General features: G+C 41.9%; 3 protein-coding genes and 2 pseudogenes across 3 annotated transcripts; 2 read left to right on the top strand and 3 right to left on the bottom strand.

Moving 5' to 3' along the window:
• Positions 1–12,119: 12,119 nt before the first annotated feature.
• Positions 12,120–13,995, bottom strand: LOC128106623 (speckle-type POZ protein-like). Its single transcript, XM_052732194.1, has 2 exons — positions 13,989–13,995; positions 12,120–12,790 (listed from the first exon to the last, which is right to left on the bottom strand). Exons 1-2 carry the CDS (start codon positions 13,993–13,995, stop codon positions 12,120–12,122), a joined length of 678 nt encoding a protein of 225 aa, XP_052588154.1.
• A 4,186-nt stretch (positions 13,996–18,181) lies between these two features.
• On the top strand, positions 18,182–37,852 carry LOC128106625 (speckle-type POZ protein-like; annotated as a pseudogene).
• Positions 37,853–42,374: 4,522 nt separating this feature from the next.
• LOC128105946 (speckle-type POZ protein-like) lies at positions 42,375–44,033 on the bottom strand. Its single transcript, XM_052731251.1, has one exon. The coding sequence runs from the start codon at positions 44,001–44,003 to the stop codon at positions 42,933–42,935; it is 1,071 nt and encodes a 356-aa protein (XP_052587211.1). The 5' UTR covers positions 44,004–44,033; the 3' UTR covers positions 42,375–42,932.
• Positions 44,034–52,206: 8,173 nt separating this feature from the next.
• Positions 52,207–55,949, bottom strand: LOC128106626 (speckle-type POZ protein-like; annotated as a pseudogene).
• Positions 55,950–60,139: 4,190 nt separating this feature from the next.
• LOC128106627 (speckle-type POZ protein-like) lies at positions 60,140–62,034 on the top strand. Its single transcript, XM_052732195.1, is given in 3 exon segments — positions 60,140–60,162; positions 61,034–61,225; positions 61,257–62,034. Coding segments are annotated over 3 exon segments (993 nt in total).
• Positions 62,035–72,089: the final 10,055 nt, after the last annotated feature.

Below are 72,089 nucleotides of genomic sequence, written 5' to 3' on the forward strand. Positions count from 1 at the left end.
GGGAACCTGCCTGGTGGCCAGAACCTGGGGCCGAGTTGGGCAGGTCTTCCCTGGAGTGGCTGGTGCCCAGGGATGGGGTCTGGGGCAAGGGAGCGTACTCACCAGTGTTCCAAAAGGGAAGTCTGAAGCAAGATGGGAGCTGGGGGCCGGCCTCTAAGTCTCAGGAAGAGGCTTGGGGCTCAGGCAGATGGGCGTGGGGGCAGGGCATGGAGACTGCAGGGTCTGCCAGAGGTCTTGGAGAAGGGGATCCTTCCCGGTGGGGCTAGCAGGGAACCTGCCTGGTGGCCAGAACCTGGGGCCGAGTTGGGCAGGTCTTCCTTGGAGTGGCTGGTGCCCAGGGATGGGGTCTGGGGCAAGGACGGGCACTCACCAGTGTTGTAAAAGGGAAGTCTGGAGCAAGATGGGAGCTGGGGGCCGGCCTCTAAGTCTCAGGAAGAGGCTTGGGGCTCAGGCGGATGGGCGTGGGGGCAGGACGTGGAGACTGCAGGGTCTGCCAGAGGTCTTGGAGAAGGGGATCCTTCCCGGTGGGGCTAGCAGGGAACCTGCCTGGTGGCCAGAACCTGGGGCCGAGTTGGGCAGGTCTTCCCTGGAGTGGCTGGTGCCCAGGGATGGGGTCTGGGGCAAGGGAGCGTACTCACCAGTGTTCCAAAAGGGAAGTCTGAAGCAAGATGGGAGCTGGGGGCCGGCCTCTAAGTCTCAGGAAGAGGCTTGGGGCTCAGGCAGATGGGCGTGGGGGCAGGGCATGGAGACTGCAGGGTCTGCCAGAGGTCTTGGAGAAGGGGATCCTTCCCGGTGGGGCTAGCAGGGAACCTGCCTGGTGGCCAGAACCTGGGGCCGAGTTGGGCAGGACTTCCTTGGAGTGGCTGGTGCCCAGGGATGGGGTCTGGGGCAAGGACGGGCACTCACCAGTGTTGTAAAAGAGAAGTCTGGAGCAAGATGGGAGCTGGGGGCCGGCCTCTAAGTCTCAGGAAGAGGCTTGGGGCTCAGGTGGATGGGCGTGGGGGCAGGGCGTGGAGACTCTTGTTGTCTGTTTTTAATGTGTCTCTTTTTATTTCTGATTTTGTTAATTTGTATACACTCTCTTTCTCTGTCTTTCAGTTAGTTTGGATAAGTGCTGGTCTATCTTGTTGTTTTTTCAACAAACCAACTCTTTGTTTCATTGATTCTTTTACTGTTCTCTTTGTTTCTATTTTATTGATTTCAGCCCTCAATTTGATTATTTCTTGGCATCTACTCTTCCTGGTTGAGTTTGCTCCTTTTTCTTCTAGAGATTTCAGGTGTGCTGTTAAGTCTCTAGTGTCAACTTCTTTATGTAGACATTTAGATCTATGAACTTTCCTCTTAGTACTGCTTTTTTGGTGTCCCCTGACTTTGGGTATATTGTATATTCATTTTCTATGAATTCTAAGCAGTCTTTAATTTCATTTTTGTTTCCTCCTTGACCTAGTGGTGATTCAGTTTAGCATCATTCAGTTTTCACAATTTTGTAGGCTTTTGGTAATTTGTGTTGTTGTTGAATTCTAACTTTAAGCCATGGTGGTCCAATAAAATACAGAATGTTATTCCATTTTTAAAAAATTTTTTATTGAGATTTGCTTTGTGGTCAAGTATGTGGTCAGTTTTAGAGAAGGTTCCTTGGGGTGCTGAGGAGAAAGCATAATCTCTTGGGTTTGGGTAGAATGTTCAGTAGATGTCTATTAAGTCCTTTTGAGTCATAATATGTGTTATCTCCCTTATTTCTCTGTTAAGTTTCTGTCTGGTCAACCTGTCCATTGGTGAGAGTGGGGAGTTGAAGTCTCCCACTATCAGTGTGTAGGGTTTGATGTGTGATTTAAGCTTTAGTAATGATTCTTTTCCATATGTGGGTTCCCTTGTATTTAGGGCATAAATGTTCAGAATTGAAACCTCTTCTTGATGGATTTTTCCTGTGATGAATATGTCCATTTGTCCAGTGTTCTTCAGATTCCTGAGCCTTCATTCTCCTGAAAGTCAAAAACAAAAACCCTTCCCAAAATCTAATTTTGGGGAGATTACCTTTTGGTAAGTTATATCTGATTAAATGAAAAGGAGTTTGTTAGTGGTATAAGTTAGTTTAAATTGGATGGTCATGCTGGCTAATGAACTATCACCTCTTCTAACTAAGAGGTCTGTCTTGTTCAAATTGAACCTTTATCAATTTTGATGGTATCCACAGCTTTTCTTCTCCTGTAGAAACAAAAGCAAATCCCCAATGTGACACATATCCTGGTTTCCATTCTGATGTCTGCACATTCTTAAAATACATAGGCTCATTTAATTTTCTAGTTTTTTTCTATTATCCAATGTCTCTCCGCAGCTGTTGTTCCTTTCTCCTTTGCACCGTGAAAGTTCAAAGTTAATAGACCATTACACAGTCTATTTTTGGGTGAGGTTGTTACCCCTTTTTGTTTATTTAGCATATCCTTTTGAGTTTGATTTGATCTTTCATGATTCCTTAGCCTATAGGTTTATGTGGTATACCTGTAATATGCTTTATAGTGTAATACGCAAAAAATGACTTGTTTTACCAGAGATATATGTTGGAAATTGGCAGTTTTAATTTGTGCAGGTATGCTCATGATGGCCATAATTCTAGCAAATTCATGATTACCAAATCAGCTTTTTCAGAACTCAGAGCAGTTGCCCACTGAAATCTTGAATAAGTATCAATGTTATGGTGTTCATATTTCAATATTCAAAATTATGCATAGTGAAACACATTCATCTGCCAGATTTCCTTCCTCTGAGTACCCTTTGGGTTACATTCTGCTGGTAGTCTGACTGTAAAAAGAACAAGTAGTACATTTCCTTACAATTTCCTTGGCTTGTTGCCAGGTTCAGGAGCTATTTGTAATCTCCAACAAGGCAAAATTTTCTTTGCTTCTTCCAAGATTCTTTCTGCCTGCATTTGAATCAGCTAGTGAAATATCATCCATATAATGATAAATTATTGAATTAGGAAATTGTTCCTAAATCAACTTTCCAAACTTCCAATAGCTCTCATACAAAATATTGGCACAGGGTTGGGCTATTTAACATTCCCTGTGGGAAGACCCTCCACTGATCTATTCTCTCTCTCTCTCTCTCTCTCTCTCTCTCTCTCTCTCTCTCTCTCTCTCTCTCTCTCTCTCTCTCTCTCTCTCTCCCTCCCCCTCTCTCTATCTTTGTCTCATGGTTTTTTAAATTTTTTTATTTTGTAATTTAATTTGATTTTACATATTAGCCATGGATTCCCGTTGTCCTCCCTCCTACTGCACCCTCCCCGCCTCCCTCCAGCCCAACCCCCATTCCCATCTCCTCCAGTGCAAGGACACCCCTGGGAATTCAGCTCAGCCTGGTAGATCCAGTCCAGACAGTTCCAGTTCCCTCCTCCCTTCACGCAGGCTGAGCAAAGTGTCCCTATATAGGCCCCAGGTTCCAAAGAGCCTGGCCATGCACTAAGGACAGGTCCTGGTCACACTGCCTAGGGGCCTCCCAAACAGTTCAAGCTAATCCGAATGTCTCACTTATCCAGAGGGGCTGAACCATTGAGGGGCTCCTCAGCTATTGATTCATAGTTCATGTGTTTCCACTAGTTTGGCTATCCCTGTGCTTTTTCTAATCATGGTCTCAACAATTCTCACTCATACAATCCCTCCTCTTTCTCGCCTATTGGACTCCTGAAGCTCCACCTGGGTCCTGGCCATGGATCTCTGCATTCACTTCCATCAGTCATAGATGAGAGTTCTACCATGACAGTTAGGATGTTTGGCCATCTGATCACCAGAGTAGGTCAGTTCAGGCTGTCTCTCGACCATTGCCAGTAGTCTATTGAAGAGATATCTTTGTGTATTTCTGGGGCCCTCTCTAGCACTTTGCTTCTTCCTATTCCCATGGGGTCTTCCTTTATTATGGTCTCTTTTTCCTTGTTCTCCCTCACTGTTCTTGACTTAGCAGGGATCTCATGCTCTCCTAAACTCTCTTTTCCTTGACACTTGCCATTCATTAACCCTCCTCATGTCAAGTTTGGTCATGTAGATCTCATCCATTTCTCTGTCATTGGGCAATCCTTGTGTCTTTCTCAGGGTCCTCTTTTCTAGGTAGCCTCCCTGGAGTTGTGAGTAGCAGTCTAGTCATCCTTTGTTTATATCTAGTATGCACCTATGAGTGAGTACATACCATGTTTGTCTTTCTGAGTCTGGGTTATCTCACTCGGGATGATTTTTTCTAGATCCATCCATTTGCCTGCAAACCTCATGATTTCATTGTTTTTCTCTGCTGAGTAGTACTCCGTTGAGTATATGTACCACATTTTATTTATCCATTCTTCAGTTGAAGGGCATCTAGGTGTTTCCAGGTTCTGGCTTTTACAAATAATGCTGCTATGAACATAGCTGAGCATGTGCCGTTGTGGTATGATTGAGCATTCCTAGGAATATGCCCAAGAGTGGAATAGCTGGATCTTGGGAAAGATTGATTCTTAATTTTCTAAGAAAGCTCCATATTGATTTCCAAATTGGCTGTGCAAGATTGCATTCCCACCAACAATGGAGGAGAGTTCCCCTTGTTCCACATCCTCTCTAGCATAAGCTTTTTCAGTGCTTTTGATCTTAGCCATTCTGACAGGTGTAAAGTGGTGTCTCAGAGTCATTTTGATTTGCATTTCCCTGATGATTAGGGATGTTGAGCAATTCCTTAAATGTCTTTCAGCCATTTGAGCTTCCTCTGTTGAGAATTCTCTGTGTAGCTCTACAGTCCATTTCTTATTTGGACGGTTGGGTATTTTGATGTCTAATTTCTTTTTTTTTTTTTTTTTTCATTTTTTTTTTTTTTCGAGACAGGGTTTCTCTGTGTAGCTTTGCGCCTTTCCTGGAACTCACTTGGTAGTCCAGGCTGGCCTCGAACTCACAGAGATCCTCCTGGCTCTGCCTCTCGAGTGCTGGGATTAAAGGCGTGTGCCACCACCGCCCAGCTGATGTCTAATTTCTTAAGTTCCTTATATATTCTGGATATCAGCCCTCTGTCAGATGTTGGGTTAGTGAACATCTTTTCCCATTATGTAGGCTGTGGCCTTGTCATGTTGACCGTGTCCTTTGCTCTACAAAAGCTTCTCAGTTTCAAAAGGTTCCATTGATTGATTGTTTCTCTTAGTGTCTCTGCTACTGGTGTTATATTTAAGAAGTGATCTCCTGTGCCAATGTGTTCAAGACTACTTCCTACTTTCTCTTCTAGCAGGCTCAGAGTAGCTGGATTTATGTTGAGGTCCTTGATCCACCTGGACTTGAGTTTTGAGCACTGTGACAGATATGGATCTATTTGCAGCCGTTTACATGTTGAAATCCAGTTATGCCAGCACTATTTGTTAAATATGCCTTCTTTTTTCCATTGTACAGTTTTGGCTACTTTTTCAAAATTTATATGTTCATAGATGTGCAGATTATTCTCAGAGTCTTCAATTCGATTCCATTGTTTCACATGTCTGTTTTTATGCTAGTACCAAGCTGTTTTTATTATTGTAGCTCTAAACAAGAGCTTGAGGTCAGGGATCGTGATGCCTCCCGAGGTTGTTTTATTGTACAGGATTCTTTTGGCTATCCTGGGTGTTTTTGTTTTTCCATATGAAGATGAGTATTGTTCTTTGATGGGGATTGCATTGAATCTGTAGATTGCTTTTGGTAAGATTGCCATTTTTACTATGTTAATCCTGCCTATCCATAGCATGGGAGCTCTTTCCATTTTCTGACATCTTCTTCAATTTCTTTTTTCAGAGAATTGAAGTTCTTGCCATATAGGTCCTTCACTTGCTTACTTAGAGTTACCCCAAGGTATTTTATATCATTTGTGGCTATTGTAAAGGGTGTTGTATCTCTGATTTCCTTCTCAGCCTGGTTGTCAATTGTGTATCTGAATGCTACTGATTTTTTTGAGTTAATCTTTTATCCTGCTACGTTGCTGAAAATGTTTATAAGCTGTGAGTTCCCTGGTCAAATTTTTGGGGTCACTCATGTATACTATCATGTCATCTGCAAATAGCAAAAGCTTGACTTCTTCCTTTCCAATTTGTATCCCCTTGATCTCCTTATATTGTCTTATTGCTCTGGCTAGAACTTCAAGTACTACATTGCATAAGTATGGAGAGAATTGACAACCTTGTCTTGTTCCTGATTTTAGTGGAGTTGCTTTGAGTTTCTCTACATTTAATTTGATATTGGCTGCTGGCTTGCTGTAAATTGCCTTTTTTATGTTTAGGTATGTTCCCTGTATTCTTGTTCTCTCCAAGACCTTTATCATGAAGGGGTGTTGGATTTTGGCAAATGCCTTTCTAGCATCTAGTGAGATGATCATGTGGTTTTTTTTCTTTCAGTTTGTTTGTATGGTGTGTTACATTGATGGAGTTTCATATGTTGAAACACCCTTGTATCCCTGGGATGAAGTCTACTTGATCATGATGGATAATTGTTTTGATGTGTTCTTGGAGTCTGTTTGCCAGTATTTTATTGAATATTTTTGCATCAATGTTCATGAGGGAGACTGTTCTGTAATTCTCTTTCTTTGTTGCATCTTTGTTTGGCTTAGGAATCAGGGTAATTGTAGCCTCATAGAAGGAGTTTGGTAATGTTCCTTCTGTTTCTATTGTGTGGAACACTTTAAAGATTATTGGCATTAACTCTTCTTTGAAGATCTGGTAGAATTCTGCACTGAAATCATCTGGTCCTGAGCTTTTTTTGGTTGCAAGACTTTTAATGAATGATACTATTTCCTTCGGGGTTATTGGACTATTTAGATAGTTTATCTCATCTTGATTTAATTTAGGTATGTGGGACCTATCCAGAAAATTATCCATTTTTTAGATTTTCCAGTTTTGTGGAGTAGAGGATTTTTAAGTATTACCTGATGATTTTCTGGATTTCCTCAGTGTTATTTGTTACGTCCTCCTTTTCATTTCTCATTTTGTTAATTTGGATGCTCTCTCTCTACCTTTTGGTTAGTTTGGATAAGTGCTTGTGTATCTTGTTGATTTTCTCAAAGAACCAACTTTTGTTTCATTTTTTTTGGTATTGTTTTCTTTGTTTCTATTATATTGATTTCAGCTCTCAATTTGATTATTTCCTGGCTTCTATTCCTCCTGGGTTAGTTTGCTTCTTCTTGTTCTAGAGCTTTCAGGTGTGCTGTTAAGTCACTAGTGTGAGATTTCTCCAATTTCTTTATGTGGGCATTTAGTGCCCTGAATTTTCCTCTTAGCACTGCTTTCATAGTGTCCCATAAGTTTGGGCATGTGGTATATTCATTTTCATTGATCTCTAGGAACTCTCTTATTTCTTTCTTTATTTCTTCCTTAACCCCTTGGTGATTTAGTTGAGCATTTTTCAGTTTCCATGAGATTTTAGGCTTTCTGTAGTTTTTTTTTTGTTGTTGAAATCTAACTTTAAACCATGGTGGTCTTATAGAAAGCAGGAGGTTATTCCAAATGTTTTGTATCTGTTGAGATTTGCTTTGTGGCCAAGTATGTGGTCAATTTTAGAGAAGGTTCCATGGGGTGTTGAGAAGAAGGTATATTCTTTTTTGTTAGGATAGAATGTTCTGTAGATATCTATTAAGTCCATTTGTGTCATAACATCAGTTAAGTCCTTTATTTCTCTCTTTAGTTTCAATTTTGTAGATCTGCCCAGTGGTGAAAGTTGGGTGTTGAAGTCTCCCACTATTAATGTTTGGGGTTTTATATGTGGTTTAAGCTTTAGTAATGTTTCTTTTACATATGTGGGTGCCCTTGTGTTTGGGGCATAAGTGTTCAGAAATGAAACTTCATCTTGGTGGATCTTTCCTGTGATGAGTATGCAATGCCCTTCTTGATCTCTTTTGATTGATTTTAGTTTGAATCTATTTTGCTGGATATTAGGGATGGCTACACCCGCTTGCTTCTTAAGACCGTTTGATTGGAAAATCTTTTCCCAGCCTTTTATTCTTAGTTAGTGTCTATCTTTGAATTTGAGATGTGTTTCTTGTATGCAGCAGAAAGAAGGGTCCTACTTTTGTATCCATTCTGTTAGCCTGTGTCTTTTTAGAGGTGAATTATTCCATTGATATTAAGGGATATTAATGACCAGTGATTGTTCATTCCTGTTATCTTTTGGTGGTAGTATGTGTGTACTTCACCTCTTTGGGGTTTACTGCTGTGGTGTTTTCTATTGCATTTGGTTATTTAATTGCTCTGAGAAGTGGTTTCTTCTACAATGGCAGGAAAGGTCTGAGCTGAATTTGCCATGGGGCCTGCATGAGGCCTCCCAGGGAGTTTCCCAATAGCAGAGGCAAAGGATTACCTCCTCTGACCCTTGCTCATCTTCATTCCTTTGTCCCGTGTTTACCCTTACTACACCTTCTGCATAATTCAGAAGGTATGGGCAGTCTCTTGCCATTGTTCCTTGAAAACATTGTTTCTAGGAATGCCTTGTTTACACTCTCTTTTCAAATGACCTTGTTTACCACATTTAAAACTTCTGACATTATTACTTTTCCTCAAAGCTTTTGACATCACCCTCCTATCCACATATCATCATGTTCATGGGACTCAATATTAATTGTGTCCCTGTTCCAAACCTCCAAGCATACTGATCTTGACTTTAATAGCCTAATTATCTTTTGCATGCTGCATTCATGTTCTCAAAAGCCAAACATTCAATTATTATCTGTCTAGCTTCTGAACTGGCATCATTCTATTTACTGCTGAAGACAACCTTTGTAAGAAATCTGGAAAGGATTCTTTGGGGCCTTATATGTCTTTGGTAAATGACTCAGGTTTTTTTTTTTTTTGCTTCCTCATTTCTGCCCCATGCATTCATGGCTGCCATGTGGCATAGAATTAGGGTTTGGTTATCATATAAAGATTGTCTTTGTATATCAGCATAATTGCCCTCTCTGAGAAGCTGATCCTGGGTAATTTCGACACCTGTAGCCCTGCATCATTGTTCTATTGTTTTAGCCTCCTCTTTAAACAAGGTTCTCCATTGTAACTGTGGACTGGCCTCTAGGACAGCTATAATTAATTCTTTCTAGTCCTGAGGGCTATGTTTATTACAAGTTGACCACAAATTTAACATCTGCTTTGTAAGTTGAAAATGCATGCCGTATGATACTATAGCTTCTTTGAATCTCCTTAAATCTAACATTTCCCTTGGAGTCCACTTAGCTTTCACATGAGCATTTGGCAGTACCTGTAAGGTTGCTAATTTTGGTTGTTTGAAAACAGGCTGTCCATCCGGGCGGTGGTGGCACACGCCTTTAATCCCAGCACTCGGGAGGCAGAGCCAGGCAGATCTCTGTGAGTTCAAGGCCAGCCTGGACTACCAAGTGAGTTCCAGGAAAGGCGCAAAGCTACACAGAGAAACCCTGTCTTGAAAAACAAAAAGCAAAAAAGAAAACAGGCAGTCGCTCTGTAACTGTATAATTCAATCCTGATATAATTTAACCTTTAAAGTCTAAATAAAAAGGTTCAAATCTTAATGTAAACTATATACAATAAGTATGATTATCAAGTATTGTTCAGGAAAAACAAAGAGTAATAATATAAACAAAACTGGAATTACAACCAACAAGAATAATATCAAGCAAGAAAGACATGCTAAATGTCCAGAACATGGGTAAATGCCAAATTACAGAGATTACTCCTATAGCTGTCCTGTCTTGAAGATTCTAACTTGAGTACTAATATGTTATAGCTATGATATGAGAAGATTTTAACCTTAACTGTCTAGTCTTCAACTCTATCAAAGATCAGAGAAGAAACATTATAATACCAGAGAAAACAAAAAAAATGCAAGCAAGCATTTTCTGAAATTCTTGTGAGAATAGACAGAGACAGTTGGCAGCCTGGACAGTCACCTAAAGTTCCTTGGCATTGTTGTGGCATGCAATTTGTCTACAGACCTAGAATATCTGACAGACCATTTTCAGAAGCAGGAATTTTTAAAGACAATCTTAACCTGTCTTGGCAAAGTTCACTAGTCACTTTTCCTTGTTTTCCTTAACTTGTCAGTGGTCTTAGTTTTTACGATATGGATGACAGGTGAAGAGCTCATACATGATGAGTTGGAAACAGAGCCAGGAACCCCTGAAGGTGAGTCTCTTCTTTGCTGCCTTTTATTCCATTCAGATCCACAGTACCTGGATGACTCAGCACACTACAGTGCTGATCTTTCCCTTGCATCTCAGATAATTCTACTTGGAAACACTCTTACAGATGCATCTAACCACTAAGATAAACAAAATCAGAAAGAATAGGTCCCACTTATTTCCTTCTTGGCCTGTTGGATTAAGGACATCAGGAGCTCAAAGTGGCTTGGGAGAAGTCTGAGCTTCCAGGTCAATGAACTGTTTGTTCTGGCTCCAAACAGGAGCACTGCCCCCACCTGACCACTCACACTGGAATCAAAACTTCTAGGCCAGAAAAACTTAAAATCGTGGAAACAGATAACAATTTTTTTCCCAAGATGTCACTAGGGGTGATAGTGATTGATTGGATTCTTTTCTATTTCCTTTTCTAACACCTGGTGCCTACATCCAAGTCAGGGCTATGGAGAAAAATACTTCCTGGTAAATCCTATCCCATGTTGTCCATTCCACAGAGGAAGTGGCCCAATGTAGTCATTCTGTCATGAAGTAGTTGGGTGGCCAGGCTGAGAAAATGGTGATACCTCTGGGCAGATCTGGCATTTAGTAGCAACTGTAATCAGGTTAAAAGTGAAGACAAATTTTGTGGACATTTACAGGGGACAAACAGATCTTCACATTCTTTGCTCCTTTGCAGATCTGTCCAAATACTTCTTCCAAAATGTCTTTCTAATATTTCTTTCTTTTTTGTGTTTTTATTTTGTCTTCTCTCATACAATCCCATCTGAACATAGTCTCCCCTCCTTCCACTCCACATATATGCACTACTCCTCTGTTTCCCTTCAGAAAAGCACAGGTCTCCTGGGCATATCAAATGAACACAAGATAACAAAATGTAATAATAGTAGGCACAAACCCTCTTATCAGGGCTGGAGGAGCCAACTCAGAAGGAACAAAAGGTTGCAAGATCAGACAAACAGTTCAGAGACTCCCCATACTTCTGCTGCTAGGACTCCCACAAAACCCCTGAGCTAAACAAGCACAGTGTGTACACAAGGACTTAGAACAGACCCAGCAGGCTCTGTGATTGCCTCTTCAGTCTCTGTGAACCTCCATGGACCCTGTTTAGTTGAATCTCTGTGCTCCTTTGACATGATATCTTTGATTCACCCTCCAATCCTGCCTTCTCTTACTTGAGGTTCCCTGAGCTCTATCTAATGTTTGGCTGTGGACCTCAGTATCTGCTCTCATCAGATGCTGGAGAAAGCCTAACTGATGTCAATTGGGCTAGGCATCAAACTATGAGTATAACAGAATTTCATTAGGGATCATTTCACTGAATTTTGTGTGTGTGTAGGAGTAAGGACTCAGCACAAACTTCCACAGCTGAGCAGAGCTGGATAGACTAAAATAGGATTCTTCAAACAGAAACACCACCAGAATCCACTAACTGATTTTAAAATTTTTATTCATTTGATATTTTATTTGGGTAGGTACTGTCTACAGAGATGGATGTGCCCATGGAGACAAGAGGAGGACTGAAAAAAGGGTCCTCTGCAAGAGCAATAATTGCTATTGCTACTGACTCATCTCTCCAGTCCCACACACAGAGTTTTGAGAAAAAGTCTTCATTCTCTTCTACTTCTCTTGTAAGCAAACATTCATTTTTGTTTGGTCCTTTGCTGAGCCCTTGGTCATATGTTCTTCTCAGTCCAATCCAGACAGGTTTCTCCAAAGAAGCCCTCTTGGGATGTCCATGGGGCCAGCAACTAAATTGAATAGCAGTTTCCAACTCATGAGACAAATTAACAAACCACAAAGTATACCAGTGTCCAGTCTCTACCTCTCTCTAATCGGCCATTCAACACATTAACAGGTGTATTAAATCCTGAACCACCATCTGTCTTTCCCTACTTTCACTGAAAATACTCCAAAAATCCCATAGTCTACCCAGGTGTCATTGGTAGTCTATACTGACTGCTTCTTGGAGACAAGTAGAGGTCATAGCTGACCAGGTTCTAGGATCGCTTCATGCGTTTGAGTGGGGGCTCCAGGAAAGTATCCTGTGCAGAAGACAGGGAGCCATAAGCTTCAGCCACCAAGTGGGGGTATGAGCCCTCCATTATCTTCCAGCCTAAGGTCTCAGAGACCTCAGAAACATGAGCTGTAATGAAATCCAGTGCCAGGGTTTTCAGCTGCCATGAGCTGTGGAGGTCAGCCAGGAAGAGAGTGTGGGCAGCATTCTCCACAGAGAGGTCCCTGCAGAGGGCATCCTCACACATGACCTTCAAACGCTCCAGGCCATACTTGTCAGCAGCTGCCAGCAGAACATCTGCCATGCTTTCCAGGTCTGGTGCCTTTCCGGTGTAAATGAAGTCCATCATTGTCTTAATGACTTGCGGCTCCAGGTCATGGATCTCGACGCGGCTACTTTTGCTCTCCTTCATGTCATGTTGAAACATGGCTCTGAAAACTGGAGAGTGAGCTGCTAAGATGGCCTTGTGAGCCTGAAATTCCTGGCCAGATACCACCAGGCAGCAGTCTGTGAATCGGGAATTTTCCCCCAGCTCTCCTAGCTCATCTGCCAATGTGCAGCTTGGAACCTGCATCCCTCCCATTGTGTTCTGGTCAGAGAGGCTGAAGGAGTCCTGGACCTCGCTCACCTTGCAGAGAAGGATGAACCCATCATCTGCGAGAACCAAAGAAGCATGGGATAAGAGGAAATTTAAAAGGATGAACTTTTTGAATCCCCAGTGCCAGCATGGCAAGAACCTAAAGCCCTTCTGGCTCCCCCACCTTGGATTTCCTTTCCTTCAGTGTTTAAGACTTTGCCCAAATATGACTCTTTAGACAGCTGAGCAACACTAGGTAAACTGACAGGTAATTTACACTTCCTTCATCCACTCCCTTTGGGTTTACTCTCAAACACCATTTGTCATAGGCACTTATTAAGAAAGTTGGGCTTCTAATGTGTTCCCGAATTTCCTCCAGAATAAAACAAAAGCTGCTGATGGTCCACCTGTAGGAGAAATTCTGGATGGTGATCTGTGTGTAATCCTAGCTCTGGGCTATCCTGTCCTCTGACATTTCTCCTGGAGGTAGTTTGAAGGTTCAACTGAATCCAAAATGAGGAACTAGCAATTGTGTTATCTCTACCCTGTGGGACAGAAGAATACACACAGATGTAGATTTTTAGTTTCTGTTTCTCCTCTGTTCCTTCCTCTATGAGTGTGGAAACTTGAGTCTCTGAAATTTTCTATCCAGATTTCAATAGTAGATTCAGAGAAGACAGTCTAGGCTACTAGAGACTGTTAGATCACTCCATTTTTTTCAATAGGTAACTAGTTTTGACCATTAAATACAACTTTTGAAAAATTGGATCATTTTATACACTCATATCAAAAATGTACTTCAGTTCTCCAAAGTAACAGCACATGTACACGGAATCTCTCTGGGTATGAAGGAAGTGGATTTATTAGAATGACTTAAGGCTGCAGTCCCATTAATCCCACATTGGCTAGCCGTGAAGAAAAAGTCCAAGAATCAGGTACTTACTCAGTGCAGGAGGTTGGAAGTGTTGGCTGGTCTTCAGTATATGCTGGGATTCCAAAGAAAAATTCTAACATCAGGGAAGAAATGGACTTGCTGCAAGGTGAGGGCAAGCAGGCAAAGAGAAAGAGCTTCCTTCCTCCATGTCCTTTTATATGCTCCCAAGAAGGGTGTGGCCCAATCTAGGGTGTGTCTGCCAGACTCAAGACTGGATTAAAGGTGTGTGTCTTCAGGCCTTGAAATCAGGGTTAAATGTTCCTGTCTTTCTATCTGTAAATTCATATTCGAAGTGGATTTACCTACTTCAATTTAAGAAAAAAACTTTCTCACAGGTTTGCCCTCCATGTTCGGATTTTTGTTATTCTGTGTCTAATTAAGTTGGAGACCAAAAGTAACCATCACAAGTGTATTTTGTTTATTGTGCTATATGCAGATCCTAAATACTTCTCAATTTAGTCATGTTGACTGTTTAGATGCAGCTTCTCTATACCTTGTATTTTACATTTTTAACTTGTGAGTTCTGTCCTCTTCAAACTTTGAACTTCCATGCTATTCTGCAGGGCCTTAAAAGTGTGAGAGTATTCTGGTTTCCAGAAGAATATATTCAACAGTTCCTGAAGTATGGGTTTTGAGAGCGTTCCCCTTTGAAATGGGATTTGTAAAATGCTCCCCACATCTATTATCTTTCTCCAGTTCATCATGTTTGGAGGGACTCACTAAGCCTAGAGAACAGGAAAATAACTTCAGTGATTCAATCTACTAAGCAATTCCCAGCCTAGGTCTCCTGAAAGTCTGGATCCAATGCTGCTCACCCCTCAATACAGGATAAATCAATCAACTGGTTTTTTTTTTGTTGTTGTTGTTGTTGCTGCTGCTGTTTGTTTTTTTTGAGACAGGGTTTCTCTGTGTAGTTTTGGTGCCCATTCTGGATCTCGCTCTGTAGACCAGGCTGGCCTTGAACTCACAGAGATCTGCCTGACTCTGCTTCCCATGTGCTGGGATTAAAGGCATGTGCCACCACAGCCTGGCAATCAACTGGTTTTGACCTCTGAATTTTTGGTTCCTCAGTTAGGATCCTTTCGCAGGTGGCTAACTAGTAGCCCCAGTGACTATTCTCTACGTGGGTTTAGGGTCAGAGTGGCAGGTACTGCTTCCCTCAAATGTGTTATTTGAAATGAAGGTAGGCAATTCCTGCAAGACCCCTCATTAGCAAAGCAAATGCTTTACCTTGCCAGCCCAGAGCTCCCATGAACTTGCTCCTGGAGATTGAGAGCAGCTTCCCATGTGGAAACTGAGAACTACCTGGGGCTCAATTTACAGGCTCTGTTCATATAACCTCTCATTCCAGGAATGGGGTAGGTAGAACTCTTATTTCGGGTAGGTGGTTCTCTGGGGGACTTGGCACAGCCAAAAGGATTCAGGTTCCCAACAGGAAGAGGCACAAATCTTAATCGGCAGGAGTGTCCTCATACCAGAAAAAGCCACTGGTCCTTAAAAGAAAACAAAACTGACAGAAACACATAGAAAGACATAGAAACACACACAAATGCAAACACACAGGCAGAGAGAGAGAGAGAGAGAGAGAGAGAGAGAGAGAGAGAGAGAGAGAGAGAGAGAGAGAATGAGATAGTGCTTGAACTGGATTTAAGACAATAGAAAATCTATTAGCCAGCTGGCAGAACTACATGAGGTGTTCGGAATTCCAGTGCAGCAACCAGCCTTTCTCAGGGTGAGCTTTTAAGCACAAAAACCATATTCTGGGTTCACAAACTTCAGTTAACAAGAACAGTTAGGCAGAAGTGGCACCACAGAAGCCAAAATGTTACTGTATTTCAAGCAAGGTTTGAACACTTAGAGGTATTCTGGGAACTATGGACTTTGGTGAACTAAGCCTTTGTTTTATTTTTGGCAGGGGTTGCTGTTTTTTTACACAAGTGCTGCGTTTTATTCCCTGAATGGTACTTCCATCATGGAGACAGTTGTACTTAGGTATGGGAGCCTGCTAACGCCTGGGCCCTGTTACACAGGTGGGTCTGTGCACCATGAGCATATGGTGCCCTTAGAAGCCAGAAGAGGCTGTTGGATCCCCTGGATAACTGGAGTTACCGACTGTTGTCAACTGCCTTGAGCATACAGTGAATTGGATGCCAGTCTTCTGGAAAAGTATCTAACACCTTTTACTGCTGAACCATTTCTCCATTCTATCACAATTACTTTCTTAAAGATGATGAAAAGCTCTGAAAGACCAGTTCATTCTCTAAAGCTTTGGCATCTGAAATATTTTAGCTGGAATTCAAGTGGTAATTTGGTTCATGCATTTTTCTTCATTTTTTTTCTTGTTTTTTTTTTTTTTGTTTGTTTGTTTGTTTTGTTTTTCGAGACAGGGTTTCTCTGTGTAGCTTTGCGCCTTTCCTGGAACTCACTTGGTAGCCCAGGCTGGCCTTGAACTCACAGAGATTCGTCTGGCTCTGCCTCCCAAGTGCTGGGACTAAAGGCATGTGCCACCACCTCCAGGCTTTCTTTGTTTCTTTAATTCTTTTTCCTTTTTGACAACTTGTCACTCTCTTAGAAGGTGCTCTATGGACCAAGTTAACTCAGACTCCCAGAGTTGAGTCAGCCTCTGCCTTTAGACTACTGTGATCAAAGCCATAGACTATGACATCAGGCCTGGTTCATGAATTTCTTTTTAATCACAGTAACCACATTATTAGTCTTATAAATGATATTGAAAGTTTGTCTTTAACATTAATTTAAATAACAGACTTTATTATTATTATTACTAATACTATTATAATTATGTTGTTATTATTATTATTAAGTTGTGATATGATCTCACTAGGTAGTTTTTTCAGGCATAGAATTATTGATGTAGACCAGGTTGGCCCCCAAGGTTTATACTCTGGGAATGCTGAGATTAGAGACATGAACCTCCATGCCCTGATACAACAAAGCATGAGTAACATCCACCTCAGAATCTTAGTGTTATTTATTACTAGGTGCAATATTAAGCTGCACTGTTTACTATGTGAGAAAAGCCACGAGGTATGACAAAACCCAATATAAGAGTTTATAAGGGAAGGGAATAAGAAAGATGTGCATAGGCCTATGGAATGACCGTGTAGGAAGAGGGGAGAAATAAGTTGAACCCACTTTTATAGGAACCCTGCCTGCATATGTGCATATGGGCTTAAGTAGCTATGCCATGCATGTGCATAGATTACATGTTCATGCAAATTACAAGATCACACAGTGCATGGATTACGTATTGTACAAGGCCCTGGGATGACTAAGCATCTTGCCAGGTGCGTGTGGTCATGTAGCTGGGGGAATGGCTAGGCAATCTAACATTCCAGACTCTTCGTTTTTTTATAAAAAATAATGGTGGGTAAACGGGAATGGGGACGTTGTGTCTCCGGAAACTGCTTCCAGTTGACTCGGTTAGCATCAGTTAACTTTTGGGGGTAGGGAAGAGGGCTTTTGGGGTAGCCACATGTCCTGAGGTAGTGGATTGTCCTCTGCTGCTTTGGGAAAAGTTCATTGCCTTCTACTGCTTCAAGCTCTGTGACTGTTTGGGTCTGACAAGGTGCTGGCAAGGCAGAAGAGGGAGTTTAGAATTTTTTTTTTTTACCTTGGTTGGGGTCCAATGGGGTCCCAGGGTGAGGGAGGAGGGTCCCAGGATCAGAAAAGTTTGAATTATATTTATCTGAAGTGGATCTGACTTGTCCAGGTGGATTCAAGCTGGCTCTGGAGCTTGAAAAAAATTTTAAACATATTAAGAAGCAGCCACAGGGAATTTAAAATTTTGAGCTGGTAGTCATGATATTATAATGTTTAGTACTCTGCTATCAGAATTTTATTGGTTAGTGTTAGCAAGGGGGGGCGGAGCTGGAACATGCTTTTTTCTGAGAAGTTCAGAAATGCCAGGCTTAAGTCCCCTAAGGATCTAGAGTGAGAGAGGGTACTGAGCTTGAGTAACGTACCTGGTAGGGTCCTGCAACTGGATAATACAGAAGGGTTCTGGGTGTCTCAGACTTTGGGGTCCACCTGAGAGGCTGGCAAGGGAAATGAAATGTTAGAGCTAGTAGGATGGGTGGCTAGGAGGAGGAGGAGAGGAGCTTCTGACAAGTCTGAGGTAAGTCAAATGGGAGGAGCAAACAAAATAAAAGGTCCTACCTTAGCTAGACAATCTCTTCCCATTAGGGGCACAGGGCAGATTACAACAACTAAAAATGTATGGGTGAAAGGGATACCCCTGAAAATACAACTAATTGGTAAGGTCTGGTTAGGTAGGTAAATCTCCCTACATTGACATAGGGAGATGAGGAGAGGTGGGACCCCAAAACTCCCTTAGGATTGAGTGAGTGGCTCCAGCACCAAAAGGAAGGAAGTGGATCACTCCGATACTGTCATGGCTACCCTAGGTTCCCTGTGAGAGATGGCTGTGGTTGGGCAGGGAACAGGGCACCTTCAATCCTTGAAAATGGCCAAACCTAGGAGATGGGCTGGCGGGTAGTCTCTGTTTGATGTCCCCATGCCAGTGGTGCACACGGGCATTCAGCTGAACATTGTCCCTCATGGTGGCACTTTGGACAAGTGGCCACTCATGGGGCAGGGTAGGCATGAGCCCAGTGGCCTTCTATACCACACTTAATACAGGGACCCGGAGGCCTTCAGGCAGCTGGTTAGATAGCTTCTGTCAGCATTTGGCAGTCATGTCTATGGGCTTTTTCATCTCTCCCATGGTACACCTTAAATGCTACCACTAAGACTTCTGCGTGTGGGGACAGAGGCCCTCTCTCCAGATGCTTAAGTTTAGCCCTAATGTCAGGGAAGCTCTGGGAGACAAAGTGGGTCATAAGGAGCTGTCTGCCCTCTGGACTCTCAGGATTAAGACTTGTATATTATAAGAGAACCTTTGTAAGCAGTTCTAGAAAGTGAGACAAATTTTTTTTTTATTATCTTGAATTACATTTTTTAGCTTTTCATAATTTACTGGTTTGAGGACAGCTTTATGAAGACCTGCCAGGAGGCAGGTTGTAAACCAATCCCTAACTAGAGAACCACCTAGGGTATTGTAATTATTGGGGTAATTATTAAGGCCACTCCACGTAGTTAAAAGGAGATTTATTTAATGGCGTAACTTACAAATTAAGGGATAGGTAGGTCGCGGGGTCTGGGGAAGGTGTATCACAGTCCAGCGGTGTTCTCTCGACCTCTGCTTGGTCCACCTCCATTATCCAGGGTCTCAGCACGGAGAGAGCGCTCCCTGATCCAGATCTTGGGTCTCCAGGTGCCTCCCTTGGCCCTGCCTTGTAGGCATGACAGTTGCCAAAGTCTCAATGGGGGTTGGAACTTCCAGATCAAAGCTGGAATGGCTACCCACTACAGTAATCCCAATGAGTCCTGATCGGGAACCCCCTTGGTCCCAGGTGGATGGGCAGCATTAGTTTGATGAAACTCGTCTGCATGTATCTTTGCCTGCTCCCAAAATTGTCTGCACTCCTCAGGAAGTAGGTTATTAGAAAGTATTGGGGCATAAGGACAGGAGAGAAGGAATCAAGAAGGGAGGGTTTAGAACTCAGGTAAGAAAAGATTGGATAGAAGGTAACTCTTTCCATTTGCCCATTCTCTGGTAGAAGTTAGATAATTCCTGTAAAATATCGGGGTCTAAGGAGCCATTAGGTGGCCATTTTTTATTGTTATCTAAGGTATATTTAGACCTTTTCTTAGTACAAAGGCAGACAAGCTTAGAGGTCTTTAAGTAAGGCATTAAGCTGAGAGGCTTAAGAATTTCCAGAAGACAGCCAGGCGTTGGTGGCACACGCCTTTTATCCCAGCACTCGGGAGGCAGAGGCAGGCGGATCTCTGTGAGTTCGAGGACAGGCTCCAAAGCTACACAGAGAAACCCTGTCTTGAAAAACTATGAAAAAAAAATTTCCAGAAGACATCCAGGGGAGAGATAGGGCTAATAGATTGGGAAGCTTTATTTCCCATGAGCACGGCAGAGAGAAAAAAAATAAAAAAATAAGAAAACAAACATAATCCAAGAGTACAATCTCAGGCATCCCCTAGATCAAGTGAGTATTGAGGATTGGCTCATCAAGCCAGATAATGAGGGCCAGGGCATAGCCCACTGAGGGCAGACAGTGGCAGGCACAATTCATTCAATGCTTTGTCAAGTGAGAGAATGAGGGTGGGGCTTACACAGCCCTGGGACAGGGGTCTCACAGTGCGAACGATATCTCAGACCACATCTGTGGGAAATGGCAAGAGACTGAAGCCTGCAATAGGGGCCAGCCATAGCCAATGAAGGCCGTGGACAAGGGGGATAACAGCTTTGTAGGAATGGACACCATCACTTATTTTATTGGAAGATGAACCACAGTAAGCAAAATACACTTGTGGTGGTTATTATTGGTTCTCAACTTAACAAGACATGGAATTGACTAAAACCCTAAAATGGAGGGCACAACAGTGAGAAATGCTGTGCTTAAGTTAAGTTAATACAGACTTTGGAGGTAACATTTTACTGGGATTTCAAGGCCTGAAGACAAACACTTTTAATCCAGATCTTGAAGATGGGAGACACACTCTAAATTCAGCCATGCCCTCTGCTGGAAGCTTATAGAAGGACATGGAAGAAGGAAGCTGTTGCTCTATGCTGACTTGCCCTCACCTTGTAGCAAGTCCATCCTTTGCCTGGCATTAGAGAATCCTTCTTCAGAATTGCAGAATATACTGAAGAGCAGCTGACATGTCCAACCTCCTGGACTGAGTACTGGATCCTTGGACTTTCTCTTCACAGCCAGTCATTGTAAGATTAGTAGGACTGCAGCCCTAAGTCATTCTATTAAAGCCCCTTTGTTAAGACAGAGGGATTTCCTTGTATATGTTCTGTTCCTCTAGAGAACCCTAGTTCAACTTTTTTGATATGAGTGTATAAAATGTTCCAAAATTTCAAAAGTTGTCTATAATTGTCAAAACTAGTTACCTATTGACCTTTGATGCAATCTAGAAAAAATTGGAATGATGTAACAGTCCTTAGTAGCCTATACTGTCTTCTCTGAAACTAATATTGAAATCTGGATAGAAAATTTCAGAGACCCAAATTTCGAGCCTTATAGAAGAGGGAACAGAGGAGAAACAGAAAGTAAAAAATCTAAATCGTGTCTATTATTGAGTCCTACAGGGTGAAGAGAAAATAATTCCTAGTTGTTCATTTTGGATCCAGTTTAACCTTCAAACTACCTCCAGGAGAAATGTCAGGGACCTTTCTGGGTCCTGGGACTACACACAGGTCAGCATCCAGAATTTCTCTACAGGTGGACCATCAACAAGTTCTCTTTTATTCTGGAGGAAATTCGGAAACACATTAGAAGCCCAACTTTCTCAATAGGAGTTAATGACAAATGGTGTTTGAGAGTACACCTGAAGGGAGTGGATGAAGAAAGTGCAGATTACATGTCAGTGTACCTAGTGTTGCTCAGCTTTCTAAAGAGTCATGTTTGGGCAAAGTTCCGGTTCTCAGTCTTAAATGCTGAAGTAGAGAAAACCCAAGGTGTGAGGAGCCCTATAGTCTTTAGGTTCATACAAGGCTATGACTGGGGATTCAAAATGTTCATCCTTCGAGATTTCCTCTTGTCCCATGGGCCTTGGCAAGGTGAGCATGGTCCAGCACTCCTTCAGCATCTCTGAACAGAACAGGAAGCCAGGGATCCAGGCTCTCAGGTGCACACTGGCAGATGAGGTAGGAGAGCTGTGGGAGAATTCCCAATTCACAGACTGCTGCCTGGTGGTAGCTGACCAGGAATTTCAGGCTCACAAGGCCATCTTAGCTCTCCAGTTTTCAGAGCCATGTTTGAACATGACATGGAGGAGAGCAAAAGGAACCGCGTTGAGATACATGACCTGGAGCCACAAGTCTTCAAGGCAATGGTGGGCTTCATTTACACTGGGAAGGCACCAGACCTGGACAGCATGGCAGATGCTGTGCTAGCAGCTGCTGACAAGTATGGCCTGGAGCGTTTGAAGGTCATGTGTGAGGATGCCCTCTGCAGGGACCTTTCTGTGGAGAATGCTGCCCACAATCTCTACCTGGCTGACCTCCACAGCTAAGAGCTGCTGAAAACCCAGACACTGAATTTCATTACAGCTCATGCTTCTGAGGTTTCTGAGACCTCCAGCTAGAAGACAATGGTGGAGTCATGTCCCCACTTGGTGGCTGAAGCATACCATTCCCTGGCTTCTGCACAGGGTCCATTCCTGGAGCACGCTCTCAGAAGCCTGTAACAATCCAAGGAGCTGTTCAGCTGGGACCTACAGGTGTCTTCCAGAAGCAGCAGCCAGTGATGTTACAAATGACACTTGGGTAGACTATGGGATGTGTGGATCATTTACGGTGACACTGGGGAAAAGTAACCAGGCCTCTCCCACTTTACTATAACTGTAAAGAAGTTGGAATGCTGAGGGGTCAGGTTTGACTCTGCTGTACTCTAGGGAAGTATACAAAACCCTAGTCAAATGACACAAATAAAAATTTTTCAATAAGTTTGTAGGATCTAGTAGTATTTCTGTTTACAGAACCCCATTTTAGTCCATCCAGCTCTGCTAATCTGTGCATGTGTGTGCGGAATCCTCATTGCCACACCAGTATCAGGAGGCCGCTCCTTCCTTCTTAGCACTTATTATTGGCAGAGTAGAACATGCCCCATAATGCTCTTATGAAAACTGAGAAAAGTAGGCAAATGTGAGTAGATCATACTCCATCTGACAGAGAAGTGTTTTTGGTCCAGGCCAGCAAAAGTCTCATTGTATTGACAATGTTGCAGGGCATTGATTCCGAAAGAATTCACACTGTCTAGGTCAACAGTTCTCAACCTTGCTAATGCTCAGACCCTGTAATACATGTGAGGATTATTTCATTGTTACAAAGATCTGTAATTTTGCTACTATTATGAGTAATAATGTAAATATCTGATATGCAGGTTTTCTGATATTCTACCTCTTGGAAGCATCCTTAGACCACCAAAGAGTTTGGGACACACAGGTTGGAAACCACAACTCCAGGCCATGCGTGCCAGAAAACAAGGTAGGTTGCCTGCAGATCTTCTCTTCTCTCTCTGTTCTTTCAGATCCAATGCCCCATTCTCATCCCCAGCTCTGCAGCAGAGCACCCTGAAACCTTCTCTGCACCCCTGTGTGCAGATCCCATACATCTTCCCCTTCTAATCTCCACACCCCCGACTCATTGCTTTGTCCCAGCTCCCAACCCAGCAAGGTACCCTTGCTAACCCACTCTTTCCAGGGAAACAAGTAGGCTGAATGCAAGATCCACAACTCTACCTTTGCTCCTCTAATTTCAACTTTCCTGGTGTCATCCTCTCCTCTGTAGTAGAAAATCTGCTGTGGTCTCTTTCCTGTCAGACCCTATCCCCACTGGTTCACTACGATTTTCTTCCCCAATCTTCCTTCCCCAACTCAACCCATCATCCCAGCCTCCAGCAGCAAGCATTCACTAAGAACACACCAGTAGAACAAGACAAAGAAACAGGTAAGCCAACTGAAGAACTTCCTCCTTCCCTCCAAACCCAATCCCCCAGTCTCATCCCTAGAATTACAACAGAACACCAGCTACAGCTTTCTTCCCCACTCACCCACCCAGCTAAAATCTCCTGTGGATTCTACACAAATTCTCCCCCAATTGTTTCAAAGTATTTTTACTGATTATTTGGAAATTTCACACCATGGATCCTGAGCACTCTTGTTTCCCAGTCCCACTAGATCTGACACCCCACCAGGACACCAGTTCTGATACCTCACAAGGACAACAAAGTAGATCTGACCTTGTTGGTGGGTGGGGTGGTGGTGCAGGTGAGACTGCCTGAGGGTGAGAGGACAGGAGAGGTGACTGTACTCCTTGCTGCCTGCCTCAGTGGGTGAGCTAGCAATGGCAATGCTAGAGAACTCACCTTGTTGGTGTCCATGAGGGAAAGCTGGGAGGCTGACCAACCCAGCTACCACCCAAGCCCAGAACCAGGACTATGAGGTGGTTCATCCAACATTCACCTCATGGATGAACTGCTGGAGCATGTGAAGTGGCCAGACCTACAGATCCAAAGCTGCAGGATCTCTGTGACACAAAGGATCTCTATGACACAAGGCAACAACGAAGGTTATCCAAGAGGAGTCCCAGTGAGGACCCATGTAGCTAGCGGTATAGGAGAAGCCAGAGACCTCAGACCAGAACAATGACTCATTGTTCATTGCAATGAACACTTACAAGTAAAGATGTAAAGTAAAGATGGACTAAAGGGTACACTGTGGGACTCACTATGTCACACTACAGCCTCTACTCTGGGACTTTATTTTTGTATGGTAGTTAGTTTGGTTGTTTTTGTTTTGATTTTTTTGTTTCTCTTTTGAATTTTGTTTTGTTTTGTGGGAGAGGCTGTAAGGGTGGAGGGTGGCTATGAAGGGACAGGGAGATGGATGGATTGGGATGTATGATGTGAAACCCACAAAGAATCAATAAAAAATTGAATTATAAAAAGCCAAGCATTTAATCTCAGCCCTCAGGAGGCTGAGGTAGGCAGATCTCTGCATTTTTGAGTCCAGCTTTCTCTTTAGATTGGGTTCAGACAGCCAAGATGATGGAGTAGCTCTGAAAAACTAGTTTGTTCTCTAAAGCTTTGGCAGTCTGAAATATTTTAGCAGGAATTCAAGAGGTGTGGGGGACCAGCCCCCACCTTATACAGGGTTCCTATGAGGAGGAGAGAGGAATACAGAACTTAGAATGATAGGCCTATCCGAGAAGAAGGAAGACAGAAATACAAGATAGCTTCAGGAGGACCTAGGTCAATACCCAATGGCCCAGAACTTTATTCAAAAGGGCTTCTTATAACAATGCCAAGGTTACACCCCTGCCACAAGTTTACAGTGGTCTTTCCTGGAACACTTGCAATTATCCCAGTCACAGTTGAGCACATTGAGGAGAAAAAGACCTCCCCCTTGCTAGATACAACCAAGTATAGACCCTTCCAAACACCTGGCATCCAGGTCCATGGTCCAGTCATCTTCTTATGCAGTCCTGCTAGGTAAAGCAAGCACTGATCTCACTAGGAAACCTCTATAGGCTCCCACAAAGAGGTGGGAAGTCATGATTTCATCCCTATGTCCCTTGTTCTTTCTTTTTTGATGGCTTTTCACTCTGCATGTCTGGCTCTCCTAGAAGATGCTCTATGGACCAAGTTAGCCTCAGACACATAGAGTTGAATCAGCCTTTGCTTTCAGACTACTGTGGTCAAAGCCATAGACTACCACATCATGGCTAGTTCATGAATTTCTATTCAATTACCTTAACCACACTGCTAGTTTTTAGTAAATGGTATAGAAAGCTTGTCTTTAACATTAATAAAGAACATCAAGACTTTATTATTATTATCATATTATTATTTTTATTAGTATACTTAAAGCACCATCATCATCATCACTATTAATTTGTGATATGATCTCACTAGGTAGTTGTGCCTATCTAGAATTCCTGATGTAGAGCAGATTGGACCCAAAGTCTTATACTCTGTGAGTTCTGAGATTAGAGATGTGAATCCCCATGTCCCTGAAAGACCCTAACCCTTCAGGCTTACACACACCCCCAAGCCCCAGGAGAATGAGGAACTTAAAAGCTAGTTCCAAGGGCAAACTGACTCAGCCACCCCTGCCACAATGCAACAATGTAAAGAGATTTCTGTTAAGAGATGTGCTCAACTGTGACTGGGATAATTGCAAGTGTTCCAGGAAAGACCACTCTAACCTTTGTGTAAACTTCACTCCCACCCCTTGAGGTTTTGGGAAGAATGTGCATGCGGACAGACGTGACTGTCCCCACCCTGTGATCAGGCCATGATCTTGTGAAATTAGTCTCTAGCCATAAATCAATCGAAACAAAATTGTATGGGAATTGTAATCTTATGGCTTTTGTGGGTTTTTCCTTTAAAAGTGCCCATGTGGCTGCAGTAGGCACGACTCTCGATCTTGGGAGGAGAGTAGCCCGACTGATTGTATAGCTGCATCAATAAACCTCTTGCTGTTTGCATCAACTGGACCAGAGTCTGGGTTCTTGGGGCGCCCAACTGAGAAGGTAGTACCCTGGGTCTGGGGTCTATCATACCCACACAAGAAGGAATGAGTAACATCCACCTCAGAATTACAGTGCCAAGTGTTCTGTGTCCTTGCTGGAACCAGTTCTCTTTGGGACAGTGATGAGCCTTAAGAAAGGAAGAAATGAAGGGAAGGCCCAAGGAGGGTAAAGTGTGAAAATATATATAGTTCAGAAGTAGGGAACTTGCCTAACATGTTGGACATTCCTGACTTTATCTCCTGCAAAACAGATGACAGCATGCATATGTGCAATACCACAGAGAGAAGAATGCTGCCTGGAGATCAAGTAGAGGATGTCCGAGACTCACTGAATATTTAAGATTTATTTATTCTCCAGAGCATTCCTTAAAGGGGTCAAGAGTCAGGATGGGTGGTGCTCATGCATAATCTTCTTACCTGTGAGGATGAGGTGAAAGGAATGCAGCAAGACAGTCTTAAAATAAAAACAAACCAATGAAGTAAATATATATACATATATGGAAACACAGAGACCCTGAGAAAAATCTCGTTCTGCTTTGGGCAGGGGCAAGAGAAAAATCAAGCCAAATTCAAAGGTGGAGAGAAATGTCTTTATGTCTCCTTGTTGTTTTCTTCCATCTCTTCATGCTGTGGTGAAACTCAGTATACAGCCCAGGCCAGAGGACTCTCGATTACATCCCCTCAGGCTCTGAGTGCTAGAGTACATAGGGCCTACCACTTTCATTCCACTAATTTAAGAATATTTTTTCACCAGGCGGTGGCGGCGCACGCCTTTAATCCCAGCACTCGGGAGGCAGAGGCTGGTGGATCTCTGTGAGTTCGAGGCCAACCTGGTCTACAAAGCGAGTTCCAGGAAAGGCACAAAGCTACACAGAGAAACCCTGTCTCCAGAAAAAAAAAAAAAAAAAAGAATATTTTTTCAGTATGTCTTATTCCTGCCCTTGCCAATCATTTTATTATTGTCTCTCTAAGGATTTAAGAAGTCAAACATTTGATACCAGGCCTCAAAAGGCAGAGGTAGGCAGATCTCTATATTTTTCAGTCAGCTTAGTCTATAGAATGAGTTCAAAGACAGTCAAGACTGTGGAAGGACACTCCCTTTCAAAAACAGAATGGGAAAGAACCCAAATCAGGCTGAAAGTTACTTTTCATTGTGTGTATGGTTAACCCATACAGCTCAAGATACTCTTGAGACAGGCTTAGGAGGATTGCTTATATGCAGGAAGGTCATTGTGAAAAATGTCTAGAAATAGGTCTAATTATCTATATTTCCTCCATATATGTAATGAATGTATAATTTACTCTTCCTTCTTTGGCTTAGGCTTGCATTGGGAAACAGAGGAAGTAGGAATCCTGGATGTTTGATAGGTGTGTCTGGGCAAAGTGTCCCAGAATAGGCCCCAGGCTCCAAAAAGCCAGCTCATGTACCAAGGACAGGTCCCACCTACACTGCCTGGGGGCCTCCCAAACAGTTCAAGCTAATCAACTGTCTCACTTATCCAGAGGGCCTGGTCCAGTTCCAAGGGGGCTCCTCAGCCATTGGTTCACAGTTTATACATTTACACTAGTTTGGCTTTTAATCCCTGTGCTTTTTCCAATTGTGGTCTTGATATCTCTCGCTCATGCAATCCCTCCTCTCTTTTGTCCATTGAACTCCTGGAGTCCACCTGGGGCTCAGCTGTGGATCTCTGCATCTGCTTCCATCAGACACTGGATGAGAGTTCTATCATGACAGCCAGGGTGTTCAACCATCCGATCACCAGAGCAGGTCAGCTCAGGCACTCTCTCGACCATTGCCAGTAGTCTACAGTGGAGGTATCTTTGTGGATTTTAGGGGACCTCTCTAGCACTCTGCTTCTTCCTATTCCCCTGGAGTCTTCATGAATCATGGTATATCCCTCTCCAATCTCCCACACTGCTCCTGATCCAGCTGGGACCTCCCGCTCCCCTAAGCTCTCTTTCCCCCTACCCTTGCCCTCCATTACCCCCTCACCCCCAGTTTACTCATGTAGATGTCATACATTTCTCTGTTGTTGGGTGATCCCTGTGTCTTTCTTAGGGTCTTCTTTACTAGGTAGCCTCCTTGGAGTTGTGAGTTGCAGTCTGTTTATCCTTTGCTTTACATCTAGTGTCCACTTATGAGTGAGTACATACCATGTTTGTGTTTCTGAGTCTGGGTTACTTCACTCACGATGATTTTTTCTAGATCCATCCATTTGCCTGCAAACCTCATGATGTCATTGTTTTCTCTGCTGAGTAATACTCCACTGTGTGTAAGTACCACATTTTATTTACCCATTCTTCAGTTGAGGGGCATCTAGGTTGTTTTCAGGTTCTGGCTATTACAAATAATGCTGCATGTGTCCTTGTGGTATGATTGAGCATTCCTTGGGTATATGCCCAAGAGTGATATAGCTGGGTCTTGAGGAAAGTTGATTGCTAATTTTCTAAGAAAGTGCCATATTGACTTCCAAAGTGGCTGTACAAGTTTGCATTGCCATCAACAGTGTAGGAGTGTTCGCCTTGCTCCACATGCTCTCCATCATAAGCTGTCTTCAGTGATTTTTATCTTAGCCATTCTGACCGGTGTAAGGTGGCATCTCAGAGTCATTTTGATTTGCGTTTTCCTGATGACTAAGGATGTTGAGCAATTCCTTAAATGTTGTTCAGCCATTTGAGATTCTTTTGTTGAGAATTCTCTTTATAGCTCTATAGCCCATTTTTTAATTGGACTGTTGGGTATTTTGATGTCTAATTTCTTGAGTTCTTTATATGTACTGGATATCATCCCTCTATCAGATGTGGGGTTGGTGAAGATCTTTTCCCTTTCTGTAGGCTGTCATTTTGTCTTGTTCACTGTGTCCTTTGCCCTACAAAAGCTTCTCATTTTCAGAGGCCCAATTTATTAATTGTTTCTCTCAGTGTCTGAGCTAGTGGTATTATATTTAGAAAGTGATCTCCGGCGCCAATGCATTCAAGACTACTTCCTACTTTCTCTTCTATCAGGATTAGAGTAACTGGGTTTATGTTGAGGTCTTTGATCTACTTGGACTTAAATTTGTGCATGTTGACAGATATGGATCTATTTGCAGTCTTCTACATGTTGACATCCAGTTATGCAGCACCATTTGTTGAAGATGAATTCTTTTTCCATTGTACAGTTTTGGCTTCTTTGTTGGAAATCATATGCCCATAAGTGTGCAGATTAATGTCAGGGTCTTCAGTTTGGTTTCATTGGTCCACATATCGGTTTTTATGCCAGTACCAAGCTGTTTTTATTACTATAGCTTTGTAGTAGTGCTTGAAGTCAGAGATCAGGATGCCTCCAGAGGTTGTTTTATTGTACAGGATTCTTTTGGCTATCCTGGGTTTTTTATGTTTCCATATGAAGTTGAATATTGTTCTTTGCAGATCTGTGAAGAATTGTGTTGGGATTTTTGATGGGAATTGCATTGAATCTGTATATTACTTTCGGTAACATTGCCATTTTTACTGTGTTAATCCTACCTATCAATGAGCATGGAAGATCTTTCCATTTTCTGACATCTATCTTCAATTTCTTTCTTTGAGGACTTAAAGTTCTTTTCATACAGGTCCTTCGCTTGCTTAGTTAGAGTTACCGCAAGGTATTTTATATCATTTGTGGCTATTGTAAAGGGTGATGTTTCTCTGATTTCTTTCTCAGTCCATTTGTCATTTGTATATACAAGGGCTACTGATTTTTTTTTTTAGTTAATCTTGTATCCGGCTACGTTGCTGAAGGTGTTTAAAAGCTATATGAGTTCCTTTGTCTAATTTTGGGGTCACTTATGCATACTATCATGTCATCTGTAAATAGTGAAAGCTTGCCTTCTTCCTTTGCAATATGTATTCCCTTGATCTCCTTTTGTTGTCTTATTGCTCTAGCTAGAACTTCAAGTACTATATTGAATAAGTATGGGGAGAGTGGACAGCCTTGCCTCGTTCCTGATTTTAGTGGAATTGCTTTGAGTTTCTCTCCATTTACTTAGATGTTGGCTGTTGGCTTGCTGTAAATTGCCTTTATTTTGTTTAGGTATGTTCCCTGTATTCCTGATCTCTCCAAGACCTCTATCATGAAGGGGTATTGCATTTTGTCAAAGGTCTTTTCAGCATCTAGTGAGATGATCATGTGTTTTTGTCTTTCTTTCAGTTTGTTTATATGGTGTATTACATTGACAGATTTTCTTATGTTGAACCATCCTTGCATCCCTGGGATGAAGCCTACTTGATCATGTTTTGATGTGTTCTTGGAGTCTGTTTGCCAGTATTTTATTGAGTTTTTTTGCATCAGTGTTCATAAGGGAGATTGGTCTCTAGTTCTCTTTTTTTGTGGCATCTTTGTTTGGCTTGGGAGACAGGGTAATTATAGCCTCATAGAAGGAGTTTGGTAATGTTCCTTCTGTTTCTATTGTGTGGAACAATTTAAAGAGTATTGGTATTATCTCTTCTTTGAAAATCTGGTAGAATTCTGCACTGAAACCTTCTGGTACTGGGCTTTTTTTTTTGTTGGGAGACTTTTAATGACCGTTTCTATTTCCTTAGGGCTTATTGGTCTGTTTAAATAGTTTATCTAGTCTTGATTTAACTTAGGTATGTGGTACCTATCCAGAAAATTGTCCATTTCTTTTAGATTTTCCAGTTTTGTGGAGTTCAGGTTTTTGAAGTATGACCTGATAGTTCTCTGGATTAACTCAATGTTAGTTGTTCTGTCTCCATTTTCATTTCTGATTTTGCTAATTTGGATGCTCTCTCGCTGCCTTTTGGTTAGTTTGGATAAGGGTTTGTCTATCTTATTGATTTTCTCAAAGAACCAACTCTTTGTTTCATTGATGCTTTGTATTGTTCTCTTTGTTTCTATTTTATCGATTTCAGCTGTCAATTTGATTATTTCCTGGTGTCTATTCCTCCTGGGGAACTTTGCTTCTTCTTGTTCTAAGGCTTTCAGGTGTGCTGTTAAGTCACTAGTGTGAGATTTCTCCAATTTCCTTATGTGGGCATTTAGTACTTATGAATTTTCCTCTTAGCACTGCTTTCATAGCATCCCATAAGTTTGAGTATGTGGTATATTCATTTTCATTGATCTCTAGGAAGACTTTAATTTCTTTCTTTATTTCTTCCTTGACCCATTGGTGATTCAGTTGAGCATTATGATTTCTAGGATACTTCCTACTTTCTCTTCTATCAGGTTCTGTGTAGCTGGATTTATGTTGGGGTCTTTGATCCACATGCATTTGAGTTTTGTGCATGATGATAGTTATGGATCTATTTGCAATTTTCAACACGTTGATATCCAGTTATGCCAGCACCATTTCTTGAAGATGCTTTCTCTTTTACATTGTACAGTCTTGGCTTTTTTGTCAAAAATCAGGTGTTCATAGGTGTGTGGATTAATGTCAGGAACTTCCATTTGATTCCATTGGTGCACATGTTGGTTTTTATGCCAATACTAAGCTTTTTGTATTACTATAGCTCTATAGTAGAGCTTGAAAGCAGAGATGATGATACCTCAGAAGTTGTTTATTGTAAAAGCTTGTTTTAGATATCCTAGGTTTTCTTTTTTCCATATCAAGTTGAGTATTGTTCTTTTGAGGTCTGTGAAGAATTGTGTTGGAATTTTGATGGATATTGCATGAATCTGTAGATTGCTTTTGTAATATTGCCATTTTTACTATGTTGTTTCTACCTATCCATGAACATGGGAGATCTTTCCATTTTCTGATATCTTCTTCAATTTCTTTCTTCTGAGACTTAAAGTTCTTGTCATACAGGTCTTTCACTGATTGGTTAAAGTTACCCCAAGGTATTTTATATTATTTGTGGCTATAGTAAAGGGTGATGTTTCTCTGATTTCTTTCTCAGCCTGTTTATCATTTGTATAGAGGAGGGCTATTGTTTTTTTTTAGTTAATCTTGTATCATGCCACATTACTGAAGGTGTCTACCATTTGTAGGATTTCCATGGTAGAATTTTTGGGGTCACTTTATTTACTATCATATCATCTGCAAATAGCAAAGGTTTGCCATCTTCCTTTCCAATTTCTATCCCCTTGATCTACCTTTGTGTTTTTATTGCTCTATCTAGAACTATGAGTACTATATTGAATAGAAATGGGGAGAATGGTCAGCTTTGTCTTGTTCCTGGTATTAGTGGAATCTCTTTGAGTTTCTCTCCATTTAATTTGATAGTTGCTGTTGGCTTGCTGTAAATTGCTTTTATTATATTTAGGTATGTTGTATTCCTGATCTCTCCAAGACCTTTATCATGAAGGGGTGTTGGATTTTTCATAGGCTTTTTCAGCATCTAATGAGATGATTATGTGGGTTTTTTTCTTTCAGTTTGTTTATATGATGGATTACATTGACAGATTTGCATATGTTGAACCACCTTGCATCTCTGGGATGAAGCCTACTCGATCATGATGGATGATTTTTTTTTTATGTGTTCCTAGATTCAGTTTGCCAGTATTTTATTGAGTATTTTTGCATCAATGTTCATGAGTGAGGTTGGTCTGTAATTCTCTTTCTTTGTGGCATCTTTGTGTGTTTTGGGTGTCAGGGTAACTGTAGCCTCACAAAAAGAGTTTGACAATGTTCCTTCTGTTTTTATTGTGTGGAACAATTTGAGGATTATTGGTAATAGCTCTTCTTTGGCATTCTGGTAGAATTCTGCACTGAAACCATCTGACCCTCGGGTTTTTTGGTTGGGAGACTTGTAATGACTGCTTTTATTTCCTTAGGGGTTATAGGTCTATTTAAATTGCCTATCTAGTCTTGACTTAATTTGAGTGTATTTTACTATCCAGAAAATTGTCCATTTCTTGTAGATTTTTCCAATTTTGTGGAGTACAGGTTTTTGAAGTATGACCTGATGATTCTCTGGATTTCCTTGTTGTCAGTTTTTATGTCTCCCTTTTTGTTTCTGATTTTGTTAATTAGGATATTCTCTCTCTGTCTTTTATTTAGTTTGGATAAGGGTTTTTCTATCTTGTTGATTTTCTCAAAGAACCAACTCTTTGTTTCATTAGCTCTTTATACTGTTATCTCTGTTTCTATTTTATTGATTTCAGCCCTCAATTTGATTATTTGCTGGCATCTACTCTTCCTGGGTGAGTTTGATTCTTTTTGTTCTAGAGCTTTCAGGGGTTCTGTTAATTACTAGTGTGAGATTATGTAGACATTTAGAGCTATGAACTTTGCTCTTAGTACTGCTTTCATAGTGTTCCATAAGTTTGAGTATGATGTACATTCATTTTCATTGAATTCTAAGAAGTCTTTAATTTCTTTCTTATTTCTTCCTTGACACAGTGGTGATTTAGTTGAGCATTTTTCAGTTTCCATGATTTAAAAGCTTTCTGTAATTTGTGTTGTTTTTGAATTCTAACTTTAAGCCATGGTGGTCTGATAAAATACAGGAGTTTATTCCAATTTTTCATATCTGTTGAGATTTGCTTTGTGACAGAGTATGTGGTCAGTTTTAGAGAAGGTTTCATGGGGTGCTGAGAAGAAGACACGTTCTCTTGTGTTTGGGTGGAATGTTCTGTAGATGTTTATTAAGACCATGTGAGTCATAACATCTGTTAGTTCCCTTATTTCTCTGTTAAGTTTCTGTCTGGTCAACCTGTCCATTGGTGAGAGTGGAAAGTTGAAGTCTCCCACTATTAGTGTGTGTGGTTTGATGTGTGATTTAAGCTTTAGTAATATTTCTTTTCCATATGTGGGTGCCCTTGTGTTTGGGGCATAAATGTTCAGAATTGAGACTTCATCTTGATGGATTTTTCCTTTGATGAATACATAATGTCCTTTTTTGATCTCTTTTGATTAATTTAAGTTTGAAGCCTATTTTGTTACATATTCGGATAGCGACACAAGTTTGTTTCATAAGTCCAATTGACTGGAAAGACTTTTCCCACATCTTTACTCTGATGTAGTGTCTGTCTTTGAAGTCGAGGTGTTTTTCTTGTATGGTATGTAACAGAAGGATGGATTCTGTTTTAATATCCATTCTATAAGCCTGTGTCTTTTTATAGGTGAACTGAGTCCATTGATATTAAGAGATATTAATGATGAGTGATTGTTAATTCCTGTTATTTTGGTGGTAGTGTTATGTATTTCCCTTCTTTGGGATTTGCTGGTGTAGGACTATCTATTGCCTGTGTTTTCATGGGTACATCTAACTTCTTTGGGTTGGATTTTTTCTTCTATTGCTTTTTCTGTGGCTAGATTTTTGATAGGTATTGTTTAAATCTGGTTTTATCATGGAATATTTTGTTTACTCTGTCTATGATGATTGAGAGTTTTCCTGAGTTGGCCTGCATGGTCTCTTAGTGTCTGCATAACCTTTATCCAAGATCCTCTGGCTTTCAAAGTCTCCATTCTCAAGTCAGATGTTATTCTGATGGGTCTGACGTTATATGTTACTTTGCTTTTTTTTTTTTCCTTTGCAGCTCTTATTATTTTTTCTATATTTTGTAGGTTTAGTGGTTTGATTTTATGTGATGAGGAGATACCTTTTTTTTTTGCAGTCTATTTGGTGTTCTGTAAGCTTCTTGTATCTTCATATGCATTTCCTTCTTTAGGTTGGGAAAGTTTTCTTCTGTGATTCTGTTGAATATATTCTCTATGCCTTTGAGGTGATATTCTTCTCCTTTTTCTATCCCTATTATTCTTTGGATTGGTCTTTGGACTTCTCCTGGTGTCACAGATTTCCGGGACATTTTGTGTTATGACTTGGCTAGCTTTAATGTTTTTTTTTTAACTGATGCATATGTTTCTTCTATATCTTCAATGCCAGAGATTCTCTCTTCGAAATGTTGCTTTCTGTTGGTTATGCTTGCAGCTGTAGTTCCTGTTTGTTTACTCAGATATTCTGTTTCCAGCATTCCCTCTCTTTGTTTCTTCTGTATTGCCTCTTTTTCAATTTTTGAAGACTTGAAGAATTTCTTTTACCTGCTTGATTGCTTTTTCTTGGCTTTATTTAAGGGATTTATTGATTTCTTCCAATTTTTTGTTTGTCTTTTCCTTGATTTCTTTAAGGGAAATTTTCATTTCCTCTTTAAAGGCCTCTATCCTTGTCTTAAAGTCATTTTTTGGATTGTTTTCTTCTGCTTCTTATATGTTGGGATTTTCAGGTCTTCCCAATGTAGAACCATGAGGTTCTGGTGCTGCCATATTGCTCCTCGTGTTGTTTAATGTATTCTTTCCCTGGAGTCTACCCATCTCTACCTCCAATCAATGCAAATGGTGTCCTTGTCTCAGGGAGCCACTCTTGGTCCAATTGGAGCTGTTGGAGTCTGTCTCAGGAGCAGTTGTGGTCTCAGAGAATGGGTACTTTTGGGGGGTGAATTGGGGATTATAAGTTACAGGTTCCAGTGGGAGATCATGGTAGTCAGGACTGCCTCCTTAGTTCTGCCTGCTGGCCTGCACCTGGGGATGCAATGGTTGGGGGTCTGGGGTCACTAGTTGTGTCCCTGGAACTGAAGCCTAGAGGCTGGGGTGATCTGCTAGTAGAACAAAGACTCACCTCTTGGTCCAGTCCAAGCTGACAGGGAGCAACTGCTGTCTCAGAGGATGGGTGGGTTTGGGGGTGGAGTGGTCATTGTAGGTCACAGGGTCTGGTGGGGGTGGTGGTAGTCAGGCTTGCCCGAAGGAATTCTACCTGGGACATATTGTTCTGATTTTTGTTTTATCTTGGTGCCCTTTTCCTTTCATGTCTGTGAAGTGTCTTTACTTATTTCTCTGATTAGCCCTTGGCTGAAATCTATTTGATGAGATATAAAAGCAAGTACACAGCTTATTTCTTAGATCCATTTGCTTGGAATATCTATTTCCAATCCTTTACCCTGAGGCAATCTCTACCCATTAGGATGAGGTATGTATCTTGGATGCAGCAGAAGGGTGGAATCTGATTTCATATCTACTCTGTTAGTCTGACTTTTCACTGGGGAATCAAAACCACTGATTATGAGAAAGATCAATAAACAATAATGGTTGACTCCTAATATTGTGTTGTCTATTGTTTTGATGGTGGAGGAGTTTGTGTGTATGTGTGTGTTTCCCTACTTTTGCTTTTACTACTCTCGGATTATTTATTCCCTGTATTACTCATGGTTGTAGTGAATCTCCTTAGGTAGGAGTTTTCCTACAACCACTTTCTATAGGATTGGATTTGTACATAAATATTGCTTGAAGTTGGCTTTATGGTGGAATATCTTAAATTTCCATCTATAGTAATTGGCTGGGTATAGTAGTCTGGGTCTGTATCTGAGTTCTCTTAGAGTCTGCTGCACACCTGTATAGGTTCTTTTAGCTTTTAAATTATCTTCAACCCCTGAGATTCTCAGGCTGCCCCTCAATAGTTTTGCAGTTTCCACTGAGATTCCAGAGATAAGACCTGAGATACCAGAGTTCTCAGAGCAAAAATCAGGGAAAAAGGAATGTGGTGGTCAGTGAACTCTTGGAATAGTACAACCTGAGAGCCAAGTCCCCAAGAGTCTCTATGATCAGTTTCTGCCTAATGCTTTGGAGGACTCTGACACCTGCACCTGGTCTGTCACCTCTGCATGAGGAATCTGATTGACACATTCTGTTTGGACACATAGGAGAGTTGGCCATGGCCAGCTGATTCAGTGTCCAGAATATGCCTGAGATATCACCAGATTCCATGGAGGAAGTACCACTCAGGGCTGCAAACTCCATCACCTACACAGCACCAGCTGCCAAAATTAAAACAAGGGTCTAATCCATTAATATCCATGGTGATGGAGAAATGCTAAAGGTTCTAACTCCACTGTTTGGCTTCATAATTCTTCTTGTTAACACAATTGTGTCAATCCAGAATAAGGAATCTGTGCTTGAGAGCCTATCCCAGATGGTACAGTGTGTTCCATGATACAGTGTGTTCACAAACACCAAGTGTAATTGTCCACCTGTGAATACAGACTTTCTATTGGATTAACTCCATGGCCCAGCAGTCTTCTCTGGTTGCTATCTTACATTTCTGAAGGTTCCACTGAGATCCCAGAGACCAGAAACAAATACAGAGGGGTACTCCAAGCCCTATGTAATAGGGATGAGTATGGAGTCCAAGGAGCTCCTAGGGTGTGCTCATCCTCAATTCCAGGCACCCAAGACTCCCTTTGATCAATTGCTGCATTACACTTCAGAGGAATGTGACATTTCCACACAAAAATGAAATAGATTAGAAAGTCATTTGGTCTCTCAATCTGGAGGAACGTCTGGTTAATATACTTTCTGTATGGACACACAGGAGAGGCTGATGAGGCTCCTATCCATGGTTTAGAATTTGTACAAAACTTTACCAGATTCCCCCTGTGTCTCCAAGTTTATAAATATTTGTAAGACAGTCCTGCTGGTCTGGTGTGTGTGTGTGTGTGTGTGTGTGTGTGTGTGTGTGTGTGTGTGTGTGTGTGTGTGTGATTGTGTTTCTCTCAATTTTATTTTCCTATTATGAATATTATCTCTCTCAGGTAGAAAGATATCCTACACCAGGTTTAAGATATGTGCCACCTACTGTTGGGGATCTGAGTACTTTGGGCACTGTCAAGTCATCCCATCACATCACCACCAATGGGAAAAAAGAAAAGCTCCACCCGTGTCTCTCCATTAATATGAAACTTTATGAACAAAGCCTAAGCCTACTGCCCAGGAGTTCAAAGTTCCTCTGTGGACAAGTCACTCCTGCCCTCCAGAGCATGCCTATTGGAGCAGAGAACTCACAATTTAGAGAACTTTTCTTAGAAACAATGGGTCTTGAAGTGATCACCTACAAACCCTTCAAATGACAGATATGAAGCTGGGGTACCCACCACCCTGACCCTGAACTCGCCTGGTGAAGAGTCACCTATGCTACTAATCAGCCATGTGCTCAAAGTCTACTAAAGGAATCTAAAATCAAAGGATCAAAACCAATTGATTGATTTATCCTGTATTGACAGATAAGCAGTGTTGGAGCTAGACTTACAGAGAGCCAGAATGGGAATGACTGAGCTGATTGAATCTGAACTTATTTCTGTGTCTTCTAGGTTTAGAGTGTCTCTCCAAGGCAGGATTAATTGGAGAGAGATGAGATGAAGGGAGCATATTGATGATCACCCTACAGAGGGGGATCCATCCCAAAGCCCCTCCTTATGGTTTCTGTTGAATGTATTCTGCATTTTATGGAAACAAGAATAATCTCTCACTTTTAAGAAGGAGCAGAATAAGCATCACAGTTCTAAGGATGAAGAGGTCAGGACCTAGCAGTGGAGGATGAAGAATATGAGCTAATGAGAAGCCAAATCTGGTCAATCTAAGTGGTTGCAAACCATGCCCTTAGATGGATCTGGAGGAATGCTTCCAAGTAGAATTATCTGAGAGGCAGGGGAGAAACCACCACTAAAGTTTGTTGGAGTCATCCTGGGACTGTGGGTCTGGATGGAATAAAAAGCAGGAAAGAAGAGATTCATCTTCAAGGGGTTCCTGGCTCTGCTTCCCACTCACCATATGTGAGTTCTTCACCCGACTGACATGTTGTAAAAACTAAGACCACAGAAAAGTTAAAGAAAATGCGTCTTCCCTGATGGTGTTTATAGCAGCAATGATTGTAACATCATCACAAGAGTAAATAATAGCTGTGCAAAAGTTGACATGATCCCTCATTGATAAAACATTAACCACAAGAAGCAAAACACACTTGAGATGGCAATTCTTGGTTCTCAACTTGACTATATCTGGAATTAAGGAAACCCAAAAATGGAGAGGACACCTGTGAGAAATTATTCCTTAAGTTGAAGTAGGTAAACATACTTCAAATGGAGGAATTTTGAGGAAGGGAGACACACACCTTTAATCTGGATCTAGAGACTGAGAGATACACCTTTAATTGGGCCACTTCATTTTATTAATCATGACATATTATTCACCACTTACATATTCTCCTCGATGATGATGTCTCAGCTCAATCTTGCTTTAAAAATTATGCTCAGCCTTTGTTTTGTTTTTTCTTTCATTTAATTTTTGTTTTGTTGGATTTGAGAAATTAAACCACTTAAGAAGGACAGCCTCAGCTCCAAGGAAATGTGTTTCCGAGGGTTCCCTTAAACTCCCTGTATATTCCATGCTGCCACTGCAGATAGCCTTTGCCTCCTGAATATAATTGCAGAGGGACAGCCCTGATTCCAGCTTCAGAATCTGCCCTCTGGGGAGGGAGCAGTATTAGAGGGAGTGGAATTTGAGGGGCTCTTATGAGTTTGTTTTGGTTTTAGAGACAAGATATCATTTGGTATACCCAGATACACCTTTCATACACCCAGCATTCCTGCTGCCTCCATTTCCCAATTCAGGTCTAAGCCATGGAGGACTACTTAGACCATCACATTTATTACATAAGTGGAGAAAACAGTTACTTTGATGTATTTCTAGATGGGATATTGAATTATTGTTCACAATGACCTCCTGTAAATACGCAATTCTCCTAAGCCAGTCAAGGGTATCTTGAACTGCAGTGGTTAACCAACACAAACACAATGAAAAACAACTTTTAGCCTGACTTGGGTTCTCTCTCTTTTTGTTTCTGAAAGGGAGTGTCCTTTTATGGCATTGGCTGTCTTGGAACTCACTCTATAGACCATGCTGGCTCAAAAATGTAGAGCTCTGTCTACCTCTCTCTTCTGAGGCCTGGGCTTAAATGCTTGACTTCTTAAATCATAAGAGAGATAATAATAAAAGGGTTGTCAAGGGCAGGAAGAAGAGATACTGAAAAAGTATTTTTAGGGGCTGAAGAGATGGCTCAGAGATTAAGAGCACTAACTGTTCTTCCATAGGCCCTGAGTTCAATTCCCAGCAACCACATGGTGGGTAATAACAATCTATAATGAGATCTGGCACCCTGTTCTGGTCTGCAGGCATACATGCAGGCAGAATACTGTATACTTAATAAATAAATATTTTTTAAAAATTAAAAAATAATTTTTTAAATGAGGGGAATGTATGTGGTGGCCCCTATGAATGGTGACATCTCTGGGGCTCTGTGTTGGTCTCTGATATTGGCAGATCTGGCATTCAGCAGCAACTGGAACCAGGTCACTCTTGATAAATGGAAATACATGTTGTTAATTACATGAATAACCCCTATCTCAGCTACCATGGCTACTTTGATCATGGGCCCATGGAACAATAACAAGGATGACTTGGGGAAGAGTTAGACTGTCCGACTAATGGGTCATCCTATCTACTTGATTATTGACCTCCTCCTCTGCTGAAGGCATCTTTCATGGGCATTTACTGGGGACAAAAGGATCTTCACATTCTTTGTTCCTTTGCAGATCTGTCCAAATACTTCTTCCTTAAATGTCTTTCCAACTTTTCATTATTTTTTCCTCTTTGTTTTTATTTTTAATTATGTCATACAATACATCCTGAATAGTCTCCCCTCCCTCCACTCCACATAGGTGTACTACTCCTCTGATTCCCTTGAGAAAAGCACAGGTCTCCTGGGGATATCAAACGAATATAGCATAAGAAGATGGAGTAAGAGTAGGCACAAACCCTCATGTCAAGGCTCAAGGAGCCAACCCAGAAGGAAGAAAAGGTTCCCAAGATGAGACAAAATAGTCAGTGACTCCCCAATCTGCCTTTGTTAGGAGCTGCACAAAAGCCCTGAGCTAAACAACCACAGTATGTATACAGAGTCCTTAGTACAGACCCATGCAGGCTCTGTGATTGCTTCTTCAGTCTCTCTAAAGCCCCATGAGCTGTGTTTAGTTGAATCTGTGGGCTCTGTTCACCTGATGTTTTGATCCCTCCTACCATCCTGCCTTCCAGTCTTGCTTGAGGTTCCCTGTTGCTGTGGGATGGTCTGTATGGCAAATGTGTTGCTGATTAGTCAATAAATAAATCACTGATTGGCCAGTGGCCAGGCAGGAAGTATAGGCAGGACAAGGAGGAGAATAAAGCTGGGAAGTGGAAGGCTGAGTCAGAGAGACACTGCCAGCAGCCACGATGAGAAACAGCATGTGAAGATGCCGGTAAGCCATGAGCCATGTTGCTAGGTATAGATTAATGGAAATGGATTAAGTTAAGCTGTAAGAACAGTTAGCAAGAAGCCTGCCATGGCCATACAGTCTCTGTGTTTACTTGGTCAGGACTGAGTGGCTGTGGGACTGGTGGGTGACAGAGATTTGTCCTGACTGTAGGCCATTCAGGAAAACTCTAGCTACACCCTGTGCTCTGCCTAATGTTTGGCTGTGGATCTCAGTATCTGCTCCCATCAGCTGCTGAAGAAAGCCTGCTGTGGACTGCAGCAGGAATCTTAAAAGGTCTCATTAGTAAAATCAAACCTGGAAGCCAGGTATTGGGGTGACTACTGGAAGATCAGAGAGACAGAACAGCCACAGCTACCTCACTTTGCCAATTCCTCAGCTGATCCTATTTCCTCAGATTAGAAGCCTCTGAATCCTCATCCAGAATGAATCTCACCTGAACTGTTGCTAAAAGCCTAAAAGCTTCACCAGCCAAAAGCTTCTAGTTTCTGGTCTTCACGCCTTATATATCTTTCTGCTTTCTGCCAACACTCCCTAGGATTAAAGGCTCACTTTCTGGGATTAAAGGCGTGAGTCACTATGCCAGGCTGTTTCCAATGTGGCCTTGAACTCACAAAGATCCAGAGGAATTTCTGCCTCTGGAATGCTAGGATTAAAGGCGTGAGTGCCACCATTTTCCAGCCTTTGCATCTAGTGGCTGTTCCGTTCTCTGACCCCAGATAAGTTTATTAGGGTGCACAATATTTTGGGGAACACAATACCACCAAAGTTGACGATTGAGCTAGGTACCAATCTATGAACATAAAAAAATTTCATTAGGTTTCCTTCCATTGACGTGTGTGTGTGTGTGTGTGTGTGTGTGTGTGTGTGTGTGTGTGTATGTTTGTGTGTGTGTGTATGTGGCAGTGAAGACACTGAACAAACTTCTGTAGCATGAATCTTTAAAATTCTTATTAATAAAATCAAACCTGAGGCCAGTTATTGGGGTCAATGCTGGTAGATCAGAGAGACAGAACAAGCCACAGCTATCTCACCTTGCCAGTTCCTCAGCTGGTCCTGTTTCCTCAGACTGGAAGCCTCTGAGTCCTCATCCAGAATGAATCTCAGCTGAACTGTGTTGCTCCAAAGCCTGAAAGCTTAACCAGCCAAATGTTTCTAGTTTCTGGTCCTCACGCCTTATATACCTTTCTACTTTCTACCACCACTCCCTGGGATTAAAGGCTTGTTTTCTGGGATTAAAGGCGTGATGAGTCACCATGCCTGTCTTTATCCTTGAACTCATGGATTTCTGCCTCTGGAATGCTAGGATTAAAGGCGTGTGCTATCACTGCCTAACTAGTACCTTTTCTGTTCTCTGACCCCAGATAAGTTTATTAAGGTACACAATATTTTGAGAAACACAGTACCACAAACTTCCACAGCTGAGCAGATCTGGATGGACTAAAATGGCTTTCTATAAACAGAAACAATACTGGAATCCACAAGCTGATTTTAACATTTTTATTCATTTTGTATTTTGGGGAGTTAAGTACTGTCTACAGAGATGTTTGTGCCCATAGAGACAAGAGGAGAACTGTACAAGATCCTCTACGAGAGCAACAATTGCTTTTGCCAACTGAGTCATCTCTCCATTCCCACACACTGAGTTTGGAGAAAATGTCTTCATTCTCTTCCCCTTCTCTTGTATTCAAATATTCAGGTTTGTTTTTTTCCTTTCTGAGTCCTTGACAATGTGTTCTTCTCAGTCCAATCCAGAGAAGTTTCTCCAAAGAAACCCTGTTGTAATGTGCTTGGGGCCAGCAATTAATATGAATTCCAGTTTACAACTCATTGGACAAAAATCAAACCAGTACAGCAACAGGGAAAAGGCTGAGTAGATTGTACCAGAGTCCAGACCTTCCCCTCCCCCAGCCTTCCATTCAACTCATTTCCACCTGTATTAAAGCCTCATCCACCATCTGTCTTTCCCCAGATTCACTATAAATGCTATATAGGTCCCATAGTCTACCCAGGTGTAATCGATAACTACACTGGCCGCTGCTTCTGGGAGACACATGTGGGTCACAGCTGACCAGGTACTAGGGTCGATTTATGGGTTTGAGGGGGGCTGCCGGAAAGAGCGGTGAGCAGAAGCCAGGGAATGGTATGCTTCGGCTACCAAGTGGGGACATGACTCCACCATTGTCTTCCAGCCTGAGGTCTCAGAGACCTCAGAAGCATGTGCTGTAATGAAATCCAGTGCCTGGGTTTTCAGCTGCCCTGCTCTATGGAGGTCAGCCAGGTAGAGATTGTGGGCAGCATTCTCCACAGAGAGGACCCTGCAGAGGGCATCCTCACACATGACCTTCAAACGCTCCAGGCCATACCTGTCAGCAGCTGCCAGCAGAACATCTGCCATGCTGTCGAGGTCTGGTGTTTTTCCTGTATAAATGAAGCCCATCATTGCCTTGAAGACTTGTGGCTCCAGGTCAGGGATCTCAAAGCGGTTCTTTCTGCTCTCCTCCATGTCACGTTCAAACATGGCTCTGAACACTGGAGAGTGAGCTGCTAAGATGGCCTTGTGAGCCTGAAATTCCTGGTCAGCTACCACCAGGCAGCAGTCTGTGAATTGGGAATTCTCCCACAGCTCTCCTAGCTCATCTGCCAATGTGCATCTAGGAACCTGAATTCTTGGCTTTCTGTTCTGGTCAGAGGTGCTCAAAGAGTCGTCAACCATGCTCACCTTGCAGAGGAGGGTGAGCTTGTCATCTGGGAGAAGCCAAGGCACAAACGACAAGAGGAAGTTTCGAAGGATGAACTTTTTAAATCCCAGTTCAACACCTGGTTCGAACCTAGAGACTATAGGTTTGCTCTCACCGTGGGTTGTCTCTCCTTTGGTGCTTAATATGAAGAACTGGAACTTTGCCCAAACAGGACTCTTTAGACAGCTGAGCAACACTAGGTAAACTGACAGGTAATCTGCACTTTCTTCATCCACTCCCTTCGGGTGTACTCTCAAACACCATTTGTCATTGGCTCCTATTGAGAAAGTTGGGCTTGTAATGCTTTCCTGAATTTCCTCCAGAAAAAAACGGAAGTTGCTGATGGTCCAACTGTAGAAAATATTCTGGACGCTGATTTGGGTGTGGTCACATCTCTGGGCTGTCTGGTCCCCTGACATTTCTGGAGGTAGTTTGAAGGTTAAACTGGATCCAAAATGAAGAACTAGCAATTGTTTCCTCTTCACTCTGAGGGATACAATAATAGACATGGTTTAGATTTTTAGTTTCTATTTCTGTTCCATCTTCTATGAGGGTGGAAACTTGGGTCTGAAATTTTCTATCCAGATTTCAATACTAGTTTCAGAGAAGACAGTGTAGGCTACTAGGGATTCTTACATCACTCCATTTTTTTCTAGATTGAATCTTAGGTCAATAGGTACCCAGTTTTCATAATTATAAATAACTTTTGAAAATTTGGAACATTTTGTACACTCATATCAAAAATGTTATACTAGGGTTCTGCAGAGTAACAGAACATATATAATTATTCTTTCTGTGTATGAACAAAGGGGATTCATTAGAATGACTTAGGGCTGCAGTCCTGCTATTCCCACATTGGCTAGCTGTGAAGGGAAAATCCAAGAATCTAGTACTTACTCAGTCCAGGAGGTTGGATGTGTCCCTGGGTCTTCAGTATATGCTGGAATTCTGAAGGAAAATTCTCTATTGCCAGGGAAGGAATGGACTTGCTACAAGGTGAGGGCAAGCAGGCAAAGAACAAGAGCTTCCTCCTTCCATGTCCTTTTATATGCTTCCAACAGAGGGTGTGACCCAATTTAGGGTGTGTCTTCCAGACTCAAGATTTGGATTAAAGGTGTGTGTCTTCAGGCCCTGAGATTCCGATTAGATGTTTGTTTCTTTTTACTTTCAAAGTCTGTATTTGAAGTGTATCTACCTACTTCAACTTAAGCAAAACATTTCTCACAGTTTTGCCCTCCATATTAGGATTTTAGTTAATTCCATGTCTACTTGGGTTGAGAATCAAGAATAACCACCAAAAGTGTATTTTGCTTTCTGTGGTTCATCTTCTGTAAAATAAGGGTTTGTGTCCATTCCACAGAGCTGTTATCTACTCTTACAGGGGTTTTACACTAATTCCTGCCACTAACATGATCCAGGAGAGGTGTTTTCCTTACCCTGTCAGGGGACTCAGGGTTCACAATATGGAGGTCAGGGAGTAAGAATTCATAGACGGTGGGTAAGAAGCAGAGCAGGAGGGAACCCTGAAAGTGACAGTCTGTTTTCCTGCCTTTTATTCATTCAGACTCACAGTCCCCAGGATGGCACCACCAACTTTCCATAGTGGTCTCTCCCTCCCCCTCAGATAATCCTCTTTGGAAACACTCTTCCAGATCCAATTAAGGGTGTGCTAAGTGCTTCTCAATTCCATCATGCTTACTGCCAAGTTTCAGCTTCTTAATACTTCATAATTTCCATCCTTCACTGGTGAGTTCTGTCCTCTTTAAACTTTCAACTTCCATGCTTACTTTGCTAGCACTTCAAAGAGAGATAGGATAACAGGGTGTGGTATGTAAAATGAAAAAAAACTTTAAATAAATAAGCAAACCATTTTTAAAAAGTGAGACCACATTCTGGTTTCCAAATAGTGAAGAAAATATTCAACAGTTACCAAAGAAGGGGTTTTGAGACTGTTCCCCTTAGAATGTGATCTGTTAAATACTCCCCACATCTATCATCTCTCTCCAGTTCATCAGATCTGGAGAGATTCACTAAGCCTAGATGACATGAAGGTACCTCAGTGATTCAATCAACTCAGCAATTCCCAGCCTAGCTCTCCTGAAAGTCTGATTCCAGTGCTGTTCATCCCTCAATACAGAATACATCAATCAACTGGTTTTGATGCCTAAATTTTTGTTTCCTCTTAGGAACCTTTGGCAGGTGACTAACTAGTAATATCAGTGACTGTTCTCCATGTGGGTTTGCGGTCAGAGTGGCAGATACTGCTTCCCTCAAACTCTCTGGTCCTGGGCTTTTTTTTTCTGGTGGGGAGACTTTTAGTGATTATGCTATTTTACTGGGTTTGTTTAAAACACATGTCTGACCTTGATTCCATTTTGGTAAGTGGGACCTATTGTTTCTGATTTTGTTTATCTTGGTGCCCTTAGATGGATCTGGAAGACTGTTTCCAAGTAGGATTATCTGAGAGGCAGGGGAAGGACCACCACTAAAGTTTGTTGGAGTCATCCTGGGACTGTGGGTCTGGATGGAATAAAAGGAGGAAAGAATAGAGTTACCTTCAGGGGTTCCTGGCTCTGATTCCACCTTACCATGTATGAGGTCTTCACCTGCCATCCATGTTGTGAAAACTAAGACCACTGACACGTTAAGGAAAACACCCCTTCCATGATAGTGTTTATAGCAGCAGTCATTGTAATAACATACAAGAGTTAATAATAGCTGTGCAAATGTTGACATGATCCCTTACTGATGGAAGACTAACCAAAGAAATAACACACCCTTGTGATGGCTATTATTGGTTCTCAACTTGACTATATCTGGAATTAACAAAACACCAAAATTGAGTGCACACCTGTGAGAAATTATTGCTTAAGTTGAAGTAGATAGATCCATGTTAAATAAGGACTTTTGAGGAAGGAAGACACACACCTTTAATCCAGACCTAGAGGCTTGGGGATACACCTTTAATTGGTGCTATTTCATTTTTTAATAACTACATATTATTCACCACTTACATATTCTCTTTGATGATGATGTCTCTGCTAAACTCTTGTTTTAAAAAATTATACTAGACCTTTGTTTTGCTTTCTCTTATATTTAATTTTTGTGTGTTTGGGTTTTTGAGTTTAAGCCACTTAAGAAGGACAGCCTCAACTCAAATGAACTGTTTCCCAGGGCTCCCCTTAAACTCCCTGTGTATTCCAGGCTGCCACTGCAGACTGCCATTGCTTCCTGAATATAATTAAAGAAGGACATCACTGTTTCCAGCCTCCAAATCTGTTCTTTGAGGAGGAGTACATATTTAAAGGTGTGGACCTTGACTGGGGTCTTATTGAGTTTCTTTTGGTTTTGGAGACAAGTTCTTGTTTGGTATGCCCAGACACACCAATCAAACATCAAGGATTCCTAATTCCTCTGTTTCCCAATGCAAGCCTAAGCCAAAGAAGGAAGAGTAAATTATACATTCATTACATATATGGAGGAAATATAGTTAATTGGACCTATTTCTAGACATTTTTCACAATGACCTTCCTGCATATAAGCAATCCTCCTAAGCCTGTCTCAAGAGTATCTTGAGCTGTATGGGTTAACCATACACACAATGAAAAGTAACTTTCAGCCTGATTTGGGTTCTTTCCCTTTCTGTTTTTGAAAGGGAGTGTCCTTCCACAGTCTTGACTGTCTTTGAACTTATTCTATAGACCAAGCTGACTGAAAAATATAGAGATCTGCCTACCTCTGCCTTTTGAGGCCTGGTATCAAATGTTTGACTTCTTAAATCCTTAGAGAGACAATAATAAAATGATTGGCAAGGGCAGGAATAAGACGTACTGAAAAAATATTCTTTTTTTTTTTTTTTTCTTTCTCGAGACAGGGTTTCTCTGTGTAGCTTTGTGCCTTTCCTGGAACTCGCTTTGTAGACCAGGTTGGCCTTGAACTCACAGAGATCCACCAGCCTCTGCCTCCCGAGTGCTGGGATTAAAGGCGTGTTCCGCCACCGCCTGGTGAAAAAATATTCTTAAATTAGTGGAATGTAAGTGGTAGGCCCTATGTGCTCTAGCACTCAGAGCCTGAGGGGATGTAATCGAGAGTCCTCTGGCCTGGGCTGTCTACTGAGTTTCACCACAGCATGAAGAGATGGAAGAAAACAAGAGGGAGACATCAAGACGTTTCTCTCCACCTTTGAATTTGGCTTGATTTTTCTCTTGCCCCCTGCCCAAAGCAGAACGAGATTTTTCTCATGGTCTCTGTGTTTCCATATATGTATATATATTTACTTCATTGGTTTGTTTTTATTTTAAGACTGTCTTGCTGCATTCCTTTCACCTCATCCTCACAGGTAAGAAGATTATGCATGAGCACCACCCATCCTGACTGTTGACCCCTTTAAGGAATGCTCTGGAGAATAAATAAATCTTAAATATTCAGTGAGTCTCTGACATCCTCTACTTGATCTCCAGGCAGCGTTCTTCTCTCTGTGGTATTGCACATATGCATGCTGTCATCTGTGGGCAGCTGCATCTGTGTGTTTTGCAGGAGATAAAGTCAGGAATGTCCAACATGTTAGGCAAGTTCCCTACTTCTGAACTATATATATTTTCACACTTTACCCTCCTTGGGCCTTCCCTTCATTTCTTCCTTTCTTAAGGCTCATCACTGTCTCAAAGAGTACTGGTTCCAGCAAGGACACACAACACTTGTCACTGTAATTCTGAGGTGGATGTTACTCATTCTTTGTTGTGTGGGGATGATAGACCCCAGACCCAGGGTACTACATTCTCAGTTGTGCGCCCCAAGAACCCAGACTCCAGTCCAGTTGATGCAAACAGCAAGAGGTTTATTGATGCAGCTGTACAATCAGTCGGGCTACTCTCCTCCCAAGATCGAGAGTCGTGCCTACTGCAGCCACATGGGCACTTTTAAAGGAAAAACCCACAAAAGCCATAAGATTACAATTCCCATACAATTTTGTTTCGATTGATTTATGGCTAGAGACTAATTTCACAAGATCATGGCCTGATCACAGGGTGGGGACAGTCACGTCTGTCCGCATGCACATTCTTCCCAAAACCTCAAGGGGTGGGAGTGAAGTTTACACAAAAGTTAGAGTGGTCTTTCCTGGAACACTTGCAATTATCCCAGTCACAGTTGAGCACATCTCTTAACAGAAATCTCTTTACATTGTTGCATTGTGGCAGGGGTGGCTGAGTCAGTTTGCCCTTGGAACTAGCTTTTAAGTTCCTCATTCTCCTGGGGCTTGGGGGGTGTGTAAGCCTGAAGGGTTAGGGTCTTTCAGGGACATGGAGATTCACATCTCTAATCTCAGAACTCACAGAGTATAAGACTTTGGGTCCAATCTGCTCTACATCAGGAATTCTAGATAGGCACAACTACCTAGTGAGATCATATCACAAATTAATAGTGATGATGATGATGGTGCTTTAAGTATACTAATAAAAATAATAATAATGATAATAATAATAAAGTCTTGATGTTCTTTATTAATGTTAAAGACAAGCTTTCTATACCATTTACTAAAAACTAGCAGTGTGGTTAAGGTAATTGAATAGAAATTCATGAACTAGCCATGATGTGGTAGTCTATGGCTTTGACCACAGTAGTCTGAAAGCAAAGGCTGATTCAACTCTATGTGTCTGAGGCTAACTTGGTCCATAGAGCATCTTCTAGGAGAGCCAGACATGCAGAGTGAAAAGCCATCAAAAAAGAAAGAACAAGGGACATAGGGATGAAATCATGACTTCCCACCTCTTTGTGGGAGCCTATAGAGGTTTCCTAGTGAGATCAGTGCTTGCTTTACCTAGCAGGACTGCATAAGAAGATGACTGGACCATGGACCTGGATGCCAGGTGTTTGGAAGGGTCTATACTTGGTTGTATCTAGCAAGGGGGAGGTCTTTTTCTCCTCAATGTGCTCAACTGTGACTGGGATAATTGCAAGTGTTCCAGGAAAGACCACTGTAAACTTGTGGCAGGGGTGTAACCTTGGCATTGTTATAAGAAGCCCTTTTGAATAAAGTTCTGGGCCATTGGGTATTGACCTAGGTCCTCCTGAAGCTATCTTGTATTTCTGTCTTCCTTCTTCTCGGATAGGCCTATCATTCTAAGTTCTGTATTCCTCTCTCCTCCTCATAGGAACCCTGTATAAGGTGGGGGCTGGTCCCCCACACCTCTTGAATTCCTGCTAAAATATTTCAGACTGCCAAAGCTTTAGAGAACAAACTAGTTTTTCAGAGCTACTCCATCATCTTGGCTGTCTGAACCCAATCTAAAGAGAAAGCTGGACTCAAAAATGCAGAGATCTGCCTACCTCAGCCTCCTGAGGGCTGAGATTAAATGCTTGGCTTTTTATAATTCAATTTTTTATTGATTCTTTGTGGGTTTCACATCATACATCCCAATCCATCCATCTCCCTGTCCCTTCATAGCCACCCTCCACCCTTACAGCCTCTCCCACAAAACAAAACAAAATTCAAAAGAGAAACAAAAAAATCAAAACAAAAACAACCAAACTAACTACCATACAAAAATAAAGTCCCAGAGTAGAGGCTGTAGTGTGACATAGTGAGTCCCACAGTGTACCCTTTAGTCCATCTTTACTTTACATCTTTACTTGTAAGTGTTCATTGCAATGAACAATGAGTCATTGTTCTGGTCTGAGGTCTCTGGCTTCTCCTATACCGCTAGCTACATGGGTCCTCACTGGGACTCCTCTTGGATAACCTTCGTTGTTGCCTTGTGTCATAGAGATCCTTTGTGTCACAGAGATCCTGCAGCTTTGGATCTGTAGGTCTGGCCACTTCACATGCTCCAGCAGTTCATCCATGAGGTGAATGTTGGATGAACCACCTCATAGTGCTGGTTCTGGGCTTGGGTGGTAGCTGGGTTGGTCAGCCTCCCAGCTTTCCCTCATGGACACCAACAAGGTGAGTTCTCTAGCATTGCCATTGCTAGCTCACCCACTGAGGCAGGCAGCAAGGAGTACAGTCACCTCTCCTGTCCTCTCACCCTCAGGCAGTCTCACCTGCACCACCACCCCACCCACCAACAAGGTCAGATCTACTTTGTTGTCCTTGTGAGGTATCAGAACTGGTGTCCTGGTGGGGTGTCAGAACTAGTGGGACTGGGAAACAAGAGTGCTCAGGATCCATGGTGTGAAATTTCCAAATAATCAGTAAAAATACTTTGAAACAATTGGGGGAGAATTTGTGTAGAATCCACAGGAGATTTTAGCTGGGTGGGTGAGTGGGGAAGAAAGCTGTAGCTGGTGTTCTGTTGTAATTCTAGGGATGAGACTGGGGGATTGGGTTTGGAGGGAAGGAGGAAGTTCTTCAGTTGGCTTACCTGTTTCTTTGTCTTGTTCTACTGGTGTGTTCTTAGTGAATGCTTGCTGCTGGAGGCTGGGATGATGGGTTGAGTTGGGGAAGGAAGATTGGGGAAGAAAATCGTCGTGAACCAGTGGGGATAGGGTCTGACAGGAAAGAGACCACAGCAGATTTTCTACTACAGAGGAGAGGATGACACCAGGAAAGTTGAAATTAGAGGAGCAAAGGTAGAGTTGTGGATCTTGCATTCAGCCTACTTGTTTCCCTGGAAAGAGTGGGTTAGCAAGGGTACCTTGCTGGGTTGGGAGCTGGGACAAAGCAATGAGTCGGGGGTGTGGAGATTAGAAGGGGAAGATGTATGGGATCTGCACACAGGGGTGCAGAGAAGGTTTCAGGGTGCTCTGCTGCAGAGCTGGGGATGAGAATGGGGCATTGGATCTGAAAGAACAGAGAGAGAAGAGAAGATCTGCAGGCAACCTACCTTGTTTTCTGGCACGCATGGCCTGGAGTTGTGGTTTCCAACCTGTGTGTCCCAAACTCTTTGGTGGTCTAAGGATGCTTCCAAGAGGTAGAATATCAGAAAACCTGCATATCAGATATTTACATTATTACTCATAATAGTAGCAAAATTACAGATCTTTGTAACAATGAAATAATCCTCACATGTATTACAGGGTCTGAGCATTAGCAAGGTTGAGAACTGTTGACCTAGACAGTGTGAATTCTTTCGGAATCAATGCCCTGCAACATTGTCAATACAATGAGACTTTTGCTGGCCTGGACCAAAAACACTTCTCTGTCAGATGGAGTATGATCTACTCACATTTGCCTACTTTTCTCAGTTTTCATAAGAGCATTATGGGGCATGTTCTACTCTGCCAATAATAAGTGCTAAGAAGGAAGGAGAGGCCTCCTGATACTGGTGTGGCAATGAGGATTCCGCACACACATGCACAGATTAGCAGAGCTGGATGGACTAAAATGGGGTTCTGTAAACAGAAATACTACTAGATCCTACAAACTTATTGAAAAATTTTTATTTGTGTCATTTGACTAGGGTTTTGTATACTTCCCTAGAGTACAGCAGAGTCAAACCTGACCCCTCAGCATTCCAACTTCTTTACAGTTATAGTAAAGTGGGAGAGGCCTGGTTACTTTTCCCCAGTGTCACCGTAAATGATCCACACATCCCATAGTCTACCCAAGTGTCATTTGTAACATCACTGGCTGCTGCTTCTGGAAGACACCTGTAGGTCCCAGCTGAACAGCTCCTTGGATTGTTACAGGCTTCTGAGAGCGTGCTCCAGGAATGGACCCTGTGCAGAAGCCAGGGAATGGTATGCTTCAGCCACCAAGTGGGGACATGACTCCACCATTGTCTTCTAGCTGGAGGTCTCAGAAACCTCAGAAGCATGAGCTGTAATGAAATTCAGTGTCTGGGTTTTCAGCAGCTCTTAGCTGTGGAGGTCAGCCAGGTAGAGATTGTGGGCAGCATTCTCCACAGAAAGGTCCCTGCAGAGGGCATCCTCACACATGACCTTCAAACGCTCCAGGCCATACTTGTCAGCAGCTGCTAGCACAGCATCTGCCATGCTGTCCAGGTCTGGTGCCTTCCCAGTGTAAATGAAGCCCACCATTGCCTTGAAGACTTGTGGCTCCAGGTCATGTATCTCAACGCGGTTCCTTTTGCTCTCCTCCATGTCATGTTCAAACATGGCTCTGAAAACTGGAGAGCTAAGATGGCCTTGTGAGCCTGAAATTCCTGGTCAGCTACCACCAGGCAGCAGTCTGTGAATTGGGAATTCTCCCACAGCTCTCCTACCTCATCTGCCAGTGTGCACCTGAGAGCCTGGATCCCTGGCTTCCTGTTCTGTTCAGAGATGCTGAAGGAGTGCTGGACCATGCTCACCTTGCCAAGGCCCATGGGACAAGAGGAAATCTCGAAGGATGAACATTTTGAATCCCCAGTCATAGCCTTGTATGAACCTAAAGACTATAGGGCTCCTCACACCTTGGGTTTTCTCTACTTCAGCATTTAAGACTGAGAACCGGAACTTTGCCCAAACATGACTCTTTAGAAAGCTGAGCAACACTAGGTACACTGACATGTAATCTGCACTTTCTTCATCCACTCCCTTCAGGTGTACTCTCAAACACCATTTGTCATTAACTCCTATTGAGAAAGTTGGGCTTCTAATGTGTTTCCGAATTTCCTCCAGAATAAAAGAGAACTTGTTGATGGTCCACCTGTAGAGAAATTCTGGATGCTGACCTGTGTGTAGTCCCAGGACCCAGAAAGGTCCCTGACATTTCTCCTGGAGGTAGTTTGAAGGTTAAACTGGATCCAAAATGAACAACTAGGAATTATTTTCTCTTCACCCTGTAGGACTCAATAATAGACACGATTTAGATTTTTTACTTTCTGTTTCTCCTCTGTTCCCTCTTCTATAAGGCTCGAAATTTGGGTCTCTGAAATTTTCTATCCAGATTTCAATATTAGTTTCAGAGAAGACAGTATAGGCTACTAAGGACTGTTACATCATTCCAATTTTTTCTAGATTGCATCAAAGGTCAATAGGTAACTAGTTTTGACAATTATAGACAACTTTTGAAATTTTGGAACATTTTATACACTCATATCAAAAAAGTTGAACTAGGGTTCTCTAGAGGAACAGAACATATACAAGGAAATCCCTCTGTCTTAACAAAGGGGCTTTAATAGAATGACTTAGGGCTGCAGTCCTACTAATCTTACAATGACTGGCTGTGAAGAGAAAGTCCAAGGATCCAGTACTCAGTCCAGGAGGTTGGACATGTCAGCTGCTCTTCAGTATATTCTGCAATTCTGAAGAAGGATTCTCTAATGCCAGGCAAAGGATGGACTTGCTACAAGGTGAGGGCAAGTCAGCATAGAGCAACAGCTTCCTTCTTCCATGTCCTTCTATAAGCTTCCAGCAGAGGGCATGGCTGAATTTAGAGTGTGTCTCCCATCTTCAAGATCTGGATTAAAAGTGTTTGTCTTCAGGCCTTGAAATCCCAGTAAAATGTTACCTCCAAAGTCTGTATTAACTTAACTTAAGCACAGCATTTCTCACTGTTGTGCCCTCCATTTTAGGGTTTTAGTCAATTCCATGTCTTGTTAAGTTGAGAACCAATAATAACCACCACAAGTGTATTTTGCTTACTGTGGTTCATCTTCCAATAAAATAAGTGATGGTGTCCATTCCTACAAAGCTGTTATCCCCCTTGTCCACGGCCTTCATTGGCTATGGCTGGCCCCTATTGCAGGCTTCAGTCTCTTGCCATTTCCCACAGATGTGGTCTGAGATATCGTTCGCACTGTGGGACCCCCGTCCCAGGGCTGTGTAAACCCCACCCTCATTCTCTCACTTGACAAAGCATTGAATGAATTGTGCCTGCCACTGTCTGCCCTCAGTGGGCTATGCCCTGGCCCTCATTATCTGGCTTGATGAGCCAATCCTCAATACTCACTTGATCTAGGGGATGCCTGAGATTGTACTCTTGGATTACGTTTGTTTTCTTATTTTTTTATTTTTTTTCTCTCTGCCGTGCTCATGGGAAATAAAGCTTCCCAATCTATTAGCCCTATCTCTCCCCTAGATGTCTTCTGGAAATTTTTTTTTTCATAGTTTTTCAAGACAGGGTTTCTCTGTGTAGCTTTGGAGCCTGTCCTCGAACTCACAGAGATCCGCCTGCCTCTGCCTCCCGAGTGCTGGGATAAAAGGCGTGTGCCACCAATGCCGGGCTGTCTTCTGGCAATTTTTAAGCCTCTCAGCTTAATGCCTTACTTAAAGACCTCTAAGCTTGTCTGCCTTTGTACTAAGAAAAGGTCTAAATATCCCTTAGATAACAATAAAAAAATGGCCACCTAATGGCTCCTTAGACCCCGATATTTTACAGGAATTATCTAACTTCTACCAGAGAATGGGCAAATGGAAAGAGTTACCTTCTATCCAATCTTTTCTTACCTATGTTCTAAACCCTCCCTTCTTGATTCCTTCTCTCCTGTCCATATGCCCCAATACTTTCTAATAACCTACTTCCTGAGGCGTGCAGACAAGTTTGGGAGCAGGCAAAGATACATGCAGACGAGTTTCATCAAACTAATGCTGCCCATCCACCTGGGGCCAAGGCGGTTCCTGATCAGGACTCATTGGGATTACTGTAGTGGGTAGCCATTCCAGCTTTGATCTGGAAGTTCAAACCCCCATTGAGACTTTGGCAACTGTCACGCCTACAAGGCGGGGCCAAGGGAGACACCTGGGGACCCCAGATCTGGATCAGGGAGCGCTCTCTCCGTGCTGAGACCCTGGATAATGGAGGTGGACCAAGCAGAGGTCGAGAGAACACCGCTGGACTGTGATACACCTTCCCCAGACCCCGCGACCTACCTATCCCTTAATTTGTAAGTTACGCCATTAAATAAATCTCCTTTTAACTACGTGGAGTGGCCTTAATAATTACCCCAGGTGGTTCTCTAGTTAGGGATTGGTTTACAACCTGCCTCCTGGCAGGTCTTCATAAAGCTGTCCTCAAACCAGTAAATTATGAAAAGCTAAAAAATGTAATTCAAGATAATAAAAAAAAAATTTGTCTCACTTTCTAGAACTGCTTACAAAGGTTCTCTTATAATATACAAGTCTTAATCCTGAGAGTCCAGAGGGCAGACAGCTCCTTATGACCCACTTTGTCTCCCAGAGCTTCCCTGACATTAGGGCTAAACTTAAGCATCTGGAGAGAGGGCCTCTGTCCCCACACGCAGAAGTCTTAGTGGTAGCATTTAAGGTGTACCATGGGAGAGATGAAAAAGCCCATAGACATGACTGCCAAATGCTGACAGAAGCTATCTAACCAGCTGCCTGAAGGCCTCCGGGTCCCTGTATTAAGTGTGGTATAGAAGGCCACTGGGCTCATGCCTACCCTGCCCCATGAGTGGCCACTTGTCCAAAGTGCCACCATGAGGGACAATGTTCAGCTGAATGCCCGTGTGCACCACTGGCATGGGGACATCAAACAGAGACTACCCGCCAGCCCATCTCCTAGGTTTGGCCATTTTCAAGGATTGAAGGTGCCCTGTTCCCTGCCCAACCACAGCCATCTCTCACAGGGAACCTAGGGTAGCCATGACAGTATCGGAGTGATCCACTTCCTTCCTTTTGGTGCTGGAGCCACTCACTCAATCCTAAGGGAGTTTTGGGGTCCCACCTCTCCTCATCTCCCTATGTCAATGTAGGGAGATTTACCTACCTAACCAGACCTTACCAATTAGTTGTATTTTCAGGGGTATCCCTTTCACCCATACATTTTTAGTTGTTGTAATCTGCCCTGTGCCCCTAATGGGAAGAGATTGTCTAGCTAAGGTAGGACCTTTTATTTTGTTTGCTCCTCCCATTTGACTTACCTCAGACTTGTCAGAAGCTCCTCTCCTCCTCCTCCTAGCCACCCATCCTACTAGCTCTAACATTTCATTTCCCTTGCCAGCCTCTCAGGTGGACCCCAAAGTCTGAGACACCCAGAACCCTTCTGTATTATCCAGTTGCAGGACCCTACCAGGTACGTTACTCAAGCTCAGTACCCTCTCTCACTCTAGATCCTTAGGGGACTTAAGCCTGGCATTTCTGAACTTCTCAGAAAAAAGCATGTTCCAGCTCCGCCCCCCCTTGCTAACACTAACCAATAAAATTCTGATAGCAGAGTACTAAACATTATAATATCATGACTACCAGCTCAAAATTTTAAATTCCCTGTGGCTGCTTCTTAATATGTTTAAAATTTTTTTCAAGCTCCAGAGCCAGCTTGAATCCACCTGGACAAGTCAGATCCACTTCAGATAAGTATAATTCAAACTTTTCTGATCCTGAGACCCTCCTCCCTCACCCTGGGACCCCATTGGACCCCAACCAAGGTAAAAAAAAAAATTCTAAACTCCCTCTTCTGCCTTGCCAGCACCTTGTCAGACCCAAACAGTCACAGAGCTTGAAGCAGTAGAAGGCAATGAACTTTTCCCAAAGCAGCAGAGGACAATCCACTACCTCAGGACATGTGGCTACCCCAAAAGCCCTCTTCCCTACCCCCAAAAGTTAACTGATGCTAACCGAGTCAACTGGAAGCAGTTTCGGGAGACACAACGTCCCCATTCCCGTTTACCCACCATTATTTTTTATAAAAAAACGAAGAGTCTGGAATGTTAGATTGCCTAGCCACTCCCCCAGCTACATGACCACACGCACCTGGCAAGATGCTTAGTCATTCCAGGGCCTTGTACAATACGTAATCCATGCACTGTGTGATCTTGTAATTTGCATGAACATGTAATCTATGCACATGCATGGCATAGCTACTTAAGCCCATATGCACATATGCAGGCAGGGTTCCTATAAAAGTGGGTTCAACTTATTCCTCCCCTCTTCCTACACGGTCATTCCATAGGCCTATGCACATCTTTCTTATTCCCTTCCCTTAATAAACTCTTATATTGGGTTTTGTCATACCTCGTGGCTTTTCTCACATAGTAAACAGTGCAGCTTAATATTGCACCTAGTAATAAATAACACTAAGATTCTGAGGTGGATGTTACTCATGCTTTGTTGTATCAGGGCATGGAGGTTCATGTCTCTAATCTCAGCATTCCCAGAGTATAAACCTTGGGGGCCAACCTGGTCTACATCAATAATTCTATGCCTGAAAAAACTACCTAGTGAGATCATATCACAACTTAATAATAATAATAACAACATAATTATAATAGTATTAGTAATAATAATAATAAAGTCTGTTATTTAAATTAATGTTAAAGACAAACTTTCAATATCATTTATAAGACTAATAATGTGGTTACTGTGATTAAAAAGAAATTCATGAACCAGGCCTGATGTCATAGTCTATGGCTTTGATCACAGTAGTCTAAAGGCAGAGGCTGACTCAACTCTGGGAGTCTGAGTTAACTTGGTCCATAGAGCACCTTCTAAGAGAGTGACAAGTTGTCAAAAAGGAAAAAGAATTAAAGAAACAAAGAAAGCCTGGAGGTGGTGGCGCATGCCTTTAGTCCCAGCACTTGGGAGGCAGAGCCAGACGAATCTCTGTGAGTTCAAGGCCAGCCTGGGCTACCAAGTGAGTTCCAGGAAAGGCGCAAAGCTACACAGAGAAACCCTGTCTCGAAAAACAAAACAAACAAACAAACAAAAAAAAAAAAACAAGAAAAAAAATGAAGAAAAATGCATGAACCAAATTACCACTTGAATTCCTGCTAAAATATTTCAGATGCCAAAGCTTTAGAGAATGAACTGGTCTTTCAGAGCTTTTCATCATCTTTAAGAAAGTGATTGTGATAGAATGGAGAAATGGTTCAGCAGTAAAAGGTGTTAGATACTTTTCCAGAAGACTGGCATCCAATTCACTGTATGCTCAAGGCAGTTGACAACAGTCGGTAACTCCAGTTATCCAGGGGATCCAACAGCCTCTTCTGGCTTCTAAGGGCACCATATGCTCATGGTGCACAGACCCACCTGTGTAACAGGGCCCAGGCGTTAGCAGGCTCCCATACCTAAGTACAACTGTCTCCATGATGGAAGTACCATTCAGGGTATAAAACGCAGCACTTGTGTAAAAAAACAGCAACCCCTGCCAAAAATAAAACAAAGGCTTAGTCCACCAAAGTCCATAGTTCTCAGAATACCTCTAAGTGTTCAAACCTTGCTTGAAATACAGTAACATTTTGGCTTCTGTGGTGCCACTTCTGCCTAACTGTTCTTGTTAACTGAAGTTTGTGAACCCAGAATATGGTTTTTGTGCTTAAAAGCTCACCCTGAGAAAGGCTGGTTGCTGCACTGGAATTCCGAACACCTCATGTAGTTCTGCCAGCTGGCTAATAGATTTTCTATTGTCTTAAATCCAGTTCAAGCACTATCTCATTCTCTCTCTCTCTCTCTCTCTCTCTCTCTCTCTCTCTCTCTCTCTCTCTCTGTCTCTCTCTCTGCCTGTGTGTTTGCATTTGTGTGTGTTTCTATGTCTTTCTATGTGTTTCTGTCAGTTTTGTTTTCTTTTAAGGACCAGTGGCTTTTTCTGGTATGAGGACACTCCTGCCGATTAAGATTTGTGCCTCTTCCTGTTGGGAACCTGAATCCTTTTGGCTGTGCCAAGTCCCCCAGAGAACCACCTACCCGAAATAAGAGTTCTACCTACCCCATTCCTGGAATGAGAGGTTATATGAACAGAGCCTGTAAATTGAGCCCCAGGTAGTTCTCAGTTTCCACATGGGAAGCTGCTCTCAATCTCCAGGAGCAAGTTCATGGGAGCTCTGGGCTGGCAAGGTAAAGCATTTGCTTTGCTAATGAGGGGTCTTGCAGGAATTGCCTACCTTCATTTCAAATAACACATTTGAGGGAAGCAGTACCTGCCACTCTGACCCTAAACCCACGTAGAGAATAGTCACTGGGGCTACTAGTTAGCCACCTGCGAAAGGATCCTAACTGAGGAACCAAAAATTCAGAGGTCAAAACCAGTTGATTGCCAGGCTGTGGTGGCACATGCCTTTAATCCCAGCACATGGGAAGCAGAGTCAGGCAGATCTCTGTGAGTTCAAGGCCAGCCTGGTCTACAGAGCGAGATCCAGAATGGGCACCAAAACTACACAGAGAAACCCTGTCTCAAAAAAAAAAAAAAAACAGCAGCAACAACAACAACAACAAAAAAAAAACCAGTTGATTGATTTATCCTGTATTGAGGGGTGAGCAGCATTGGATCCAGACTTTCAGGAGACCTAGGCTGGGAATTGCTGAGTAGATTGAATCACTGAAGTTATTTTCCTGTTCTCTAGGCTTAGTGAGTCCCTCCAAACATGATGAACTGGAGAAAGATAATAGATGTGGGGAGCATTTTACAAATCCCATTTCAAAGGGGAACGCTCTCAAAACCCATACTTCAGGAACTGTTGAATATATTCTTCTGGAAACCAGAATACTCTCACACTTTTAAGGCCCTGCAGAATAGCATGGAAGTTCAAAGTTTGAAGAGGACAGAACTCACAAGTTAAAAATGTAAAATACAAGGTATAGAGAAGCTGCATCTAAACAGTCAACATGACTGAATTGAGAAGTATTTAGGATCTGCATATAGCACAATAAACAAAATACACTTGTGATGGTTACTTTTGGTCTCCAACTTAATTAGACACAGAATAACAAAAATCCGAACATGGAGGGCAAACCTGTGAGAAAGTTTTTTTCTTAAATTGAAGTAGGTAAATCCACTTCGAATATGAATTTACAGATAGAAAGACAGGAACATTTAACCCTGATTTCAAGGCCTGAAGACACACACCTTTAATCCAGTCTTGAGTCTGGCAGACACACCCTAGATTGGGCCACACCCTTCTTGGGAGCATATAAAAGGACATGGAGGAAGGAAGCTCTTTCTCTTTGCCTGCTTGCCCTCACCTTGCAGCAAGTCCATTTCTTCCCTGATGTTAGAATTTTTCTTTGGAATCCCAGCATATACTGAAGACCAGCCAACACTTCCAACCTCCTGCACTGAGTAAGTACCTGATTCTTGGACTTTTTCTTCACGGCTAGCCAATGTGGGATTAATGGGACTGCAGCCTTAAGTCATTCTAATAAATCCACTTCCTTCATACCCAGAGAGATTCCGTGTACATGTGCTGCTACTTTGGAGAACTGAAGTACATTTTTGATATGAGTGTATAAAATGATCCAATTTTTCAAAAGTTGTATTTAATGGTCAAAACTAGTTACCTATTGAACTAAGATTCAATCTAGAAAAAAAATGGAGTGAGGTAACAGTCTCTAGTAGCCTAGACTGTCTTCTCTGAATCTACTATTGAAATCTGGATAGAAAATTTCAGAGACTCAAGTTTCCACACTCATAGAGGAAGGAACAGAGGAGAAACAGAAACTAAAAATCTAAATCTGTGTGTATTCTTCTGTCCCACAGGGTAGAGATAACACAATTGCTAGTTCCTCATTTTGGATTCAGTTGAACCTTCAAACTACCTCCAGGAGAAATGTCAGAGGACAGGATAGCCCAGAGCTAGGATTACACACAGATCACCATCCAGAATTTCTCCTACAGGTGGACCATCAGCAGCTTTTGTTTTATTCTGGAGGAAATTCGGGAACACATTAGAAGCCCAACTTTCTTAATAAGTGCCTATGACAAATGGTGTTTGAGAGTAAACCCAAAGGGAGTGGATGAAGGAAGTGTAAATTACCTGTCAGTTTACCTAGTGTTGCTCAGCTGTCTAAAGAGTCATATTTGGGCAAAGTCTTAAACACTGAAGGAAAGGAAATCCAAGGTGGGGGAGCCAGAAGGGCTTTAGGTTCTTGCCATGCTGGCACTGGGGATTCAAAAAGTTCATCCTTTGAAATTTCCTCCTATCCCATGCTTCTTTGGTTCTCGCAGATGATGGGTTCATCCTTCTCTGCAAGGTGAGCGAGGTCCAGGACTCCTTCAGCCTCTCTGACCAGAACACAATGGCAGGGATGCAGGTTCCATGCTGCACATTGGCAGATGAGCTAGGAGAGCTGTGGGAAAATTCCCGATTCACAGACTGCTGCCTGGTGGTATCTGGCCAGGAATTTCAGGCTCACAAGGCCATCTTAGCAGCTCACTCTCCAGTTTTCAGAGCCATGTTTGGACATGACATGAAGGAGAGCAAAAGTAGTCGCGTTGAGATCCATGACCTGGAGCCGCAAGTCATTAAGACAATGATGGACTTCATTTACACCGGAAAGGCACCAGACCTGGAAAGCATGGCAGATGTTCTGCTGGCAGCTGCTGACAAGTATGGCCTGGAGCGTTTGAAGGTCATGTGTGAGGATGCCCTCTGCAGGGACCTCTCTGTGGAGAATGCTGCCCACACTCTCTTCCTGGCTGACCTCCACAGCTCATGGCAGCTGAAAACCCTGGCACTGGATTTCATTACAGCTCATGTTTCTGAGGTCTCTGAGACCTTAGGCTGGAAGATAATGGAGGGCTCATACCCCCACTTGGTGGCTGAAGCTTATGGCTCCCTGTCTTCTGCACAGGATACTTTCCTGGAGCCCCCACTCAAACGCATGAAGCGATCCTAGAACCTGGTCAGCTATGACCTCTTCTTGTCTCCAAGAAGCAGTCAGTATAGACTACCAATGACACCTGGGTAGACTATGGGATTTTTGGAGTATTTTCAGTGAAAGTAGGGAAAGACAGATGGTGGTTCAGGATTTAATACACCTGTTAATGTGTTGAATGGCCGATTAGAGAGAGGTAGAGACTGGACTCTGGTATACTTTGTGGTTTGTTAATTTGTCTCATGAGTTGGAAACTGCTATTCAATTTAGTTGCTGGCCCCATGGACATCCCAAGAGGGCTTCTTTGGAGAAACCTGTCTGGATTGGACTGAGAAGAACATATGACCAAGGGCTCAGCAAAGGACCAAACAAAAATGAATGTTTGCTTACAAGAGAAGTAGAAGAGAATGAAGACTTTTTCTCAAAACTCTGTGTGTGGGACTGGAGAGATGAGTCAGTAGCAATAGCAATTATTGCTCTTGCAGAAGACCCTTTTTTCAGTCCTCCTCTTGTCTCCATGGGCACATCCATCTCTGTAGACAGTACCTACCCAAATAAAATATCAAATGAATAAAAATTTTAAAATCAGTTAGTGGATTCTGGTGGTGTTTCTGTTTGAAGAATCCTATTTTAGTCTATCCAGCTCTGCTCAGCTGTGGAAGTTTGTGCTGAGTCCTTACTCCTACACACACACAAAATTCAGTGAAATGATCCCTAATGAAATTCTGTTATACTCATAGTTTGATGCCTAGCCCAGTTGACATCAGTTAGGCTTTCTCCAGCATCTGATGAGAGCAGATACTGAGGTCCACAGCCAAACATTAGATAGAGCTCAGGGAACCTCAAGTAAGAGAAGGCAGGATTGGAGGGTGAATCAAAGATGTCATGTAAAAGGAGCACAGAGATTCAACTAAACAGGGTCCATGGAGGTTCACAGAGACTGAAGAGGCAATCACAGAGCCTGCTGGGTCTGTTCTAAGTCCTTGTGTACACACTGTGCTTGTTTAGCTCAGGGGTTTTGTGGGAGTCCTAGCAGCAGGAGTATGGGGAGTCTCTGAACTGTTTGTCTGATCTTGCAACCTTTTGTTCCTTCTGGGTTGGCTCCTCCAGCCCTGATAAGAGGGTTTGTGCCTACTATTATTACATTTTGTTATCTTGTGTTCATTTGATATGCCCAGGAGACCTGTGCTTTTCTGAAGGGAAACAGAGGAGTAGTGCATATATGTGGAGTGGAAGGAGGGGAGACTATGTTCAGATGGGATTGTATGAGAGAAGAAAAAATAAAAACACAAAAAAGAAAGAAATATTAGAAAGACATTTTGGAAGAAGTATTTGGACAGATCTGCAAAGGAGCAAAGAATGTGAAGATCTGTTTGTCCCCTGTAAATGTCCACAAAATTTGTCTTCACTTTTAACCTGATTACAGTTGCTGCTAAATGCCAGATCTGCCCAGAGGTATCACCATTTTCTCAGCCTGGCCACCCAACTACTTCATGACAGAATGACTACATTGGGCCACTTCCTCTGTGGAATGGACAACATGGGATAGGATTTACCAGGAAGTATTTTTCTCCATAGCCCTGACTTGGATGTAGGCACCAGGTGTTAGAAAAGGAAATAGAAAAGAATCCAATCAATCACTATCACCCCTAGTGACATCTTGGGAAAAAAATTGTTATCTGTTTCCACGATTTTAAGTTTTTCTGGCCTAGAAGTTTTGATTCCAGTGTGAGTGGTCAGGTGGGGGCAGTGCTCCTGTTTGGAGCCAGAACAAACAGTTCATTGACCTGGAAGCTCAGACTTCTCCCAAGCCACTTTGAGCTCCTGATGTCCTTAATCCAACAGGCCAAGAAGGAAATAAGTGGGACCTATTCTTTCTGATTTTGTTTATCTTAGTGGTTAGATGCATCTGTAAGAGTGTTTCCAAGTAGAATTATCTGAGATGCAAGGGAAAGATCAGCACTGTAGTGTGCTGAGTCATCCAGGTACTGTGGATCTGAATGGAATAAAAGGCAGCAAAGAAGAGACTCACCTTCAGGGGTTCCTGGCTCTGTTTCCCACTCATCATGTATGAGCTCTTCACCTGTCATCCATATCGTAAAAACTAAGACCACTGACAAGTTAAGGAAAACAAGGAAAAGTGACTACTGAACTTTGCCAAGACAGGGTAAGATTGTCTTTAAAAATTCCTGCTTCTGAAAATGGTCTGTCAGATATTCTAGGTCTGTAGACAAATTGCATGCCACAACAATGCCAAGGAACTTTAGGTGACTGTCCAGGCTGCCAACTGTCTCTGTCTATTCTCACAAGAATTTCAGAAAATGCTTGCTTGCATTTTTTTTGTTTTCTCTGGTATTATAATGTTTCTTCTCTGGTCTTTGATAGAGTTGAAGACTAGACAGTTAAGGTTAAAATCTTCTCATATCATAGCTATAACATATTAGTACTCAAGTTAGAATCTTCAAGACAGGACAGCTATAGGAGTAATCTCTGTAATTTGGCATTTACCCATGTTCTGGACATTTAGCATGTCTTTCTTGCTTGATATTATTCTTGTTGGTTGTAATTCCAGTTTTGTTTATATTATTACTCTTTGTTTTTCCTGAACAATACTTGATAATCATACTTATTGTATATAGTTTACATTAAGATTTGAACCTTTTTATTTAGACTTTAAAGGTTAAATTATATCAGGATTGAATTATACAGTTACAGAGAGACAGCCTGTTTTCTTTTTTGTTTTTTTGTTTTTCAAGACAGGGTTTCTCTGTGTAGCTTTGCGCCTTTCCTGGAACTCACTTGGTAGTCCAGGCTGGCCTTGAACTCACAGAGATCTGCCTGGCTCTGCCTCCCGAGTGCTGGGATTAAAGGCGTGTGCCACCACCGCCCGGATGGACAGCCTGTTTTCAAACAACCAAACTCAGCAACCTTACAGGTACTGCCAAATGCTCATGTGAAAGCTAAGTGGACTCCAAGGGAAATGTTAGATTTAAGGAGATTTAAAGAAGCTATAGTATCATACGGCATGCATTTTCCACTTATAAAGCAGATGTTAAATTTGTGGTCAACTTGTAATAAATATAGCCCTCAGGACTAGAAAGAATTAATTATAGCTGTTCTAGAGGCCAGTCCACAGTTACAATGGAGAACCTGGTTTAAAGAGGAGGCTAAAACAATAGAACAATGATGCAGGGCTACAGGTGTGGAAATTACCCAGGATCAGCTTCTCGGAGAGGGCAATTATGCTGATATACAAAGACAATCTTTATATGATAACCAAACCCTAATTCTATGCCACATGGCAGCCATGAATGCATGGGGCAGAAATGAGGAAGCAAAAAAAAAAAAATTTGAGTCATTTACCAAAGATATACAAGGCCCCAAAGAATCCTTCCCAGATTTCTTACAAAGGTTGTCTTCAGCAGTAAATAGAATGATGCCAGTTCAGAAGCTAGACAGATAATAATTGAATGTTTGGCTTTTGAGAACATGAATGCAGCATGCAAAAGATAATTAGGCTATTAAAGTCAAGATCAGTATGCTTGGAGGTTTGGAACAGGGACACAATTAATATTGAGTCCCATGAACATGATGATATGTGGATAGGAGGGTGATGTCAAAAGCTTTGAGGAAAAGTAATAATGTCAGAAGTTTTAAATGTGGTAAACAAGGTCATTTGAAAAGAGAGTGTAAACAAGGCATTCCTAGAAACAATGTTTTCAAGGAACAATGGCAAGAGACTGCCCATACCTTCTGAATTATGCAGAAGGTGTAGTAAGGGTAAACACGGGACAAAGGAATGTAGATGAGCAAGGGTCAGAGGAGGTAATCCTTTGCCTCTGCTATTGGGAAACTCCCTGGGAGGCCTCATGCAGGCCCCATGGCAAATTCAGCTCAGACCTTTCCTGCCATTGTAGAAGAAACCACTTCTCAGAGCAATTAAATAACCAAATGCAATAGATAACACCACAGCAGTAAACCCCAAAGAGGAGAAGTACACACATACTACCACCAAAAGATAACAGGAATGAACAATCACTGGTCATTAATATCCCTTAATATCAATGGAATAATTCACCTCTAAAAAGACACAGGCTAACAGAATGGATACAAAAGTAGGACCCTTCTTTCTGCTGCATACAAGAAACACATCTCAAATTCAAAGATAGACACTAACTAAGAATAAAAGGCTGGGAAAAGATTTTCCAATCAAACGGTCTTAAGAAGCAAGCGGGTGTAGCCATCCCTAATATCCAGCAAAATAGATTCAAACTAAAATCAATCAAAAGAGATCAAGAAGGGCATTGCATACTCATCACAGGAAAGATCCACCAAGATGAAGTTTCATTTCTGAACACTTATGCCCCAAACACAAGGGCACCCACATATGTAAAAGAAACATTACTAAAGCTTAAACCACATATAAAACCCCAAACATTAATAGTGGGAGACTTCAACACCCAACTTTCACCACTGGGCAGATCTACAAAATTGAAACTAAAGAGAGAAATAAAGGACTTAACTGATGTTATGACACAAATGGACTTAATAGATATCTACAGAACATTCTATCCTAACAAAAAAGAATATACCTTCTTCTCAACACCCCATGGAACCTTCTCTAAAATTGACCACATACTTGGCCACAAAGCAAATCTCAACAGATACAAAACAATTGGAATAACCTCCTGCTTTCTATAAGACCACCATGGTTTAAAGTTAGATTTCAACAACAAAAAAAACTACAGAAAGCCTAAAATCTCATGGAAACTGAAAAATGCTCAACTAAATCACCAAGGGGTTAAGGAAGAAATAAAGAAAGAAATAAGAGAGTTCCTAGAGATCAATGAAAATGAATATACCACATGCCCAAACTTATGGGACACTATGAAAGCAGTGCTAAGAGGAAAATTCAGGGCACTAAATGCCCACATAAAGAAACTGGAGAAATCTCACACTAGTGACTTAACAGCACACCTGAAAGCTCTAGAACAAGAAGAAGCAAACTAACCCAGGAGGAATAGAAGCCAGGAAATAATCAAATTGAGAGCTGAAATCAATATAATAGAAACAAAGGAAACAATACCAAAAAAATGAAACAAAAGTTGGTTCTTTGAGAAAATCAACAAGATAGACAAGCACTTATCCAAACTAACCAAAAGGTAGAGAGAGAGCATCCAAATTAACAAAATGAGAAATGAAAAGGAGGAGGTAACAAATAACACTGAGGAAATCCAGAAAAATCATCAGGTAATACTTAAAAATCCTCTACTCCACAAAACTGGAAAATCTAAAAAATGGATAATTTTCTGGATAGGTACCACATACCTAAATTAAATCAAGATGAGATAAACTATTTAAATAGTCCAATAACCCCGAAGGAAATAGTATCATTCATTAAAAGTCTCGCAACCAAAAAAAGCTCAGGACCAGATGATTTCAGTGCAGAATTCTACCAGATCTTCAAAGAAGAGTTAATGCCAATAATCTTTAAAGTGTTCCACACAATAGAAACAGAAGGAACATTACCAAACTCCTTCTATGAGGCTACAATTACCCTGATTCCTAAGCCAAACAAAGATGCAACAAAGAAAGAGAATTACAGAACAGTCTCCCTCATGAACATTGATGCAAAAATATTCAATAAAATACAGGCAAACAGACTCCAAGAACACATCAAAACAATTATCCATCATGATCAAGTAGGCTTCATCCCAGGGATACAAGGGTGGTTCAACATATGAAACTCCATCAATGTAACACACCATACAAACAAACTGAAAGAAAAAAAACCACATGATCATCTCACTAGATGCTGGAAAGGCATTTGCCAAAATCCAACACCCCTTCATGATAAAGGTCTTGGAGAGAACAAGAATACAGGGAACATACCTAAACATAATAAAGGCAATTTACAGCAAGCCAGCAGCCAATATCAAATTAAATGTAGAGAAACTCAAAGCAACGCCACTAAAATCAGGAACAAGACAAGGTTGTCAATTCTCCCCATACTTATGCAATGTAGTACTTGAAGTTCTAGCCAGAGCAATAAGACAATATAAGGAGATCAAGGGGATACAAATTGGAAAGGAAGAAGTCAAGCTTTTGCTATTTGCAGATGACATGATAGTATACATGAGTGACCCCAAAAATTTGACCAGGGAACTCACAGCTTATAAACATCTTCAGCAACGTAGCAGGATAAAAGATTAACTCACAAAAATCAGTAGCATGCAGATACACAATTGACAACCAGGCTGAGAAGGAAATCAGAGATACAACACCCTTTACAATAGCCACAAATGATATAAAATACCTTGGGGTAACTCTAACTAAGCAAGTGAAGGACCTATATGGCAAGAACTTCAATTCTCGGAAAAAAGAAATTGAAGAAGATGTCAGAAAATGGAAAGAGCTCCCATGCTCATGGGTAGGCAGTATTAACATAGTAAAAATGGCAATCTTACCAAAAGCAATCTACAGATTCAATGCAATCCCCATCAAAGAACAATACTCACCTTCATATGGAAAAACAAAAAACCCAGGATAGCCAAAAGAATCCTGTACAATAAAACAACCTCGGGAGGCATCACAATCCCTGACCTCAAGCTCTTGTTTAGAGCTACAATAATAAAAACAGCTTGGTACTAGCATAAAAACAGACATGTGAAACAATGGAATCTAATTGAAGACTCTGAGAATAATCTGCACATCTATGAACATATAAATTTTGAAAAAGTAGCCAAAACTGTACAATGGAAAAAAGAAGGCATATTGCCAAAATCCAACACCCCTGAGAAGGCATATTTCCTTCTCAGCCTGTTCAATGGAAAAAAGAAGGCATATTTAACAAATAGTGCTGGCATAACTGGATTTCAACATGTAAACACCTGCAAATAGATCCATATCTGTCACAGTGCACAAAACTCAAGTCCAAGTGGATCAAGGACCTCAACATAAATCCAGCTACTCTGAACCTGATAGAAGAGAAAGTAGGAAGTAGTCTTGAACGCATTGGCACAGGAGATCACTTCTTAAATATAACACCAGTAGCAGAGACACTAAGAGAAACAATCAATCAATGGGACCTTTTGAAACTGAGAAGCTTTTGTAGAGCAAAGGACACAGTCAACATGACAAGGCCACAGCCTACATAATGGGAAAAGATGTTTACTAACCCAACATCTGACAGAGTGCTGATATCCAGAATATATAAGGAACTTAAGAAATTAGACATCAAAATGCCCAACCGTCCAAATAAGAAATGGGCTGTAGAGCTACACAGAGAATTCTCAACGGAGGAAGCTGAAATGGCTGAAAGACATTTAAGGAATTGATCAACATCCCTAATCATCAGGGAAATGCAAATCAAAATGACACTGAGACACCACTTTACACCTGTCAGAATGGCTGATCAAACACCACTCTTGGGCATATTCCTAGGAATGCTCAATCATACCACAACGGCACATGCTCAGCTATGTTCATAGCAGCATTATTTGAAAAGCCAGAACCTGGAAACAACCTAGATGCCCTTCAACTGAAGAATGGATAAATAAAATGTGGTACATAGACTCAACGGAGTACCACTCAGCAGAGAAAAACAATGAAATCATGAGGTTGGCAGGCAAATGGATGGATCTAGAAAAAATCATCCTGAGTGAGATAACCCAGACTCAGAAAGACAAACATGGTATGTACTCACTCATAGGTACATACTAGATATAAAACAAAGGATGACTAGACTGCTACTCACAACTCCAGGGAGGCTACCTAGAAAAGAGGACCCTGAGAAAGACACAAGGATTGCCCAATGACAGAGAAATGGATGAGATCTACATGAGCAAACTTGACATGAGGAGGGTTAATGAATGGCAAGTGTCAAGGAAAAGAGAGTTTAGGAGAACATGAGATCCCTGCTAAGTCAAGAACAGTGAGGGAGAACAAGGAAAAAGAGACCATAAAAAGGAAGACCCCATGGGAATAGGAAGAAGCAAAGTGCTAGAGAGGGCCCCAGAAATACACAAAGATACCTCTACAATAGACTACTGGCAATGGTCGAGAGACAGCCTGAACTGACCTACTCTGGTGATCAGATGGCCAAACATCCTAACTGTCATGGTAGAACTCTCATCTATGACTGATGGAAGTGAATGCAGAGATCCATGGCCAGGACCCAGGTGGAGCTTCAGGAGTCCAATAGGCGAGAAAGAGGAGGGATTGTATGAGTGAGAATTGTTGAGACCATGATTAGAAAAAACACAGGGATAAATAGCCAAACTAGTGGAAACACATGAACTATGAATCAATAGCTGAGGAGCCCCTGAATGGTTCAGCCCCTCTGGATAAGTGAGACATTCGGATTAGCTTGAACTGTTTGGGAGGCCCCTAGGCAGTGTGACCAGGACCTGTCCTTAGTGCATGGCCAGGCTCTTTGGAACCTGGGGCCTATATAGGGACACTTTGCTCAGCCTGCATGAAGGGAGGAGGGAACTGGAACTGTCTGGACTGGATCTACCAGGCTGAGCTGAATTCCCAGGGGTGTCCTTGCACTGGAGGAGATGGGAATTGGGGTTGCCTGGAGGGAGGCGGGGAGGGTACAGTAGGAGGGAGGACAACAGGAATCCATGGCTAATATGTAAAATCAAATTAAATTACAAAATAAAAAAATTTAAAAAACATGAGACAAAGATAGAGAGAGGGGAGAGGGAGACAGAGAGAGAAAGAGAGAGAGAGAGAGATTGAGACAGAGAGAGAGAGAGAGAGAGAGAGAGAGAGAGAGAGAGAGAAATAGATCAGTGGAGGGTCTTCCCACAGGGAATGTTAAATAGCCCAACCCTGTGCCAAAATTTTGTATGAGAGCTATTGGAAGTTTGGAACGTTGATTTAGGAACAATTTCCTAATTCAATAATTTATCATTATATGGATGATATTTCACTAGCTGATTCAAATGCAGGCAGAAAGAATCTTGGAAGAAGCAAAGAAAATTTTGCCTTGTTGGAGATTACAAATAGCTCCTGAACCTGGCAACAAGCCAAGGAAATTGTAAGGAAATGTACTACTTGTTCTTTTTACAGTCAGACTACCAGCAGAATGTAACCCAAAGGGTACTCAGAGGAAGGAAATCTGGCAGATGGATGTGTTTCACTACGCATAATTTTGAATATTGAAATATGAACACCATAACATTGATACTTATTCAAGATTTCAGTGGGCAACTGCTCTGAGTTCTGAAAAAGCTGATTTGGTAATCATGAATTTGCTAGAATTATGGCCATCATGAGCATACCTGCACAAATTAAAACTGCCAATTTCCAACATATATCTCTGGTAAAACAAATCATTTTTTGCGTATTACACTATAAAGCATATTACAGGTATACCACATAATCCTATAGGCTAAGGAATCATGAAAGATCAAATCAAACTCAAAAGGATATGCTAAATAAACAAAAAGGGGCAACAACCTCACCCAAAAATAGACTTCGTAATGGTCTATTAACTTTGAACTTTCACGGTGCAAAGGAGAAAGGAACAACAGCTGCAGAGAGACATTGGATAATAGAAAAAAAAACTAGAAAATTAAATGAGCCTATATACTTTATGAATGTGCAGTCCTCAGAATGGAAACCAGGATATGTGTCACATTGGGGATTTGCTTTTGTTTCTACAGGAGAAGAAAAGCTGTGGATACCATCAAACTTGATAAAGGTTCAATTTGAACAAGACAGACATCTTAGTTAGAAGAGGTGATAGTTCATTAGCCAGCATGACCATCCAATTTAAACTAACTTATACCACTAACAAACTCCTTTTCATTTAATCAGATATAACTTACCAAAAGGTAATCTCCCCAAAATTAGATTTTGGGAAGGGTTTTTGTTTTTGACTTTCAGGAGAATGAAGGCTCAGGAATCTGAAGAACACTGGACAAATGGACATATTCATCACAGGAAAAATCCATCAAGATGAGGTTTCAATTCTGAACATTTATGCCCTAAATACAAGGGAACCCACATATGGAAAAGAATCATTACTAAAGCTTAAATCACACATCAAACCCTACACACTGATA

This window comes from Peromyscus californicus, unplaced genomic scaffold (assembly GCF_007827085.1).
Source record: "Peromyscus californicus insignis strain IS unplaced genomic scaffold, ASM782708v3 Scaffold_9__1_contigs__length_137607984, whole genome shotgun sequence".
NCBI classification, from domain to species: Eukaryota; Metazoa; Chordata; class Mammalia; order Rodentia; family Cricetidae; genus Peromyscus; species Peromyscus californicus.

Bases quoted from the DNA above. Each gene is read 5' to 3' on its own strand.
- LOC128105946 (XM_052731251.1), bottom strand. From the start codon at position 44,003: ATGTCAGGGGACCAGACAGCCCAGAGATGTGACCACACCCAAATCAGC.